The 70,190-nt window shown below is 44.2% G+C and overlaps 5 protein-coding genes across 10 annotated transcripts; all 5 read right to left on the bottom strand.

The window, feature by feature from the left end:
* Positions 1-9,422: 9,422 nt before the first annotated feature.
* LOC144470805 (uncharacterized) lies at positions 9,423-17,896 on the bottom strand. The gene is made up of 6 exons (XM_078182345.1): positions 17,780-17,896; positions 16,972-17,184; positions 16,385-16,575; positions 12,432-12,495; positions 10,712-10,954; positions 9,423-9,735 (listed from the first exon to the last, which is right to left on the bottom strand). Exons 2-6 carry the CDS (start codon positions 17,180-17,182, stop codon positions 9,539-9,541), a joined length of 906 nt encoding a protein of 301 aa, XP_078038471.1. The 5' UTR covers positions 17,183-17,184; positions 17,780-17,896; the 3' UTR covers positions 9,423-9,538.
* LOC144477033 (protein sneaky) lies at positions 12,202-15,449 on the bottom strand. 2 transcript variants are annotated; one of them, XM_078194572.1, is made up of 6 exons: positions 15,157-15,188; positions 14,809-15,038; positions 14,389-14,690; positions 14,049-14,236; positions 13,460-13,986; positions 12,202-13,386 (listed from the first exon to the last, which is right to left on the bottom strand). In XM_078194572.1, exons 1-6 carry the CDS (start codon positions 15,173-15,175, stop codon positions 12,748-12,750), a joined length of 1,905 nt encoding a protein of 634 aa, XP_078050698.1. In that variant the 5' UTR covers positions 15,176-15,188; the 3' UTR covers positions 12,202-12,747. The 2 variants fall into 2 exon arrangements, with proteins under 2 accessions (XP_078050698.1, XP_078050611.1); XM_078194485.1 differs by having other exon boundaries at positions 12,249-13,386; positions 14,809-15,024; positions 15,157-15,449.
* A 4,269-nt stretch (positions 17,897-22,165) lies between the features above and the next one.
* Positions 22,166-29,080, bottom strand: Ada2b (Transcriptional adapter 2B). 3 transcript variants are annotated; one of them, XM_078194673.1, is made up of 10 exons: positions 28,828-29,080; positions 28,639-28,736; positions 28,256-28,315; positions 28,031-28,172; positions 27,730-27,947; positions 27,328-27,557; positions 27,018-27,249; positions 26,467-26,516; positions 25,996-26,359; positions 22,166-25,771 (listed from the first exon to the last, which is right to left on the bottom strand). In XM_078194673.1, the coding sequence occupies exons 1-10, from the start codon at positions 28,832-28,834 to the stop codon at positions 25,667-25,669; spliced, it is 1,506 nt and encodes a 501-aa protein (XP_078050799.1). In that variant the 5' UTR covers positions 28,835-29,080; the 3' UTR covers positions 22,166-25,666. The 3 variants fall into 3 exon arrangements, with proteins under 3 accessions (XP_078050799.1, XP_078050888.1, XP_078050977.1); XM_078194762.1 differs by having other exon boundaries at positions 27,018-27,240; XM_078194851.1 differs by lacking the exon at positions 22,166-25,771 and having other exon boundaries at positions 26,093-26,359; positions 26,467-26,556.
* Positions 29,081-30,395: 1,315 nt separating this feature from the next.
* Positions 30,396-36,134, bottom strand: Alg12 (Alg12 alpha-1,6-mannosyltransferase). Its single transcript, XM_078179338.1, has 8 exons — positions 35,897-36,134; positions 35,323-35,455; positions 34,853-35,026; positions 34,621-34,774; positions 34,114-34,258; positions 33,769-33,995; positions 33,433-33,681; positions 30,396-33,365 (listed from the first exon to the last, which is right to left on the bottom strand). Exons 1-8 carry the CDS (start codon positions 36,020-36,022, stop codon positions 31,646-31,648), a joined length of 2,928 nt encoding a protein of 975 aa, XP_078035464.1. The 5' UTR covers positions 36,023-36,134; the 3' UTR covers positions 30,396-31,645.
* A 349-nt stretch (positions 36,135-36,483) lies between these two features.
* On the bottom strand, positions 36,484-62,008 carry LOC144471186 (uncharacterized). Of its 3 annotated transcripts, none has more exons than XM_078183019.1 (9): positions 60,747-62,007; positions 50,839-51,042; positions 49,484-49,828; positions 47,900-48,225; positions 40,995-46,107; positions 40,115-40,414; positions 39,205-39,344; positions 38,606-38,795; positions 36,484-38,294 (listed from the first exon to the last, which is right to left on the bottom strand). In XM_078183019.1, exons 1-9 carry the CDS (start codon positions 60,888-60,890, stop codon positions 38,022-38,024), a joined length of 7,035 nt encoding a protein of 2,344 aa, XP_078039145.1. In that variant the 5' UTR covers positions 60,891-62,007; the 3' UTR covers positions 36,484-38,021. The 3 variants fall into 3 exon arrangements, with proteins under 3 accessions (XP_078039145.1, XP_078039137.1, XP_078039153.1); XM_078183011.1 differs by having other exon boundaries at positions 47,900-48,231; positions 60,747-62,006; XM_078183027.1 differs by lacking the exons at positions 38,606-38,795; positions 39,205-39,344 and having other exon boundaries at positions 47,900-48,231; positions 60,747-62,008.
* Between the last annotated feature and the right edge of the window lie 8,182 nt (positions 62,009-70,190).

Here is a 70,190-nt window from a genome sequence, read left to right as displayed (position 1 = left end):
CCGTCTTGCCACCGCCCTTTCTGCATTATAATTTTAAATGTACGTCGCGGTGTACGCGGGGCCCCGAGTATGTACTCGTGCACGTCGCCCCGTACACGCTTCAGGGAGGTTGAGGCATGCCGGACAGTCGGTCCGGTCCCGTCTCTACTAAATGCTCCAATTATTAATTTACCTCGCTCACAATGTTCGCCGTGTAAGCAAAGACGAGTGCAACGTGTTATTCCGGCCGACGAGCGTAATCACGTTCCACGTCACGCAAACCCGCGTAACGTTCCTCGCCGGCATTAAGCGGACGGGCCTTCTCCGCTCTTCTCTCTGCTCTTCTTCCCTTAATATCTTTTCTGTTCTTCCGTCGCGTTCTATCCTTCTCCCCTTTCGAGGAAGAGAGCCGCTGCCCCTCGGGCCGACCGCGAGCTTCGTGCCGACTTCCTCCGCAAGAAGAGGACTCACCCGGTACCGGATGTCGCCCCGGAAAATAAACCTGAAACCCGCCTCGATCCAATTTCTTGCTTTTCAATTATACGCCCCAGGTAGATACATTTTAGTCGGATTCTTTGCTCACGCTCGACTCCGAGAACCCTTCGCTTTGTCGACTATTTTTGGGGAACGCTGCAACCCTTTCAAGCGACCAGTTTCACTGGAAATTGTTACTCCATTTTTTGAAAAAAAGGGGCTGCGCCAGATTTGATGTAGTAGTAATATTTATCTCAAAAATGCCTTTTAATTTTCTAGAAAGGTTCCACGTAGTAACAAATAATTATTATATTTTATAAAAAATTGTAGAGGCATTTATATTGCTATTAAAATAATATTTATTACTATGTAGAATTTCTATGGAAAATTAAAGAGGCATTTGGCTCGTCGTTGCTAAATAAATGAACAAATAAATAATTTTTAAATATAAACGAAAGCATAGTCGTGGACAAAAATTCGCGGGCAAAGCCAGCGCAGCGTAACGGAACAGAGAATGCGAATGAAAGGCGTAAAGCATCTTTCAACGTACCGAAGTTGACTATATTTTAAGCGATCATTATTTTAGATCGCCGTTTATATATGCAAAAGCGTGTCTCTCTCTCTCTCTTGCTAGGAGGAATCGATAGGCCGTCAAGTTTCGTTTCGTGTTCGTGTTGGCCGTGCCCGATAGATCAGGCCGCTCATTAAACTTTATTAAGTGTTTTTCCGGGACAATTTTATTCAATTATGTGGGGGGGAACACACGATACGGTAATTAACTTATCTCATTTCTAGAACCGGTGCACCTGGGGTTTTCACAAATTGTCGTAAATCACGGACTTCCTTTCAATCCTGTTCTCTCTCCCCATCGAAAAGGATCGGCCGGCGAATACAAGATTTCTCGTTGCTCGCGGATGGTTTTTTCGTTGCGGGTAGAACGTTCCGGGGATCGCCCCGAGGGATCGACCATAAACCCCGCCATAAAATCCCGATGGAATTTTATGAAAGCGTTCCTCGTTAGACCGCGGCTGTGTTCTGGGCGTTTTCCGAATAGCGGTGATGACTGCCGTTGAAATCGTTCCCGGCTTCCTGTCGCAGAAACTGACTTCTTTGTAAATCTCTCTCTCTCTCTCTCCCTCTCTCGACTCTCAGCACGGTAATATTTATAACTTTATTCGGTGGCGGCCTGTTTATAGCGCAACAGGTTCGCCAATAGCGCGCCGCGTTTTAAGACGACCACCTCGAAACTGTATTTCAACTTAAAGTCGGATAAATCTTAGAAAATAAATCGGACTACCGAAAACCATCACTTTATACTATCGCCTACCTATAATTTGAAATTTGATTAGGAATTTAAAAGTAACAGTCGCTCGCCGTTTAATAAGACGGAAGTAATTGAAAAATAAATGGGAATGCCACGGTGTTCTCTTTTACGTTCGACGATGTTTCTTGACGGCTCGCCTTTCGAGTAATTTATATACTTACGACTTTATGATGCCTCATAAATCCCGAATCGTCGAAGCTTGGCTTTATGTGGCCTCGCGAACCTACCGAAGTAACAAACTCCTCCTATAATGTAGTTCCAATTAAAAGATTGTAAAACGCGTGTCGACGGACAGCTCGGAAACTTTCGGATCGTCCTCGACCGTCGCTTGCCACCGCAATCGTTTAATCGTCCGAAAAGCTGGACTCGTTTCAAGTGCTTCGACAATAGAAAATAATTTTATCGGAGGTACGGAGATTTTTCATATTAATTCCGGCTACTTTAATTAACGGATCTCAGTGCTCATTATCAAACATTAACAATTTTTAAAACGGCCATTTCTTCGGCCCCCGAAAGGACGAGTCACCGGTGCGACTCCGTAGGGTTCATTAATTTTCCGAAGCGAAGGTCTAAAAATGATGCTGATTAATAATAGCGAAAAAGGACCGACAAAACATTCATTCGGGCGAATTAATTGCGAATAAAAGACGAAGACCCCTTCGGGGAACGAAACCGGCATGAACGAATTTATTGGGAATCCGAAAGCGATCCGCTCACCGATCGAGACTCATCACGGCGAATTAAAAAGAGAAACGGGTCAATGCTAATTCTTGGCCGGTGTTCGTGGATTAAGAAATAATTAAGAAGAATTGAACGTTAACGAGGGGTGCCGCGCATGAAACGAGCACGCGGGACGATTCTAATGAACCGAACCGATGTCTTTCAACCATCGATTATTGCGATTACTATCGCGCGGTAAAGCCGATCGAATCTTACGCGAGCGGTCTTAATCCCGAAACTTTATAATTAAAATTTCTCTTAATTGGACGCAAGAGTCTCTATAAACGCGGCCGTATGTCCTCGTTTAATGTAATCCTTTTCTCTCCGAGGTCGATCACGAATTTATTTAATAGTCGCCGTTAAAGTATTTCTATTTGTTAGAAAAATAATGGTGTAGAATATTTATAATTCAAATGATATTTAAACTCGATAATAGAATTAAATATGGAGTGAAATTTAAAATTTGTCAGCGACCTAGTATCATTATAAATTAATTCTACCGAATACCGCGCCAGCCAGGAACATCTCGGCAAATAGTTCCAGGCCGGACGCCCGCCTTAAATAAACAAATGCGCATCCGGCGTAGATGTCCCGGCAATTGATCGGTCGGTTCGGCGAGGGCGTAGCCCGTTTCATAGTAAATTTGTCAGCGGTTCGATCGTTAAACGAATCCGCCGGGTCCGTCCCATTAGCGGCAGCAGAATCGGGGCGCTGACATTGACTTCGTTCGTCCCTGGGACCCGACTGTCTACCCGCGCTAGTGGTGGCTCCACGCACCGTGCACACCGTGGCCCAACACACAACCGTTCGGTCGGTTCGTTCGGGTTGCACCCTGAAATAAGGTAGCCCCGGCGACGACGAACGGAGGAGCCGACGTGGGTGGTCCGAGAGAGATTTGCCTTCCGCTAAATATCGCCTTTGCGCCCTCGACGTGGGTGGCCCTCCTCTCCGGCTGCTCCGCCGAGGGGAATCGTCCATCCTCCTTGGTGTGGCTGGCTCGCCCTCCTTCGTCCTCCGTCCAGGAGCTCTTGTCTCCTGTCCTCCTTCTCCCGGCACCGATTCCTCTATGCGCGGGAAAACCGCTGAACGCGGGCCGCGTGGCACCGACGCGATCGAGTCCACGTTGCTCGTTGCACGCGGAATCCTCGCTGAAACGTCGAGTACAATAAAACATAATAATTCCATTTTTAAAAAAAGACTTTATTAATACCATATTATGCACCCCCTAAAACCACTCAAATTTCGCCGGAAACATTTTTCAGTAAATATCCCACCCTCTAAATAATAAGCGTTCTAAGCAGAGCATTCTAAATACAGTGCTTTAAAGAGAGCACTTCCATGGAACCTCCGGGCACGGAATTTTTCCGGGAACGCAAAATTTTGGAGAGTGATTACGATATACCTGTTTCCCCTAGGACCGAGCCAGAGAGTCCTCTCCCCCGAAGTTCTCCTCTCCCGTGTTTCCGTCCGGCGATCTCTTCTCCCTCCCTCCTCCATTTTCGGTCTCGCTTCCTACCTCCGTCCGGTGTTCCAAGGCCCTGTGCTCCAGGATGAATGGGTGTTATTATAGGTAAAGGTAATGAAAGATATGGTTACGCTGTAATAAATAGTATGCGGAATCCGAGGCCCGGCCACGGGACGCTTTGAAACGTTACCGCGTTGCCGAGCGCTAACCGTGGACCGAGAACCGGTAATGATCGGTGTTTCCGAGCCATTCCTTTCGCTTTATTGGCCCGGCCGTTGGTGAACCGCGTTCCCGGGGGAGGGGGAGGGCGGACTTGGCGTTTCACGGGAAAATTAAGGGCAAACGGCGTCGACGTGGGCTTAGAGACGTTCACGGGGATGCCGCGATTATTACGGGGTGGTTGATCGGCGCGGGGCGATGCTCGATCCGTTTCGTATGCTTTCCCGGCAACCTGCCGATCCTTCGGATTAACTCGTTGAGTGTTTTAGCAACGTGTAATTTTTAATCCCGACAGGCTTTGCCGGGCTTAATGGCTGTACTTTTCGGATCATTTGTTTATTAGCGGCGAATTTATGTCGACGGGGAGTCGTTCGAGCCACGTGGCCGCTACGCGCAGAAGAATGCTCGATGCTTCAGGCATCTTTCGATTTTTCTTTCACCAAATTCGATTGTTTATTTCTGAAAATATTTCGTGAATTTTATTATTTCCCAAGGATGCACTATAGCATTTTTAAATCATTTTATAAATTTTGATTTTAGAAAAATCATGCTACCTTGTACGAAGGCAACAGGCAAGAGTCACGCATAGAAACCGAGCCGTAGACGACAAAGTGCATCCCGAAAGATTGAATTCCATTGAATCCGTGATCGTCGATTCGGATCGTCGTTCTATTATAGCGACCGCAGGCTATCGTCAGGCCGCCACGACACCAAAGAAGGGAGCATTTTCGTGAACGTGAGACACGGTCCCCGTTTGCCTACGATAGGAGTTAGACGGCGGCAGCGACGGTCTCGGGTCCCTGCGCCGCCGCCTGCAGGGTGAAAAATACTTGTGCGCCCGAGCGTGCCACGTACTCGATTGGTCTCGACCGAGAAGGCATCGATCTCGCCATTGATCGATCGATCCGGAGGTCTCGGATAAGATGCTGTCGTCGTCCTGGTCTCGTCCTGCTCGTCGTCCAGCACGGGGTAGACCACACGCGTTGTGTCGCCTCTCTTTCCTCCTCCCTCTGCCTCTCTCCGCTCCTTTCTATCCTCTCCCTCTCCGTCTCTTACTCCCTCTTTCCCTCTGGTCCTCTTCCTCCCACCTGTCCCCCGGCCCTCTCTCGTTCGCTCACTAGCCCACTCTCACTCGGGGCCGCTCTCCTCATCCTTTTTGCTTTCTTTCCTCCCTTTCTCTCGGTCCAGCTACCACGACCTATCATGAATCCTTTTCCCTTGCTTCAACGACCCTGTCGCAGGCGAGCCGGCCGAACGCGGAAAGTAAAAGGGTGAACGAAGAAACCAGTCGCCAAGGGGAGGCTAAATAAAATCCCAGATATTATTGCCCCTCCACCTCCGCCTCCTCTTTCACTTCGTCTTCTTCGCTCGACTTCGGTCGCGTTTTCTCTCCTTCCTGTTCCTCTTTTTCCGTTCGGTTTTCGCCTCGGGAACGCCGCGTCGCCTCGTTCGCGTTCACCGATTTTCTCTGGCCACGCGTAAAATTGCTCTCCGCGTTCCTACGCGCCGCGTTATTTATACCGGCCGCGGCTCTCGCTTGTTTGTTCTTCCGCACACGCTACTACACCCCCGCCTCCACCCGAGCCGCCGTCCGCCGACACGGCTCGTTTTTACCGCGGCAACCAGAAGTGGCAAGCGTTTCCACCGACATTCCTACGCGTCGAGAGCCCCGGGCCGGGGTGCTAATTGATTCCGCAAACCGCGCGCTTCGCCGTTCTTCAACCCCCTGTAGCTCGACACCGTCGACGAAGGGGTGAGCGATGTCTAAGAGATCGCGTTACACGGTTCTCAACAATCGATTCTGGATTTCCAGTTAAAATGGCTTGAATCACGTTTAACACATTTTCTTATTTCCTCCTGATATAAGAAAATTTCGATCCACATTTTGACGCCCACGAGCTCACCGCGCGACTCTTCTCGTACGAAATCCCCGTCGAGTCATCATCCACTTTGCTCATCCTAATCCCGGTTGTACACGCTTCTAGATCCGATGATCCGGTTTGAATCGGGACCGATCGGATCCGAATAATAATCGCGATCGGCTCCGAATAATCGCGATCGTCGTTCGATCGAGGATCGAGGATCGAGCATACGGACGAGCCGCGCGCGTAGAACGGTAAGTACGCGACCGGCTCGCACACCGCTCACGCTTATAGGTATTACGCACGATCCGACCGGCGCTCCTTCCCCCCCTCCTAACGGGGAGCACAGGCTATCGTGGTTATTAAGGAAACAGACGAAGGAACGAAACGAAGGAACAAGCGCGTTGGGTGGTCCCGCCCCGCTGTTTATGGGGCACTGCATCTGCTGGCCCCGTATAACCCTCCGCCGCTCGACCTGTGTGGTCCCACCTTACGTCCGACTTTACATTCGATTCACTACTTGCTAATGGTAGTTGCATTAGCATTAGGTGGCCGACCGGCTGTCTCCCGCGGTATTATGCGCCGTCTGCCTGGCTGCCTCCGCTGTTACGCGATTTTTCGACGCCGATATTAATCCGACCGTGGCGCTACGCATTTTTACCGATCGATCGTCCATCGACTGTCAAACCGACGAGATTTGTTTCTATTCGAGCAATTATACTAATAGAGGTATTATACTAATAGGCATTTTAAGTAATTACCGTAGAGCTATTATACCGATGAGAGAACATTTTAAGTAATTAGATTAATAGACTGAAGAATGTAGATTAATAGACTGCTTTTAAGTCGATTCGATGGAACGTTGGCAAGATGAACATCTCTAAGCCATTTCCTCGTGAACGCAAGATGTTTGATGATTATCGATAATTGGCGCTGTCACCGTGTGCAATCGACGTGTTTCCGACCACGTCGAAATATTGTCGTTCGCGTTCTTCTCGAATAATTCCGCGTGCGAGCCGACCGGGCTCGTAAAGTGACGCCGCGCGCCGCTTTATGGGGTTCGCGTGTTACCACGCGGTTTCATTGAATTGGAGCACCGATACCAGCCTCTCGCTGGCGCAGTCTCGACCAGGGCTCGTCCCAGCACACTTCTAATAAGTAGACTGCGCGTCCTCGTAAGTTAAGACACCACTTCATTAACTCACAGAAATTTCAATTAGCCGGAGAGTTATCCCGTGCTCCGGCGAATGGAAAGCATCGTCGCGGACCTTGAATGTCCGACCAACGTTGGTCGACTTGAGATATTTTCTTGGTAAAAGTAGAATTTTATTATTTTGTAAGTATCTAACCTTCAGTTTTCGATGGAGTGTTCATTTATTATAATTTTAAAAAATTCAGGAAAAATAATAGATGAACTGTAATAAAATTCCTTTTCTCTTGCAATACTAAATGATTTCTGGGACTTAAGCTACCAAATTCGCGAAAATGAAGGGAAATCGGTTTAGTAAAAATATGCTCATTTCGTGGGATTCCCATTGGTCGAGCGCGTAGGCCAGAAGCAACAAAATATTTTTCATAGGCCCCGAGATAAGGCGATCGTTTAGCGTATACGCCGTTCGTGGACCGGCACGTATTAATCACGGACAGGGGCTGGGTGTGTGTGTGGGAAAATTCGAAACGGACTACCTGTGTTCAGCCGGGGCCACGTGTGCACTTTCTCACAGGCCCACCGGTTCGTCTAATGCCGCGTCAGAGATTGACTTTCGAGAAGAGATACGTAATGACAGTCGAAGCTGCCACGGACAGAGTAACGATGCCCGGCGTGTCTCGTCGTCGGCCTATCGGGTTCACCGACGACCAGAGGCTTTACGTTCCGAACTACCGGGGCCTTTTTTATCACCGTAAAATGGGACTCGGACCATCAAACGGATAACGCCGATCAAACCGACCGGATTTTTGCATATTAATACCATTAATAGATTATCCTCCTCCGGGCGAACGGTAGCCCGATCGTAGATACAAATTACCTGCCACATCGGATATCGTTGACCAAAGTATAGCTTTCCTACGCTGATGGCTCTCTTCTTTCGTATAAAAAAATCAAAATAAAATAAAAATTAGTAATATTTTTATTTTATTTTTACCGCGATTATTTCTCATTCTGTAGGAAAACTTGATAGGCAAATATTATTCCGTATTCTAGATACTATTTCTTATTCTATACAGTTTCTATTTTTATTTCTAAAAATTTATCTTATCTCTCTTCGTTTTTAACCTGATCATTCTCTTGGAAATACTTAATTGCTTTTTCTTTCAAGTCCGAATACGTTCAAGCCGGTAAAAACGTTTGACACATTTTCACCGAGCTAATTGACACTAATTTGAATGGCAGAAGCCAAAGAGAGTCGTGAAGTCGTCTGCAATTGAAGGTCTTTGTTCTTCCTCCCTTGTTTAAGTTTCCGACTTTCGCCGCATTCGTCTCGCGCGAGGAATATTGAAACCATCTCTTGACCGTGAATATTACGTTGTCCCGAATCTTCGTTAATATATTCTCGCGAGAAGCACGCTCGTTTTATTCTCGTTCCTTTGCCTGATATATGGTCCTTTTCTCGGAACGCTGACGTGAAAATTACTTTTTTTCTCTCGTGCGAGTTTCGGGGCATCTTCTCGCTCGACACTCTTTTTCGTTCTCGAGCAACGGCCAACTCTTTCCGACTGCCCCCGTCCTTTCGATTGCCTTCGCGGAATTTTTGTATTATTTTTTTTTATATATAATATAATATTTTTATATAATAATATGTAAGTTATAGTATTTATATTGATGTAATTAGAATATATAATAATCAGATGTAGTATATAATATTTATAATATATGATATAATATGCTTGTATAATATTATTGATTATATTATATATAATTATTTATATAGAAATTACTTTAATAGAAAGGAATCTAAAAATATTCAAAAGAAGAATACATTATTCCAGTTCACGTCTACCAACCAAAGCATTAATTTTTTACAGAACGATGCGCTCGTTTATTTTTCAATTATTTATCAGGTGGTATTAACAACGTATCAGTTGATAATTTTTATTACAGCGACCGCGGCAGGTTCCGCGACAGTTTCGAAACATTATTAGGAAGCGTAATCTATTGACAAGAGAAGGTAGCTGCAGTGGCGTTACCGGTAAGGAAGAATGTGCAACGAGAATTCGAAATGCAGTGGCTGCGATCGACTGCATAACACACGCGATCGGTCAGAAATAAATTTGAAGTTGCAATATTGTTAATTTAACTGTATAATTTGGTTATATCAAAATCATCTTAAATTATAATTTTAATTTGGCTAAAATTTGGAGGCGTGAAAAAATTGTAGACTTTATCTTTTTACTTTATTAAACTTTATTCATCGTAAAGAAGAGTTTCTGGTATATCCATTTAAACAATTTTAATTCAACACGAAACAGTTTCCTTCGTCTTGCAGCGGTGTTTAACTAATCTATGGCTTTCTCCTTGGCTTGAGAATCGAGATAGCGTTGCCTGTAGGCCCCGGTCGGATCATACTTCGCTTCGAGGAGACTCCAATCCTCGCCTCTGTGATCGATTAAATAATGAGACACCTTGTCCGCCACTTGCTTCTGTTTCTCGCTGCAGGACGAGCAGTCGTGTTCCAAAGCGTCCGGCAAATTCTCTGCAATGCATAATTAAACGATAGCTTGCATTATCAAACGCAAGAGGAACAAATTGTTTTAATATCGGAAGTAGAATTTTTAATTATTAAAGGAATCACAGAAGAAGCGCAAAATCGTTTCTTAGCACTCGAGCAGTTGAAGACAAAATCCGTACAGTGTAGGTTCGCGGGCGCAATAATAACTACGGTTTCCGGGCAAAATATCCTTTAGGCCCCGAGCACGCAACCGAAGAAAGACATTCACCGGTCGGGTAATTATATCACGCGGCATTTTTTCCATGGATGCGACCGGAGGACGCGTAACTGATTTAATGCGCGACCTTGTCCTCCGGGAATAGTAACGACGCTCATAAAATTGCGGTCGACCGTAAAACGACGACCGCGCCGCGTAAGAACAGCTGTGGTATATGCATACGAGTGCAGCCGACGCGGCCAGCCGCGTGTGCGTTTTATACCCCCGGGTCATTAACGAGCGACTCGAGTTTTCCGAGCACCGCCAAATGAAGCTGCTCACCGCGTCACGTTATTATTTTATCTGCCTTATAAATTGGCATAGAACTTGACAACTTTATTCGGGTAAAACGTTTCGCCTGCTTCTCGTTCTACGGAGCTGGTTTATACGGTCTTGGTAAATTAGGCAGGTCGACGAACTTATGATACATCTGGATTAGTATTTTTTATCGTAAATCAGATGTCCACGAGACTTTAATATTCATCGCCGATGTTTTAAATATATTAACCGACTGTGGAGCTCTTACTTTGATAATTTTAATTTAATATTATTACTATTATTATTATTATTATTATTATTAATTATTATATATTACTACTATTATCTCAAATTAGAAGTTTCAAATACTACTGATAAACTAATATAAATTCTAGTTGCTCTAAAGAAAAATAATTCTAAAAATCTAGAAAAATATAAATTCTGAAATTTTTCACTTGACAAATGAATTTTAACTTAAATACACACTTTTCAGTTCAGCCGCGTCGGGGGTGCAGGGTCCACGGTCGAGCAGACAGTTCACGTATCCATTGAGAAGCCTCTCGCTCTTGAGGACCGAGTCGACGTCGACGTCGTCGTATTTGGTGGTGTACTTGTTCTCGGCGGCTCCCGTAAGCAGAAGACAGCCCGAAAACGCGACGACAACGAGAACGTTCTTCATTTTTGCTTGGTAGATCTGGTAGGGTCTCCCGGAGCTGGTTTCTTCTCTCACTGATCATCAAACTCGTTAGCGGCCCCGTTTTATATACATCGAGCCCGTTGCTCGTTTGTTGCACGAGATCGCGGCAAATTGCTGATAGCGCGCCGCCGAGAGAAAATTGTGGCTCGTGCGTGATTTGGTTGAAAAAATGAGTGCAACTCATTTTCTTGTATGATAACATGTCGTTAGGCGAAACCGGGGGAATCTCTTTGCGGGCGGACGCGGTTTCCAAGAACCGCGGAGCAGCGTTCGACGCGCGGTTGCACAAGAATTATTTAGTTTAGTAACAGAGTCGAGTTCGATTTCGTGATGCAAGGAATAGTCGAGAATTAGTTCTTGGAAACAATTGCTTTATTTACGTGTTTATTTCTTTATTTATTGATAAATATATATATGCACACTTTGTTTGAAAAAGTAGAAGATTTAGGAAAAAATATATAGGATAAAAATAAATTAAAAAAGAAATATTGCAGCCTGTTTTCAAGACTTAGTTTCAAGACTAAATAAAACAAATAAAATAATTAAAAATATGATTAGTCGCTAGATAACGATGCAATCGTCGATAGATCGGCTAGAAGATTTCGCTCGCGTAAAGCAAGCATACGATCGTCGCGGCCTCCCATCGGCAGAAAAGTATTTGCAACAAAATTGGCCGGCAATTGCGAGGATCCTTGCCGCTGTCAACCATTCCCGGTAATGGCCGGTGACATAAACGGCGATCCGAGCGAGTCCAATTGTCCGATGCTTCCTCGACGCGCAGTGTCCGACAGCGTGATCCTCGCCGGAGACGTTGCACGGCCGCGAATGTGGACGCGTCGACCCGCGGGGATCCGTAGAATCGATAAGACATTGTAATGCTATAAATGATCCTACCTCCGCGTTATTTCGTATTCCGTTCAGGCGTCGTCCCCGGGCTTCGTAAATTCAACGCGCGGCAAGTACGCGTTTTAAGTTCTCGTTCGTTCCTCGTGAAATCTGAGACTTCTTGTCGACTTTACTACGTGAGATTTATACGTAGAGGTGGCCCCTCTCTCTCTCTCTTTCTCTCTCACTCTCTCGACGTCTCCGATTATATCGTTCCATCCCGAAAAATCCACCTAGACTCCAGTTTCCTCCGCGACCGGTGTCATCAAACCGTCAAAACCCAACACCGATGCCGCGATAATTATTTTCTGTACCTATAAAGCAGCGAACGACAATGGGGGAACCGTAGGGACATCAGGACATCTGAGTAAGGACTCGGCCATTAAAGCTACTTATTTTTATTTTTCTATCTATATTTTTTCATCTCTTTTTATATAAAATTAAAACATATTGTCGCGTCGCATTGAATACTCTTCAAAAATATATTCTCTTTATTATAACTGCTGCAATTATATAATAATATCCTACAGACGCATGAATCGACCGGTTACACAACCTCGATACTAGTGCACATTGTTAGCCTCATCCTGGCGCAACTATGATAATAGTATGCGCTACAACTACATTTCAAAGAATGAAACATCGACAACGCTACTCCATCCACTAGAAGTCCCTTCAATTCTAACATCTTCACTCAATACCCACCATTGTCACCCTTTCATCACACAAATATATTAAAATTTATAACATTAGTTTTATTATATCTACAGTAGTTCGGCCAGCCAAAGTCCAAAAAATGGACGTCTTTTAAAAATTTGAAAATAAATAAAATAGAAATTCAGTTCGAGTAAGCTTAAGATAAAAGTCTTAATTCTATCGAATTGCGTCGGGTAACGGGTTAACTGTCGCTGCGCTTTGCCGACAGCTCTCGCGACTAGGTCTAAAAATATGTATCGTACTCGTCGGTGTCGGAATCCGGCAACTGGGCGCAGGCGTAGCAAATCTTGCCGACGTCCCTCCAGCATTCGTGGCAGTGTACAAAGGGACAGCCGGGCGTCGTGCACTTTCTATGTTCCGGCCCTTTCCTGGGCTCCACCTCGTCGCAAATTAAGCACCTCTCCCTAGCGCAGGCAAAAAACCTGAGCCAACCGAACCGAGCCGGCCATCTCTTTCTCATGGTCATCCAGAAGTCGACCTCGTATTCCAAATGACGCGTCCTGACCAGCCTCTTCACCCTAGCCTTCGTGAACCTCGCGAAACCGATCCGCCTTCGCAGGCTCTCGTTGTACAGATACAGCGTCCTCCGTTTTTCCCGTTTCCGGTAAAAGAACGAGCAGATGCCGCGACGCGTCCGTTGCGTGTAAATCGAGCCGAAGTTCAACAGAAAGATAGCGGCGAACGTCCCGTAGATCTTGAAGAGCACGTAGCCGTCCAGTTTCGTCGGCCTCGGCAGACAGGCGCTGTTCGTCGTCACGGTTTTGATGTGCTTCTTCACGTTGAAGCCGCGCACCGCGCTTCTGATCAGAGTTGCTATCACTCCGGTGCCTCTGATCTCCAAAGACAGGTCGTGATGACCTGCCTGATAAGAATATATTTAAATATAATCTACATTGTATAATATAAATAATCTCGAGATATCCTTGACATTTTACCTGAGTATACTCGATAAGAGCGTGCCGCCTAATCATGTCCAGCACTTCGTAGAACAAGCTATCGAGGATAACGAAAATGCTAGCAGTGATTATTTCGAGCATCAGCTTCACCATCTGCCCCATCAAATTAAATCCCTCCTCCTTGCCGGGCTTCCAACTGTAAGGATCGATGAACTTCTTCCTCTCGATCTTCTTCAGCGGCAGAAGCGTAGCACTACCGCGAACTTTCCGTCTCGCGTCGATCCGCCGGAAATACGGCGTCACGTAGACGTTGTCGTGCTCGATGTCGTCCATGTATTTGTCATGGTAGCGCTGCGAGCTGAGAATTATCTTGAGGAACACGAAGGCCAAGCATCTCTTCACCATCACCATTACGGACTCGAACAGCTTGGCTCTGGTTGCGAATTGGTGGGCAACTGCTTTGGCCGCGTAGACGGAGTCCTGCAGGTCTAGGATCACGGGGGGTTTCTTTATCTTGTACTGCAGCTTGGCGTCCTTCAGGCTCCTGGCGAACTCGTTCCTTGCGTCTGCCAATAGAGATCGAGGAGAATTTTGGCAGATGGGGATGCGTGTAATCAGTGATAGATACTTTTCAAGGCAGCATAGCCTTCGCCGATGCCACTGTCCACCTTTCCCTCAGGATCGCAGATGCTGGAGCCACCCAGAGCCTGGACCAGGTTGCAAACGAAAGTCAGCTTCATGGGCCAGCAGAGTAGCCAAGCGACGAATATTGTTACTTTTTCGTAACACTTGTCGTAAGCGTCGCTGAACATATCCCTAAAATGAAACAGACAAACAATAAAATTTATAAAAGTTAAGAGGGGGAATATCTAAACTCAAAGTGTCATCTTGATCACTATAGAGGACTATAGATTGCTTCGCAGCAAAGCAAATGCACAAACAAATATCTTCAACCCTTCAGAGCGTACCTACACCTGTCCGAGCCCCGACTAAGCTGTTCCTCGCACCTAGCTTCGATCTTCTGCTTGTACTTCGCTTCGTACATGTCGGCAGCCGATTTCGCTTCTTCGATTTTCTTCTCGTAGTTCTCTTCCATCTCCTTGCTCCTCTTCGTATCACCTTGCAATTCGTCCAGGTAATCGTTCTCCTCGTTCAATCGTCGCATTTCCTCCTCGCCCTCGATCTCCTCGACGATGGGGCTCATTAGATCCCTTACGGACGATAGAGTTTCCTTTATCTCCTCTCCGTCGGATTTCATCGCGAGAACGGCCTGATCGCATACTAATCTTAATCAGTTTATAACAATCTCTTACGCGTAGTAGAGTACCTTAACAAATATGTTGAAATATATATGTAATTAATTAATTTACGAAGATTGGAGGCGTCACCTGTTGAAACGGCTTGAACATCAAGTCGAACCTGGTTTTGGTGAGATTGTACGTCAATTGTGACGTGCAGGCGAACGATCTCATCACTTCCTTCGCATTGTATGCCATGTTAAAGAGCGGCCCAGCTATTATGTAACCGAAAACCAGCGCCCTTAGCACGCTGCGACCGGAGCGCCCGAAGAAAGCGGGTATCGTCAGGACGCAAATGCATCTCACCTGTCGCATTGAAACTAACGAGATCTAGTTGCCATTTACTGTCTCGCAGAAATAATTTGTTCGACTTAAAACAGATTTGAGCTTTTTAATGTCTAACTTATTAATGTTTCTAATTCCAGGAGAAACGGGTACCTGAATAGACGCGGCGCATCCGATGGACATCATCGTGACAAGGCCGACGGCAAGGCCGAAACTGGTGTATTTATCGAAACGCAAATCGACGATAATGAATCTGTATAGAACGACAGCCATCGTGAAGCCGAGAAGGAAGCCAGCGAAGGCGCGCGCCTTTCTGTGCGTGCCAATAGGGTCGTAGCAAACGTGGAACAAGGTTGGGAAGTGGCGGAGATAATATTTGAAGTAAGTCTTCTTAAATGTCTCCACTCGACGGCCGATGTTGGTTTGGCTCTCCATCGTTTTCGAACAACGCTCGCCGTAATCACCGAGTCACGCTGCTATCGGTGCACTCGGTTTCGTGGTTAGAAAGACGCGATCGACGATTATACGCTCAATTCGTTGTACCCAAAATCCGGCTAAATTATTTCTAAAATATTCATTGGCCACAATGTTCCATGTTCTCAGTGACAGCTATTTTATAATATGTATAATTCTCTATCACGACATTTGACATGGCAATTATCTGGATATTTGACACTTTCTTTAACAAATGAAATCTCAAATCAACGAGACATTAACATCACATTTAAATAAAATTTTCTCTCAAGCTAAGCAGTGTCTTTTAAAATATTAATACGTGATCGCGATATAAACGATGATTGATTCAGAATTGTCTTAAAAGCTTTGCGATTATATTTTTACGAACGATTCCAAATAAAATAGTGGAGATAGTTAATTAATTAGCAAACCGGGCCAGCGGCGTGCTAAAACACGTGGATCGCTTTCCTCAGTTGCGTCACCGTTCGCCCGAAAATGACACGGTGACCCTCTCAAAGCACGTCGAACGAATACGGAACGGCGGCGTTTCCGTCGATTCGTGTGCCAGGCCACGCGTCCATTTGCAATGCAAAAACGAAAGTAAAAGGATAAGTACGAATGCGGAATATTACGAAGACGGTGTGTGTTTAGCGATACTTTATTTGACAGACACGCAATGTCGAGCTGTGATTCCTCGAAGGACATTGTCCACTGTACGCCGACGTAATACTTTTCTGTTCGCCTTATGCGTGCACGTCCGCGACCGATCATTAATTGTCAGGCGGCATCGACTCTAACTACGCGTTGATTACAGCCGATAATTTACTCCGAGAAATGATTTGTATTCGAGGCCGCGCCAAGGATCGAGGATCCCCAACCATTCTTCTTCTTCTTCTTCTTCCCCTCTTCGTTCTCGTCTTCAAACTTTGATGCCTTTCTTGCTCGCCTCCTTCTCGTACTTGTTCCTGTACACACCCTCCGGATCGTACTTCTTCGACAGTTTCTTCCACATCTCCGGCTTGTTGTCCACCAGGAATTTGATGACCTTCTCGGTCACTTCCCGTTGCTTCTCCGTGCACTTGGAGCACTCGGTGGCCAATGCGTCGGGCAACACTCCTGCGACACGGAAATAAAATGGTATTTTGTGGGTCACGTATTTTAAATTAATTATGACGTTATATTGAGGCATCGATGCTCGCTAATCTAATCGATCGTCTTTAAAACGAGCAAAAGAATAATATTTAAATAGAAAAATAAAAAAGTTGATGCACCATGTCGAACACAATGTAATTGAACAGCGAGATCATGTGAAATCATCTGCGCTCCGGTGACTTCAATGCTGGGTCGGACAAGCGCGAACGCGTCGCGTGCACTCTACTTACACTTGTAATAACAATAACCATACAATTATTCTACGATTATTGAAAATTATAAAAATATTTTTATTGGTTATTCTCGCACGAATTTATTTAATCAAATGTTCTAAATAAATTGACTTATTGTTTTACTCACGTTTGAGTTCAGTACCCTCGGGAGTGCACCTTCCCTCGTCCATCAAGCATTTGTAATAGTTGTTCAGCAGACGGTCGCTCTTCAGAATTTGGTCGACGTCGATGTTGTCGAATTTGTTCGTGTATTTAGTGTCCTTCTTCTCATCTTCAGGTCGTGCAGCCACGCAGGTGACCGCCACCAGGGCAAGCAAACAGAGGGCTCCGTATTTCATGGCTGTGGTAATAATAAAAATTAATATCAATTAGTACTAGTTAATAAATGAGTAAGTTTTGCTATTAGCATTAATATTAGTTATTAATGCAGTTAATTAGAATTATTCGATACCAAGGTAAATTCTATGCGTCTCAGGTAATTATTTATCTCCTCCGCAAGAAACGTGTATACTATTTGTAATTACTAGTTAGTCAATGCCAAAGTTTTCACTTCACGCTGTAATCTAGTGAATCGCAATATGGGAAGCGTTTGTGAGAACCGATTTTATCGAACGATTAAAAAATACTAAAACACTGTGACATCTCAACAAAATTGTACTACGTTAAAAAGCTATATTTAAAGAATTATCGCGCTCCGTAAAGTGACCGAATATTCCAGCGATGAAATATTAAATATGAAAACAATACCGAAGGAAACTGTATCCCGTTGATTACGAAATGCAACGAAATTATGACGAATTCAGGTCGGAAATATTAAATGTCACTGTTCGACCGAGATTACTGCGTCTTTCCCAACAACGCGATGTATCACCGACACCTATATCAGTTCACAGAGGCGCGAGCCAGATACTTCAGGACGCGTGACACTCGCTCACCTGAACGTTATTAGCTGCGATCAGATGCAATTCTAAGTCGCCCTAGCCGGCGACACTTTTATATATGTCCAATCGGTGGAGGTCCAAGGTGGACAAAGGTGGGAAGGTGTGGGACTCCTATGGCTGGTGTACCCCACCTGGGACGCCGTCCTCGTCTCTCTCTCTCTCTCTTTCTCTATGTGTTTAGCTCCGTGCTTCTTGAAAATATTCCTGTTCGTGTGATCTAGCTATTGACGTGCATTTTAATGAATTTTTTTTATCGTTTAATCTGTTACAGAGACACACACGGTATCAGCTTCCGCGGCGATCGGCTCCAGACAATTCCTACGGAGTATCGGAATTGGTGCCAGTGACCGTGTTTTGATGCCGTAATGGAAATTCTATCTGATTACGCGGCAACTTATACGTCATATATCGAAGAAATTTCGTATTAATTTGGTTTAATTAATTTCTTAATTAATTTATATAACTTTATCGATCGACGGAATAATACAACATACTGGTCTTGAATAATCTTCGCCTTCGAAGAACGATGATGACTAACACCATCTTGAGTAATAAATATTTTATTATCTACAATTATTTATTAATTTCATAACTAAATATTTATAGATACAGCTCTGGTCAGCGACAACTGGAGTTGGAATTCTGGTCAATCCAACAAATTCCTTATCAATAATCGTGCTATAGAATCTTTTTCCACTCGTCAATCTGAACCAAAATTATTATGCAATAATAAGATTTGTTACGAAATTTCTAACTGTAAATTACCGACCAGGAAAGATAGAGTTTTATAGGGAGTTATAAAATCATCGCCTAGGAGGAAGAGGCAGGCCAGTCCATCTCGAGTTTCATCTGTTACACAATTCGAGAGATTAAGGGACTCCTTATTGACGTAGTTGATACTTTTTGAGCAATGTTTGACTCCGATGGAAGATTTCGATTTCCCACTGTCGCCGTTCCGTCTTCTTTTTGTCTGTCGGAAGATGTATGCAGCGGGAACAGGTTATTGCCTAAAAACATTGCCTAATTCCGATGGAAAGTTCCCTGCTCTCAGCGTACCCCATTCGATTCGAACAAAATCTGCCCCGCGACTCGAGAGAAGCGTTGTTGGACGATAAATATTTGTTGCAGAGATAATCAGGCTCGATGAAAAGTCTAGCGCCTTGGTCTATAATTTTAGATTAGGATCGGGTAATTAGACGCTGAGCAAACTAGTGCTCTGAAAAACACTCTAAAAGCGACAAATGCTCAACACCCTCCTCTCTTATTCTCTCTCTCTCTCTCGCTCGCTCTCTTTACGCATCCGTCATTCATACTTATTTTGTAGCACTCGGGTTTTACTGTGATCATCGTAAATCACAGTCACGTTAACGTTTGCAGAGCTGCCATTTCCATGAATTACACGGTTTAAACATCTTTTTGCAGCGCTGCAACAATAATCTGTATTAATCGCGTCATTAACATACGCGTATTAATCATCCACCTCGCGATCGGTTTCACGTTGCTCCTTCAACGGCACTTTTTGCCGGTTTCAACGCCGTTCGATCGACGACATTTATTGAGATACAATTTTTCTCTGCTTTTTCGACATTTATTTCATACTTTCGTCTCGCGCGACCGATTACCAGCATATTTATAGCGAAAGCGCCCTGTTTACGCTTCTTCTTCCTCCCGCGAGAGGATTATGTCACGTTTCTCGGTTACGTCACACACGGCCAATTTTGGAAAGGAGAGACAACATTTGCCAGAATAAACAGACGTCGAAGCGCGAGTGAATTTTTAGCCGACCGGTGTAAAAAAAAAGATAATTTGCGGAACAACCCGCGGGGGCCGTGCGCGCGGAATCGAATGACTTCTGTCAACACGGCGGTTCTGTCGCCCCGGGAGATATTGAAATGCACTGATCTCTGACATTAATAGGTTACTCAAGTCTTTAAATTGGCAGATCCTGCATGCGCGGCTTATGTAAGCGGGGACTGTTTGCGCTTCCACGGAAAATAATTTACGCGCGTATTAGCCGTCCTCGTTTATTCATCCGGCCGCCACGAATTCGTCGATCGAACGATATGTGTCCCATTCGAACAGGAATCAGCAAGATCGACATAAACGACTGTGAAATTATACGAACAAGCATTTCCACCTATTTGACTGCAATCTTTGTGCAATTATCGCGCGCGGAGACGCGATCGCTAATTGTATAATCGGCAACAAAATGGGGATACCTGGAAGAACAGTAATGACGCTGTATAATTCCTATTTTTCATAATTTCATCGCATAATCTTAAATTTCTCGACGATATTAAAAGATGTATTTTTTTAATATTCCATGTATTTCTAGGAAGCATAAGAGGCGGATTTTGCACCCTGGGTTATCGAAAAATGGTTTGAAGGAAAACACAACTTCTTAACAGTGCTTCTGTCTCCCGATTGCGAGTGACTTTCGAGACACCCTGTACGAATGCGTAAATTAAAATTATAGGCTCTTTCGAAGAAAAGATCGAATAGATCTAATGAGATAGCAGGATACCTAGAATGATTCAGTCTTGTTTTTATAAGGCGACACACGTCAGACGTCGTCAGCGTAGAATAAGTTTAGCGTTAACACCGTTCTAGACCGATTAATTTCTTTGCGACGTAAATATTCTTGCAGCGCAAAAGACCGACGAAAAAATTGCTCATCGCCGAGTCCGGATATCTCCTCAAGGGTCGTCAACGACGCGCGAACAGCGTTGAATAAAAATTTGCAAAACGATCGTCGAGGAACCGGGGGACTTCCCGAGTCACCGAAGGACCACCGCCAATGGCGTGGAGAAGAACGTCGCAAATATTTCTGCAACGAGACAGGGACGGCGTGAGCGGCAATCAAAGCGTCGCATTTGCGGAATAGTGTTTCTAATAAGAAGATTGGAAAAAAGTACGCGTCGCGCGCTCTCGAGTACACGGCGAAGGACGTCGTGTCTGGTTGAGGAAAAAAAGTCAAATCGCGGAGACGTCGCGGGAGGCCTCAGAGATCCGAGAAATGTCGCGCGGTCCGCGATAATGACGCATCGGTCTCGATCAGGCGCGGTATCGTCGCGATCGCGCGAGCATACCCGTGTACGCGGGTAATTTCGCAGGTAAACTGTATCGATCATCCCGTCGAGGTCGCGGCCGTCGTCGCGCCTTGAAAATTGATTACGACGACGAAGATTTGTCTTCGCGGCACCAAGATGGCGGCCGGCCGCTGAATCACTAGGCTGGCGATCGAGTTCTCGATAAGATCGCGCAGCGGGCAAACGGAACGATTGTTATCGACGCGAACAAGCCGGTTACGTTTAAAGCCTTTTAATGTAACGTTTTGACTCGTAATGGGATACACGCGACGAGGTCGAGGCGTCGCAGATTAGAGAATACGATGACCGTGCGCCGCGAGAGATTGCGAGGAGATTTTATTCGAACAGGTAATAATCGACGGGAAGACGCGCCGCGATGAATTTGTCGATAAAGAACGAGGGAACGGTTCGCTTTCGCGGCCAGCCTCTGCGCATACATTGATTTAATGGAAACGGTGTGTGCGGCGCTGCTAATTGCGGCGCGAGGGCTCGCTTTAAATACCCTATTACATTAATCATTACCCGCCGCGTTAATTATTAATCGCGGAGAGATGGTAATTAGGGGGCAATCGTGGAAACGAATAATGAATTAATTTCACGGTGGCGCGAGCATCGGGGCAGGAAAAGTAGTTTTCGAATCGGACCTAGGAAAAGATTATCACCGGAAGAAAGCAATTGTGCTGCGGTTAATTATTCAATTTCAATCGTGATGCCGTGAGTCACATTTTTCAACCTTTTATCGTTGCATTTATGACAGCCGCGGATAGATCAAATTCAAGAAAATATTGACTGTAATTTTAGTCTATTTTCCAGAGAAGCTGTTTTAGTCGGCGAAGTAAATTTCTCTGTCTTTTACTCTTCCAAATGACACGACCTGTACACGTGTAACAGAAGCGAGTATAAAGATCCGCAGATGTCGGATACGGAAATATTAAACATTGTATAAGAACTGGTAACGCAATATTTTGCGAGTTTTAAAGGGATTAGAGATCACGTCTTGTTCGCGTGGCATTATGGGTCGCCGGAAGTATTGAAATCAGTAGAACGTAATACTTCCGTCTTCTTTTATTAATAATATCGTATTTCATTGACTTTGTTCCCTTCATTTTGATTTGCTTCTAATCCCACTAACTTATCCAGAGATATTTTGCAATTTTAATTAATCGACAGAAAATAGCATCGAAATAAATGTAAATACTGGTTTCAAGGAGAGATATCCCATCGCGCAATTTGGCCTAAAATTCTCAAAGATACTTTATCACTTTTAGCAATCCGTGGAAGTTTGGAGGTACGAATAAGGCCAAAGTAAATAGAGACACTGTTTTTTTAAGGGAAAATACCTATTGTACAGTTTATTTTATACATCAACGACCGTTTAAATCGTGTATAACGTTGAAAGCCTTTTCTTGTCGTCGAAACAGTTTCGTATCGTTCCGAGAGCGACGAGGGAGTAATCAACGCGTCGCGCGTTTACACAGGCTCTTCGGTTTTAACATTAAATCAATCTCAAAGTGTACCAGGATTCAGACGACTGCACATTTTTTATTTTCTCTTTCTCTCTTCGCTAAATGAAACTCGCAATTTGCGACCAGAACAAGAAAAAAGTATTACCGCGAACGATTATCACGAGAATCTATAAAATATTAAACGCAGCGCTGATTCGCGTCCATTCGCTGCTACGAGTTTGAACGAATTGTTACGACAATTCAATAAATTATTTAAATAACTCGAAAATAGCGCGACGACCCATTTCTCACGTTCAGAATGACGTCGCCTCGCGCGCGGGTGTCCTGCAAATCGCCACGTAAATCACAATGCTCCGAACCCGCGTTCAAATTTTTTATCTTAACGTTAACCGCGACACGATCAAATCATTTTTTGGCATCGATCCGACTGGTAAATCTTTAATCAACTAGCTGCGCGCATTACAAGACACCCGGCGCACGCCCGATGAAACAGTCTATTCGTACTGGACCACCTCGTATAAATATTACAGTCAAACGACGGGCTAGTCGATCGGTCCGAGCCTCTCCGAAATAAAGCGACAACCAAAAAGGAAAAGGAAAACAAAAAGATAAAAATCGTGCATCTTACATGATCACAATACCCGGACGTTAAAAGTGCGCGGCCGACATCGTAAAACGCAGTTGAATCTGTAAAGTTAAAATAGAGCTCGTATCGATCGACCACCGGTTTAATATAGGCAGCGAGAACGCAACGAAATAACGTATATTAAAAAGTCGCGCGGGCGAGCGCGCACACGCCCGCCGAAAGATCATTCACTGTCGTTCACAAAACGGTTCGCGCTGTTCGCAGAGGCAGATAGCATTACACCGAATAAAAGGGAATAGTCTTCTACTCTCCGTAAAAAATATGAGCAGCTATTTCCCCTATATCTCATCTCACTTAGCCGTGTGTATCTGAAGCAAGTACGCTATAATAAGTATTTTTTTTTTGTCCCCAACGGAAGATATTTCTGACTCTTTTTTGTCTGTTTTATACAGCAAGGTTCCACAGCTGCGAAACCGTGGTCTCCCTGTTTTCTTTCTTCTTTCGTTTAAGTTATTTACATAGATATTCATTCATTTATATATATATAATAGCTTTTTAAATCTTTTTTACATTCACACGACGACGACGCAAAGCTATGCGATGACGTTCGCGTGCTCGACGCCGCGTCACGAAGCGTCCGCAATAACGAAGAGAATTCTGAGAGACACGAAATTACGATTAAAAGCAAACGGTTGATCTTTTTTTTTTCTTGGTTTCTGTTTTCGTCTTCTTTTGGTTAGGTTCGTTAAGCATACGAGAGAAATGGAGAATAGAGAAAAGTCGGCGACCAATTTACGCTAAATGAACGCTAGATGTGTGCTTTCTTACAATAGAAGCGTACAACAATGTATTCGCGAACGGCGGCGCAATTACATCTTTACTTTCGTTCTGTCTGCGAGGAAATATCATTGTAATCGATTTTTGCGAATAAATGAGAGGCGACGGATGAGCGATGAAAGCCTTGCGAATTCGTCAGGGTTCGCGGCGTGTAATCGTTTGTTCTATATATGAGCTTGTGCGCGCGATTAGAGAGTATTCGACGATCGGCATGCGAATGCAATTACAATGCGAGAGGCGTGCTGAAATCTGGAATGTTTTCGATGCGTGCGAGTTTTTATTCCTTAAAAGACAGAATTGCGAAAATTAAAAGAGTGACAGATATAGCTCGGCGAATACTGACAAGAAAATCTTACGATTTATAAGTAGATCCTACATTTCTTTCGTTTTTTTTTTCTCTATTCATTTTTCTTTTAATCAGAAGCTGTAGTAGTAGTTAATCGCTAACGTATCGCAAACAACGGGCAAATAATCGCTTATCTCGAGACAACGGCTCTCGAGACGCTCGTATGTCTTTTTCTGCAGTAATCTGGTTTGGCTCAGAACACCATCAATATATCACACTATATGCTTCTCGCTTTCAACACTTTTTTTCTTTCTTTACATTACCACCATAATTTGTGCTTTTTAGAAATAGTATCACTAGGAAGGTACTAGTTTCTCTCCGTTCTGTATGTACAAATATTACACAGGCAACAAATAAATTATCTAATAGTACATATGTGTGCATATATAAATATGTATATACGTAATATGTATACATAAATATATATATACATCATGGTGATAACAAGTGTCCCCGCGATCTGTTCTTTGTACCATTCCTTATCAATAAGGAACCCTTGCGGTGTTTAAAGAAACAGAGCAAAACGTTTTAATATGTAGAAGTATGTCCGATTTAAAATCGGGAGTGTTGGATTCGTGGACTCCCTTTCGGTTTCATCACGTTTCATTGGTACCGCTGTTAGGCCAATTTTCGTAGGTCGGACACCCTTCTCCGACCCGGTTTAAACTTAATATCGTAGTTCGAATTTCAATCACTAAAACCTCGTCTATACCGACCGAGATTTTTTTCGAAGCTTTTGTTGGAACTCTTCCCCGCGTAAATCGTCGATTACATTAGTCAGGTTCGATGAGGAGAGTTCCGCTGGCCTTTGAATGTTTGGAAATACGCCTAGAGGAATTTTTTTTAGTTAGAATTCAATCGTCACCCTAACCGGGAGTCAATGTCGGCCGAAGCGATCTCACTGCGCTTCCTTATTGTCAAGCATGGTAACAAATCACAATGAAAACAGCTAGAAAGAATTATGTGCAGCTAGAGTAGCCTGTACAAGAAAATGTTACAGTGGAAGAATTAATTGAGCAATACGTTCAATGGCTCTATGAAGGCAGTGTAAGAGATTTTCTTATACAGTGTTAAAACAAGTCTAGTGTGTCCGGCTAAATGGTTGAACGAAACCTAACGCAACGTTGCACATTTGAGTCAAACGCGACAAGTTCCTGGAATCGTTTCTACGGTGAATAATATTCGGATAAATTGTTGCAAACTAAATTGACTGTAATTCTACAATTTTCAATGCGTCATATTATTATTTCAAGCACTGAAATAATATATACGATTAAAAACTAAAGATACAATTGTTCTGTTGCTAGCAACTTATCCGATCGATTAATTCTTTTTCTCCGTCAACAGTTTCATTAATAAATTATGATGATGAATCAAATGGTTTTTGCACATTAAATTATACATATGTATACGTGTACATATACACACATTCTTTCTCTACCTGCCCTATATACGATAATTAAATCAGACTCGGTTTTTCAGTTATATCTAGGACTTAGTTTGCAAAATAGAGGGTGACTTAGAGTTGAAATGGTCATTAATCTTTTTTACACGTGGTTAATTGGCCGCAATCCAGCCATTCGCAACCAGATAATGTAAAATCTTACTTTCTGGTTCCGACTGAGGAACAACGCCAGATCTCCTATTACCATTTAGATACTCCTGCAATCATATAGTTACTACATAAAGGTGACCTATGTAAAAATTATAAAAATACAGGGTGGTTGAAAACCAGCTGGACAGCTTTAAGAAATCGAAGAGAACGTCTTAAGTAAAATGTGATCTTAACCGGAAAAGTTAAGGTATTGCTCGGTATATTACAGGTTTAGTTTCTATGTAGCCAATGCTTTCGAACCACCCTGGTCAAACGAAACAAAGGAACTTACTTGCAACAACAACGTTTTTTGTGTTAAATACTGCGTCGGCTTCAGATCAAGCTGTAGACACAAAGATTTTTCCTGTTTCGTTAACAAATGCGCGGCAGCTTCCATTTCAATATCTCGCTCTTCTAAATCACCTATTGCTGAACACGATTTTCCGGAAGTTGTCGCAGCGTAGATTTTCTCAGTAGCGGAACTGGAACTGGTAGAATGCTGGCTGGAAGAATTCAGATAGTTATCCGGCTCCGCCCACTGATTGGCTGGAGTCGTCGTCCGATTGGGATTGGTTTGACTGAGAGAGGAGCTGCTGCTGGGCAAGTCTTTTGCAGTGTACTTTCGGTCGATGGAAGAGTAACTTTTTTCTTCTTCTCTGGAAAACAGAACAGAAAACCATAACACTTTTATGAGTACCGATGGGAAGGCGCCGTTTCTCGATGAACTGAAATTTACAGACACAATTACAGAATACTTTTGTACCTTTTTTTTGAGGTGTGGCGGTGTATTGGTGTGGACGGCCCACTGCTGCCCTAAGTGAAATGCAAACTGATACAATCTGTTCACAAATGCCTGGCAACACGCACCACAAACAATGGAATTAGTTTAAAAGGAAGCAAAAGCTAGGGCATGAAATGTAACTAAAGCTGTCTCTCGCGTTTAAGGAATCAATTCGTCCTTAGTTTTGCTAACGCTACCGCTATCAATAATGTATTCCACGCCTTTTATACTCAAAACAAAAAGGTATCAAAACGTACACCGTTCATTGTATAATGAAATAAAATGACTATTTGCGTCTGAAGATTCGGAAAACTTCATTCAGTGTCATTTTTAATTTTAACGCGCAACATTTCGATTTCATTAAAAATGTTGCAAGATTCGGGAGCTCTACTAGCTTTTATGGCTGCCTAATGATCTTTTTCCATTCAAGCAGATATACTCGTCAACGAGGTACAATGAAAAACAAGGTATATCTTTCGAAAGTAATTCCAACTGCCGTCACAATAGGAGAACAAGGGGAAATGAATACTTACAGATTTTTTGTCGTTCCAGTGATCCGTGGTATCGTTTTGGCCTTGAGACTGTGCAATCACTTGCTCAAAATGAGCACACTCTTCGTGTCTCGTGATTCCGCTGTCCCGATAACGATACAACTCGGACAGACGCAGACGCAGCTCTCTTTCTCTCTCAAGATTGTTCAAGAATTGCTCGTACTCCTGCGCCGTGTAGAACTGAGCGAACGCTCGCATTCTGTCTCTGAATTCTCTGTAAATGGAGCAGGATCAGAATAGAATTATATGAAGGTAGCAAATTATTACTCTTCGACTAGTATCGGTGCCGTACTTTTCTTCCTTGGATTGCTTCTTTTTCAGCGTTTTATCCTTCCTAGACGAAGCGAAGAAAGCGGACACGAGTTGATAATCGCGTACCACTCTTTTTCGTCTAGCCCTTTCTCTTAAATTGTTGGTGTACATGTCAACTTGAGCTAGCTTCAAAGCAATATCCAAGTCGTCATCTTCAGCTGGATTTAAGAACAACGAAGAAACAAGAGATTCTGCTTCGTGATTGTAATCCTAAAAAAATTTGATATTGCAGTGTGCATACATTTATAATACATGTAGATTGTCTCAGTCAAATAAACCACACTTTGTTGTCTGTTGTCCTAAGGCGTACAATAATAAATGAGACAAGTATTTGACTGAGACACTCTGTGCTATGTTCTGTACGGGTTGTGCATTGTCTCACCCTTTCAAAATCATCTCTCTGTGGCATGTAACCCAATTGTGCAGCCTCCTCTGGAGTAATGTCCAATGGTGGTAACCGAGATGTGAGATCAGGAGACAGAGGTCCATGATCGGACTTTGTCTGATCCGTGAGATTTGGTTTATAGCTTTCTGTTGGTGGCCACGTGTGTTTGCCAATATTACCATCCAGGTACCTCGCAATGTATTCTTCTTTTGCTTCTACAAGGGCAAAAAGGAATACCGTGTATTATTCCAAATATAATTTTGAACGTAGTAAACTTTGTAAAAGGCATCAACTATACCTTCTGGTGTACGTGTTTCAATGTGTTTGCTGATATCTTCCCAGTTACCGAAACCAAATTGTTCAATGGCATCCAAGAGCCTAAGTTGCTCCCTGCCAGTCCAGTTCCCTCTACCATTAAATATACTAATGGTACCAGAATCCTAGAAACGAAAATCTCGATTAGTGAGTCTTAAAATTTAAAAAAAATATTAAATTCTATCTCTTCCCATCATCTCCTACTCACCATAAATTGGTAGGAGTGATCATTTTTGTGAGGACCGATCTCAGCTCCGGCGGAAAAACACTGTCAATGCATACAAAACATTATTTTTCTACTATCAAAACAATTTGATCGCGCCGAGCGGAGTACACGTGTACTTTGATCGGCAACAGTTTCATTCACCTCTCGCGAAGATAAGTAGAACACATAATTACGGACTAACTTGTGAACAAATAAGAAAAAAAGGCGCAAGAGTGGGGATCAAAAAAGGAATCGCAATACGCAAAATCGGACAAAGTCGGAAGGATAGACGAAGACACGAAGAAAATGGAAGAAGATCGAGGGGGGGGGGGGGGGGTTGGGAAGCACGAACACGTGATCGAGAAACAGGCGTTCACTCGGCTCACCTGCAAGCAGAGGTCGAAATCTGGGCATTCTACGCAACGAACGCGCAAACCTGTGATGTCCTCTTGACAATAGGTGCAGTTGTATTTTGCATACAAATCTGGAAAGAAACGGTCTCAGCTGCATTACTTGTCAGACGAATATAGGCCGCGACCGAGATCCACGGTATTGCCGTCGACATAAATACATACCCGCCATTATTGTCCTGCAGGGTTCTTCCAGAATGATCCGGATGACGTCACCGCATGCTAGAAACCCATAAGTCTACGTATCACGTACACCGAGCCTGCGAATACGACCCCATTTTTCCGCGGAATCATATGAGAACGCGGAAAAACTGTAGCGCGTCGGCCAGGACGCTCTATTTACCGTGCAAGCGTAAACTCGCGAGGAATCTAATTGGAAAAAATGTTGTTTACGACTGTTGCGTCGAGGAACGTGTACGCATGCGCGCAGAATATTCTTACAGATGCGAAACTCCGGCGTTTTTCCTGAACCCATTTCCGGCACGCATGCGTCCATAAGTGGACGGAAAAAAGTCGGGCCCGGCGCGCATGCGTGCGTAAGTTCAAATTTAAAAGACACCAGCATTATACAAAAATGCCTCACCATATTGCACTATGGCAGGGGCAAAGGGCTCGGAAATTTGAGGTACAGTGCAGAAACTGCCTTTCTATAATTGGTTGAAGATCCACGGTTAAGCAGTGCTGCCCTCACAGCTTTAGACAGAGTGAGAGAAAATGGCGAGAGCGAACAAGAAAGAGAGCACGACATTGGCACAACCATAAGCGAAAACAGTCACACAGACGACCAGTGCAACCTCTCCCTTCACCATGCTCGCAGTCTCATTCTTTTCGCGCATGCGTACGCCTGATGCTCCATCTGAAACACGTGGCGGGATATTCGATTTGTACTTTTTATTCGGAACCTTCTGCTCTGATTCATTTCCACGAAAGGAGCCATAGCGAATATCGACTTCGTTCTGACTCTTTTACGGGTCTCTAAAGCAGCAACCTCCTCGTGGTGAGACCCGGGCAATCGGTATCATCCTGGGTTCAAAAATGTTGCTAATTGTAATATGTTTTGAGTCGAGGGTGATACCGAGCTAATAGCTGCAAATTAAAAAATCCTTTTTGGTATTATAGAATATGAGGCTGCAGCAAATGTATCTTATGGTTTTTAAACGAACGTGTGGATTTACGTATTTGTTTTGTCTTACTCTTTTCCGATCATAAATGATGCTAATTGAATGGAGAAACACATGAAGATATAAATTAAAAGAAAGCGGCAATGTCGTATGCGTGTATGTAGGCTATTGCAGACCAACCAATTAGCAGATTTGAAGATCAAAGATTTTAATTCGAGTTTCGCTTCTAGTTTCATATTTTGCGCATGCGTCTCATCGAATTAAAGTTGAGCGCATGACAAAATGCGCGCGTTCAAAAGGAGTTGTGTTTCAGCGGCGTTCAATTTCTCTGTGCGAAAGTTGTTAATTTCTGAGTAAATCGAAGACTTTTGGTAAAATTACGCAGCTGTTGCATCATGTTGGCTGTAAGTAAATATTTATAATGTTACTTGTTAAACATTATACATGTTCAAGTATAAATGGAAGGAAATCGTATATGTTTATGCATGTAGATTATGCCTATGTGTTTTCGTTGTCTTTAAGTGAAGCTTATAATTTTAATTGGGATTTAATCGATGTAAATATATCACGTAACTTTTCGAAATTAATAGGTTCACCAGACAAGGCTTTTTTATCAGAACACTGTTTTATTACGACAAACATTTTACACAGGATATGCGAAATTCATTTCGAATAAAGCATTTCAAAAGATAAAACTACAGCAAGCACAGATACAGGTATACAAGGCTCTGATGTTTAATTCCATTGAAATGAATACCATTTTGTGTAGCTTGTACTTATTTAATTTTTATTCGTGTAACCAGTGTGAAGATGGACGCTCGTTATTTTTAAAACGAGGTTTTCGCGACAAAATCATGTTTTGGTCAAGTGTGGGATTGACAATATTTGGTACGGTCAAAGGATTTCTAGTAAATCGAAAGTTGCAGGAGACGTAGCGTGTTTCCTTCGTGTTACAGCAAAAGATGCATCACAATTAGAAAGAGTTTGAACTGTACGTATGTCAATAAAAATTTCTGTTGCAATTTGGCACTTTTGATTATCTATTGCTTCTGCAATAACGTAATAATTACTATATTAGGTTTAAATATTTGAACATCTTGTTGCAAAATATTATTAGACAGTACATTACACTTATACATATATTCTTTGAACATGATTTAGAATATGTATATGTACATAGAACATTGGAAGAAATTTCAAGGCACTTGAATGCTCTGCGAATACCAATATGGAATTTAATGCACTTCCTCTTTGTGATGAAGCATATCCTTCTTTTCCTAATGAAAATAGAAATGATGGAATAATCTTGAGCAACATGAGAAATGTGAAAAAAAAAAACACGAAAAGCAAAGTTTAAATGCAAAGTATCGAACAGGAAAAGATAAAACTATTTGCTAAATGTCTTGTACATTTTTTTTAGCAGTCGAGGGGAAGTATTAAAATTGCATAGATATCTTCTTCAAACATGCATTAATAAACATTACTTTTATATCAAACAATATATTGTTAAATATTTCAACATTTAAGTATATAAAAAAAAACAATTAAGATCATTTCGAAGTACGAAAAATAATTGTTTACAAATTAATATTACATAACAGCATACATACAGAGTCGTTTCTGGCACTTTTTTTCAGTACTATATGTTGAACAAATGCTTTACTACTTTGCTTTAACATTCATTGGTATTTCAAGCAAGAAAACAAGGGGAGTAATCTTGTTTTTTTTCCGCGTTGGTAATGCATGAGCATCAATTACGAAATAGAACAGTTTCGTTATCACAGAATAACGTATTTACATTTCGCTATATCTACACAATTGCCCCATCAAAAAGCATAAAAACAGTCACTTAGTTTTAACATTTAATTATTAGTATTATTTTCAACATTCTGTTGCTTCAACTTTTCGTCCTCCTCTTTGGAAGCATAATTCTTTCCTATATCGTTCGACACATTATCGACAAATCTTTGAGCATTTAAAGGGACGTTTCCGTTATTCGTATACATGGTAAAAGATTTTTCTTGAAAAAGTTTATCCGTTTCTGTACTCGAGCTGTCTTTTGCATCAGCATTTCGAACGACAGTCTCTAATTTCTCCACATTTTGCATTTTTAAATTCTTCGTAGATTCCGTTAGAACTTGAGTATCTTTTACTGATACTTTTGGCAGAGTCTCCGATCTCGTCGCATCCTTTTTAACATCTAAATTCTCAACAACAAATTGTTTCTCTCGTTTTCGTCGATGTATTAAATTCTTTAAGGACTCGCTGAATTTCATCAATGTCTCAGAAATTGATCTGTCCATAAAAGTTGCTTCAATTTCTTCAAACTCGCTGTCATCATCAGAAACTAATTCACTCTTTATTTCTTTGAACTGATTTATGATATCCCTCAAACTTTCTTTGGCATCTTTGATTGTTTTATTATCTTCCTCTTTTGTCAAGTCTGAAACATTTGTAGACTCTTGAGACAGATTTGTATCTGTCCCTTTCAATTGTACGTCAACTACCGTTTCCTTCTTCAGATCTAAATCTTCGTGTCCAAAGTCTTTTTCGAACTCTCTAAATTGATTTATTATATTCCTAATGCTTTCCTTAACATTAACTGCTCGATGCTGCTTAGTCTTCTCTTGTACAGTTGCAGCCGGCATCTCTTTTGATTCCTGTTTCACGGCAATTTTCGATTTTTGTTGTAACTCTATCCTTGTTGGCATTACTTTTTTCACAGCGATTTTTTCTGAACTTTCCGAAGGCTTCTTTTGATCTTCCACTTCTTTCTTGAGCTTAACTGCTTCTAACTTTCCCTGAATTAGCTTTCTAACAGTTTCTTTCAAAGTACTACCCTCTTGCTGAATTTTAGGTTTCTCTGTGATTACTTCTTTTTTAATCTCCTCACTTTTGGCATCTGATGGTTTTTCATCACTGCTGGAGATATTTACAATAGCATGTTGTACACTTACGTTATTTTCAATATCGAGACTACCCTCTGTTGTTGAAACATTTGGTTCTTTTTCTTTTTGAATCGGTACTGGTGCAGGTAGTAAATTGTCTTCAGGTAAGTTTGCAGGTTCTTGTGGCACATGTAATGGTTCGATAGGTTCCTCGGAATTATTTTCAGTTCTATCCAATACAGGTTTAATTTCCTGTAAATTTATATCTAAATCACTTTCATCGCTAATTTTTAATGGTTTCTCAAATTCTTCTAACGACTCCATGATCTCGCCCAATATTGGTTCCATATTCTTAGCAGTCTTATTTATTACATCTTCAACTTGTGCACGTTTCTCGATATCACTCTCGGCCGATCGCTTTGCAACAGTATGTGCTTTCGCTTTCTTCGGATCGTATTTTATATTGGCTTTTCTTTTCATAATAAATATAATAGGCCTAGTTTTAATCCTTATAGGCGGTAGCATGTTGTAATTAAGTGCTATATGAGAGAAACCATCTACTGAATCCAGAATATCGTGAGTTTTAAGATAGGGTTTTATGTTTGGCGAGTATTTACTCTTAGCTTCCATTAAAAGGTGTGTAAACTGAAGGATTTCAGGATTATCAATGGTTAAATTTTCCTGTTTCGAATAACTGAAAAATAATTTATGTTGAACTGGATCACTCGGATTCGTATAATAAAATTGAGCATGTCACTTACATCCAAGAATCGTTTGTCTGTGTAAATCTCGAAACTCCTGTCTGAGCAGTGAGAACATCGATGTGCACATGCACCGGACCAATAGAGTCTTTTTCGAGTCTGTGTAATTTAGCAATAGCTAAGCCACCAGGATAGTTAGAGCCAGCAACGCATAAAAGAAACATGGAGAATAGAGCATTTAAAACTAGATGGCCTGAAATAATCATTGCCACGAATCCATGCCATGGACCTTTCGCTCTGTTCTCCCATCTATTTATGAAGAGATCATTGGGAATTTAGTAAGACAAGAAATTCAAAAGAATTCACAGAGCTGAATTGAAAAAATAAAATACTTACATTCTATGGCAAACGGCTGCAGCACTAACATTCAGCAATGGAAATACGTATATGATAAACCTCAATTCTTTATGTGGTAGAAATGAGAATAAAATAATAAATATAATACCGGGAACAGTTAATGTTCGAACTCGAGCATCCCAAAGCATGCCCAGAGGTATTAGAAAATATGACAAAGCCAGCCCTCTTGGGAGTGCTGAATAAAAATACCATAAAAATGGCGATGTCTGTGTTTGTGTTAAGATTAGAAAGAAGTAGATAAGAATTTTAAAGAATATACGAAAAAATTCAGATATTTTCTACTTATAATGAAGAACATATTAATTATATTTTCAGAAAGGATACACCCCAATCACTGCTTTTATTAAGAATAGTGTTGAAGTAAAAGACTTCTCCCTCAGGCCATAAAATACGTCTCCAAAATATGGAATCTATTGTAACCGTTAGTGTTAGAAAAAATATACCAGCTGGAACCGCAATTTTAAGTAGTCTAAAAATTATTACCTTTATGAAATGATTATTTGCACAAAAGACGAATATGAATTTTAATGGATGAAACATTTCCCGTAATAAAATTCTTTCTTAAATGATCTTTTCATTTTAGTTTGAACAGTAAAGTCAACATTTATTGCAGTGTATTAAATGAGGGATTTATGTTTGATCTGGTTATTATACTTTTCTTTTTTTTTGAGAGAGAGAAGGGTTTCATTTGTGTTAATAAGTTTTATAAGCAAACGAAGCTTACAAATCAGTGCAGTTTTGCAGAATGTCCCTTGATGATTCTAATCACTTCTGTTTGCAATGTTACAGCCATACTAGGAATCAATGGTCCGCAATATAATGTGTAAATACCTTGGTATGGTCAGTTTCTTGTTGGCTATATCGTATAAAAGGAATAACCCCAGTAGCATAGCTAGTTCTGCTCTGAATATTATTATTGCTGCTGCAGATGACCAAATAAATATGATGTGACTTTGCTTTAACCACCCAAATAAAGCCAGTAGTACTAAAATAAATTGATAATGCAAATCATATTTGTTTCGTGAATGTAGAAATCTCAAATCAAAGAGACCGGATGAATTACCTAGTGGCATTGCCATTATATTTGGCAAAGGACGGCTTAAATAATATAAAAAGTGATACTGTGTCACGGTTATCGCGACAAACCATTTTGAAAATTGTAAGCCAAAGATACTCTGCAAAGCATCTCTATACAGTTTCAACATACTTATTACCAGCAAACCCAATACTGCTCTTACTGGAAAATAATACAAATTAATTCTTCGTCTTTGTTTGCTACTCAGAAAACTTTACTGCATTCATCCATTCATATTAATGACAGACCAAGCAAGGATAAAAAAAAAACACTCCTTCTGTTTCACATTATTTTCTTTTTAAATTTATCATAAATTTCATAGCCAATTCTTTGATAGCTGCAGAAATTTTACAAAAAGAATCACAGCCTCCTTAGGAAAAGCAGTCTCTCAGTAACATATACCATAATATGGGACAGAGGGAGTTCTATAAATGCAGTTCATTCGGTAGACAACTTACCAACATATTGAGCAAAGAATTTATTAAGTTGCAAATAATTAAAGGTTGCTATTAGCGGCGATGCCAAACCTGATATTATAATTGGTCCTACGAATGATCGTGGCACAACTCCAGGAAAATCATGATGATCATACTATCACAGAATAAGAATATGTAGCAAACAATTGACATAGAACTTCGATATATTTTACAAATTGCACAAATATAGGCAAGCGGATAGCTGGAACGTGTGATTCGAGTATCGCGTTGAATGATTAATTGAAACAAAAATATGAAAAAATATCCCCAGTGCGTGCTGTGCAAAATTCTGTTCCACAGACTGCATCCAAAATACGGATTAACGTGTTATTAGGGAGTTAAGCGAACCGAAGCTGTATCAGCTGATCGTGAGTTTATAAATACATGCGACTGCTTCTAAATATAATATTTCAGTTTTTGCGTAATATCTGTCCGATTGCGTGTCAGCTATTTATTAAAAAAGTCATGGTTTTTCATCGTCGTCTATCTACGTTAGTTTAATTCACGAAAGCTGAAATTTAAGCGGCAATTCACCGAGATATTCTATAATAATTACCTCGGTCAGGTTAAAGCCATGGTATAAGATGTCGTGCATAGCCTGCAGATTGAAACTTTCCTCCACTTTTGTGAATGGACAGTAGAGCAAGTGTATCATGGAAACCAAGATTATCAAATGATCCATGTTTCCCCTCTATGCATAGATTTCGCTCAAAATCATCGTACTATTTCATCGTTCAAATAATGACAAGCAGACGAACCAAGACGACTTTTTAAATACTCCTCACACCGGGAATACCACGTCGTCTGCTGTGCTGGATCACGACCAGATCAGTGATGTCGATGATGCTCGTAGCACAAAAGTCCCTAGCACCGTTAAACTTTCGCGTTGCGATATTTTATCACTAAATTAATCAGCTTATCAATTTAAATCCATCAATTATTGAAAAATTCCAGCTACTGCTCTTTTTTAGCAATAAGTATTTAAAAGTATCTATTCTTTCGTAAATAATTATAGATATATAAAAGGAAAAAGCTTTAAAATAATAGACGAAAGATTTAAGAAATAATTTTGGAATTTTATCATGATAAATTAGGATTATAAAAAAGATGGAGATTGCAAAAGGTTTACACAGGAGTCAATCGTTGTTTTTAAACAAAAAGTTAGTTTATTAGCTCCCAATATTTAATCGTAACAATAACTTTACCACACTGTCTCTCGTTAAGGGCTTGCTAAGCGCTATAAAAATGTATACATGTGTATGTGACGGACTATCTCGACGAGAACTTAGAAAATAAATCACAATACTCGTGGTTCCCGATCAAGCACCATGTTACCCAACGTTGGTCCTTCGGTTCTAAGCAATTTCCGCTACTCGAATACGATTCTAATGTGAAGGCAATACGTGTTTCTTTTTTTTTTCGGACGAATGAGATTGCAAAGGTTAAATCTCTCGTGTAATAGTTCTCTAAACGCTACGGTATAAAAAGATATAAATACGTATACAAAGTAAGCGATACGAACTGTCTCCCTCATTATAAAATACGATATCACAAAAATTTCGAGGCTCGTATACCCTTTTGATTCGTTCGTGCTGCTCGATTTGTGAACATTAGTTTCGATATTAAAAGAAGCTCGACATTTCATATGCGCCCGTACAACAGATTAATTTATAACATTCGAAAGACGAAGCGTAACGTTCTCTTTCGTCGCAATTCTTCTGAAAATGCATCGTATCGATTTATTAAATTTTTTTCACGGTACATATGTACAATACACAGACAGGGCTCTGTTCGAACTGCACCTTGCAGTTCTGTTTAAACTGCAGCATGCGTTTTCGTTCGAACAAGAACCACGATTCCAGTTATCGCTCTTGGTTCGCACATTTCTCGCTGCGTTCAATGGGGGTGTGTCGGCGATGTTTCGTTACAGTAAATCGCGTACAAAATTGTATAAGTATTTCGCAACTGGCAAATTACCTTCGTATAAAAATGGCGTCGATCGCGAACAAAAGAGGCACCTAGCACACGGAAAATGCTCTCACGATTGATCCGCCGTTACCGTCCGGGGGCTGCGAAAGATCCAACATTTTGTAATGTTTTCTCTTTATCAATTTTTTTGTCCACACGTTCGTTGATTAACGCAGTCTTTCGCCTACACTAAAATTGTGTTTCATCGTATAAATTAAAATAGACTACTACGAAACTCCAAAGAAGCTTGAAGATATTACTAATTTTTTTATTTTCGCCAATATCAGAAAATATTAGAAAATTTACCGCAAGCCTGTAAAATCTTCCTTTATGTACATTACTTTATAAAAATCGAAGAGTATAACAAAATTCTTTCGCGATGTTAAGAACGCGTTTAACCCTGGAACGACCCTCTTCCATTTCTCGCGAGATTGCGATAACAATGTCTTGATTCTGAAAATTATTTATTACTTGCAGAATAGAAAATATGCAGCAGGCCACGAGTTAGGGAGGACAAGGTGTTTCGCGCGTTCGCAGACGATTTAGAGACGTCGTGGGATCGCCGTCCACCCCGTGGGGTCGTTCCAGGGCCAAGCAAATAATTCCCGTTCCTTGGACATTTTTCTTCCGGAATGAAACACGGATCGCGCCAGTTTTGTTCCCGATCGGCGAGCATAGAAAAGCGTAGGATCGTTTCCGGGCGTCGCGACGATCTAGCGTCTCGGTTTCGGCGCCCGGTTGTGTACCGGTTTGTTGTGCAGCATGTGCTCGCATTTGGGAATGTGGCGATCGGCGGCGGGCTTGTTGAACTTCCTTCCGCAATGGGGACACTGTATGTAATCGCTGGTGTCGCTGGGCGGCGGCGGCGGCAGGTCGCTCAGCTTGCCGCCGGCGGCCAGGTGGGCCTGGACCTGTTTCGCCGAGCGTATGGCGTTGATGAAGTCCTCGTGTTTGCGCCGCCAGTTGGTCTTCGTTTCCGCTGGTTTCTGAAACAGTCGGCGTATCTTTTCATTTATTCCGGCAGGATCAGTGATTCGCGGTCGGAAAACATTCCGCGATTAAGGTGCGCGGGGAAACCGCTGAGAAAAGTCTCACGGCGGCGGGAAATCTCTCGCGTGGGATTCTCTTCGCGACCGTGACGCGAGAAGCGGGAAAATTCTGGGCGGGTATTTGTTTGGTGCGAGGCGCGTAGAACGTCGTTCCACGAGTAATGCGGCGGGTGTCGGGACTGAAGCAGGTGAGACAGCCGGCGAAACGGAGTGTGCGAACTTCAAGAAGCGGAATAAGGGATACTGACCTCGGGTTGCTGCTTTTTGGCGCATCCTTTTTTCACGAATTTCTCTAGCTCGGTACCTTTTACTCGGAACATTACCGAATCGAATAGCTTTCTCTTCTTTTGACCCGTTTTTGTGCAGATTTGTTCGTGCAGGCCAACGCGATCTTGGGCGAATGAACGTCCGCATATTTTACAGGGAACCAGGAGGTCGCTGCGGGAATGTTCAGTTCGAATTATATGACGCTTGAGATCACAACTCGGCTCGGTCTAAGCAAGCCGAGTCTACGTTAACAGTGCACATTTTAGCGTATATCAAGCTCCGTCGCAGGCAGATTTCTCGAAAGGATTTAATACAGCTTCGAATTATTTTTAGATCAATTTTTGGACATTCTAAAAAAATCGCTGTAGGGAAATGACGAGCTCGCGATGTCATTTCAAGCAACTTTTTTCATAGCGAAAACTATTCTACGAGGTTAGAAAGTTACTTCGAATGACTTCGGGAACCCATCGTTTCCAATTTCGAGCGACTTTTGGGACAGCGTTTGCAAGGTGCAGCTAGCCGTAATTTTTCTAATTAGAATAGAAGCGTTTGGTAAAAGTCAGTGGCTCCAGATTCTTACGGGGTACAATTCGATCCGCTTTTGGAGGAAGCCGATGACCTGGACGAGGATGAGGCGACATTGGGCGTCTTCGACTTCAAAGTCATTTTAGACTTTGGAGCGGAACTGCTGGCCTGCATAGGGGCGGAGGGTGTCTGTTTCTGGACAAAATATATTCATCAGCATTAGTCGTTCGTTGAGAATTTTGAAATTCGTTCCGATTCACGGGTTAACGAAATCGGCGTAACATCCGAGACACGTCAACTCGTTGGCATCGAGACCTGGAAAACGTATCGTGCGGTTGCGAATACCTTTTTCTTTTTCAAAATTGAACCGCGGGGAAACTCGGAATTTTTGCTCGCACGAAGATCGATTGTTTAAATAGTGAACGGGGGATAATCCATGTGCGGTCACACTTGGAATATCTTGGTTAATCAGTGCATGGAAACGGGTGACATTTTATCGCGGAAGCAACCGTCGACTCGAGACGATTCTCTACTCACTTCTCGCACTTTTAACTTCAAGTTGCTGCGAAACAGAGTCATAGAAAAATTGATACAGTTACCCTAATACATTAACCCTTTGCACTCGAAATCCAAAATAGTTTTTTCCCAATTTATAGAGTATTTTTATTTCATACTACTCGTGGCTCGTAAAACAGTTACACTTTTAACATGTTCAACAATCTTAACATTATATTGTTACGTCATATTTTTAGTGGTGCTCCAGGGCAAAGGGTTAATTTTATCTCCCCCGAGATAGTAAATCTGAATCTATAGATAAGAATGTTATTATTGCAATTAAAATTATAAGTGCAACCTGCTGCAATTAAATACTCTGAAAGAAATATGCTATCATTAAGTAGATTAATTTATACTCGATCGATTCGTCGAATCGTATGTATCTCCTTTAAAAACGCATCGTTACTCACATCGATGGACGGTCTTTTTAATAGCGGCTTCCTCGTGAGTGGCCCATTATTTTCCTTCGGCGGTTGCTCGTCGTCATCGACGACCAACGTCTTCTTCGCTGTGTGCAGCTCGTTATCGTGTTTCGTTTCGACAGTCTGGTCTTGCGAGTGCAGACCATTCTCGAGAACAGTAGCACCGTCGACGGTGTCCGTCGATTTTCTCGCGGTCGTCTTCCGTATTCCAGTCGGCTCGGCGTCTTTGGTAGGCGTTGTCCGTTTGCTCGATCTCGCGTCCGAGCCTTTCAATTCCATGGATGGACGCTGGAACAAAACCATGCTCCCTTCAAAGTCCTCCTCCCATTATACGACACACAGGCACGCGCTAACACGTCTGCACACGATGTCTGAAATATCGCGCACCCGAAAACGTGTTCGAAAGCTTTTCGCAACCTTCGAAAATGCAGTTTTCCCGGATCGGAATTTTTTTTCTTCTCCTTTTCGTTATCCCCCCCTCCCACCGAAGTTGTTTCGCCAAAGTTTAAAGAGTCCGCGAGATTACAGGCCCGGTCGAATGCTCGGCGAAATTCCCAATTCGTTAATTGGGATCGGTCTCTTAATTAATCGTTTGAGTGCCGCTGCTCGTTGCAGAAAAAGCTGGTCGGGAACGCGCGCGGACAGACGCGACGACGATTTCGACCGGCTTGCGTTCGGAATTTGCTGGCAACGCTTCGTGATTGTGCCGGACAATTATTCGAGCTTTTTCAAGTTTCGATCGCGTTTAATTGCAGGTGGTTTTAATAGAGAAGATTAGCTTGATTTCATCGATCGGGGGAACGTATATTGTCGAAATGAATAAATCGATGAATTATTAAGACGAAAATTAGTTAGAAATTATGCTCACCCTGTTCGCCATGTCGGGGCTCTTGGACTGCGGCGAAAGCACGCTCCTCCTCGGTCGGCCGCTGGCCTCGGCCGGCTTCGTCGACTCTAGACTCGGACTCTTGGCCACCCTGGAGAAACGCGTCGCGGACTTAGCAAATCGTTCGGTAGTCCGCCGAGCAGCAAGACTCTCGGCTCGTCTCGCCTGGACCACCTGTCTCCCGACTCTATCGCATGCAACGGTACGCGACGACGCACGCGGTTTCCCCTCGCCTCTCGAAGCATTACTCGCGACCGCCGATCTCGACGCCTGCCCGCGACAGGAGGAGCTCGTGTCCTCGATGGATCTCCGAATGTCCTCGATCGATCTCAGGTGTCTCATCGACGGAGAACCGTCCTCCTCCGACATACCTGTTGCCGATCCCGCTCTGTTCGCCCGCCTCGAGCCAGCCGATCCGCTCTGCTCGCCGCCTTTATCTCTGCGCGACCTCGCCCTCTCGGCCGAATCAGTGTCTCGAAAGAGTTTGCGCCTGCATGCCAGAGCTCTATCATCTCTGCCGGCTGTTTCACTCGAGTCTCCGCCCTTCGCGATTCTCTTCCGACTTCGATCCTCCTCCTTAGCGGCTCGGCAGGCAGGCTCGCTCGACTTCCTCTTCGATCTCGCCGCCGAGAGCTCGATCCCGGAGCTCCGAGCGCCGAGCGCCTTCAGCGAAATCGTCGTCGAATCGTCCTCGAAGCTCTCGGCCCTCGACTCCTCCGTTTGCCTTCTCTCCGCCGGCGATCCCTCGCTCCGCCGCGAAGCGTCCGGAACCGGCTCGGCGCCGTTCTCTGCGTCAATAGAGTCGAACCGCCTGAGTGCCGACTCGACCGAGTCCGTCCGCTCATAATTCTTGCTCGATGATCCTCCGTCGTTTACCTCGGTCGCCCCAGATTCCCCGGAATTACTTCGCCGCCTTTGTATTCCGCCGGCCGACCCGCTCCCCGGCTCCTGTGTTTTTAAGGTCTTAACGGCCGCCCTCGCCCCGCCCCCCATGACCTTCCGCACCAGTTCTATGGAGCCCAAAGTTGGAGCCCGCCTCGACAGGCTCGCTGTTTGCTTCCCGGATCCCAAAGTTTCGGCGGGATCCTCTCCGGGTATATCTTCCGCTCCGCGGAAAACCGATTCCCTCGGAGAGGGAATTCTTCCGTCGAGGACGACTCCTCTATCCGTCCGCGACGGACAGAACGCGTCCGAGTCCAGCGGAGCTCTTCTGTTCTTCTTGCGATCCGTCGGAGACGTTCTCGACGATTTCGAGTAAGTGCCGCCTCGTTTCGCGTATCTCTCGGCGACAGCGATCTCGGAGGTCGTCTTCGCGAAGCTTCTTGTCTCGGACTGCGTGGTAACGAGCTCGCGTCCTCGCAAGCAAACGTCTCCAATAAACTCGTCCTTCGATCTCGATTCTCTCTCCACCGTTTTGGACAGGGTAGAATCGCTCTCGCGATTTCTTTGATGCTTTATGATGTCGCGAATCAATCCCGTCGATCGCAAGACGTTCCCTGATCCCCGGCGACCGGCTCCTCTGCCCTCTTTGGCCGACTGCTCGGGGCTCTTGGGCGGTCTGCCTTTGGCCCTCAGCTCAGCGTGCTTGGCGTTTTTTGAGTTCGTCGAGCCGCGTCGCGAGCTGACCGTCGCGACGGATTTTTCGGTCTCGCGGCTGAAGAAGTCCGGGCTCCTGCTTGCGACAGATTTTGCGTCTCTAGGTAAATTGAGGACGTTGGAGGTTCTCGGCGATTTACCTTTGGAGTAGGTACCTGTGTACGGTGGAGTTTTGTTACGCTGGCGTAGTTGGTCTTTTGGGGATTTTATGGGCGACTGTCTCAGAGTAGCTCTGTCGTCTGTTGCGTATCGCAATAACAGAGGGCTACTGCTTATATCAGGGCTGACTGGCGGCCTCTGAGGACTCTTAGAATAGTCGCCCGAGTCATTAGAGGGTCTGGGTTTCCAGCTGACGGTCGTAGCCATCTTTTCTGTCTCGTAGCAAAAGAAGTCTGGACTTCTGCTTGCAGTTGGTTTTGCATTTTTAGGCAAATTGAGGACGCTGGATTTACCTTTGGAATAAGTACCTGTAAATGTAGGAGTCTTGTTACGCTGCCGTGGTTGATCTTTTGGCGATTTCGTTTGAGTGGCTCTATCGTCGTCTTTTATGTATCGCGATAACACAGGGCTGCTGCTTCTACTATCATCGATGACTCTAATGTCAGGACTGATTGACAGTCTGCTCTTGGACCCAACAGGACTTTTAGAATAGTCGCCTGAGTCATTGGAGGGTCTCGGTTTCAAGCTGACGGTCGTAGCCATCTTATCCGTCTCGTAGCAGAAGAACTCTGGCTTTCCTGATGATTTAGAAAAAGTGTCTGATGATAGAGGGCTCTTGGAATGTCTGCGGGCGAGATCCTTCGGCGACTTAGGCTTGTCACTTTTGGAGGAGAAGAGTTCCGTGGACGATCTTCCACTGTCTATCACATACTGTCCTAATACAGGACTGCTGCTCCTGCTAGTGCCATCGACGCTTCTGCCGGAAGTAAAGATGTCTGTCCTCTTTGACAGTCTGCTCTCAGACCTCGCAGGCTCGGGGCTCGCAGAATAATTCCTCGAAGGACTCACAGAATAATCCCTGGAGGGACTCGTAGAATAATCCCTCGAAGGACTCACGGAATAATCCCTCGAAGGACTCACAGAATAGTCCCTCAAGGGTCTCGGCTTCAGGCTCACAGTCGTAGCCATCTTGTCCGTTTCGTAGCAAAAGAATTCCGGACTCGTCGACGGAGTATTTCTTCTGCTACTCGATTTTACATCTCTGTTCACGTTGTAATTCTTCGGCGATTTAGTCTTAGAAAAGGTTGTCGGCGAAGGACTCTTGGAATGTTTCCGTAAAAAGCCTTTCGAGGGCTTGGAATGGTCATCCTTGGAATGAAAAAGTCTCAGAATTCTTTTGTCTCCGTCCGTCATGTATACAGAACTTTTGCTCCCGGCGTCGCTAACCTTTTTAATCGAAGTCAAGACATCGGGGCTCTTCGATGCTCTGCCCTCAGGCCGCGCAGGACTCGTCGACTCTTTCGAGGGCCTCAGGCTCACCGTCGTGGCCATCTTGTCCGTTTCGTAACAAAAAAACTCAGGCGTTCCACTTCGATCTGCATTTAAAGCAGCGATCTTCCCACGTCCATCCCGAGGCGGACTCTTGCTCACCGGACTGACAGTATCCATGTGCTTCAACGAGACCGGCGACGAGACTCTGTACGAATCAACATTTCTAGAAACTTTCGGCTTCCTTGCAGCGCTCCTCGCACCGATCTCCGCGCTCCTAGAAGCTCTCTCGCACTGCTCGAGGAAGTATCGCGACACCGAGCTCCGTATCCTGCGTTTCGAACTCTCGGCTACGTCCTCCGGAGAGTCTCTCCTCTCCGAGTCGACGAATCTGCTCGCGACGCCGCCGTTCCTCTTGCCGATCGAGAAAGTCGGGCTCAGCGATTTTTGTCCAGTCCTCGAGTACCCTGTCCCCGTTTTCGTTATCGTCTCCGGCGTCACGAACATGATCGTGGCGGATCTGTCCGAGACGAACTGAGGACTCGCGCTCGATTTTCTCGAACTCGGCTTCCGAAATTCTGGCGATCTCGTCGGAGTGGTTCCAGCGCTGGAAAATTCGTACCTGTCCGACGAAACTTTTCTATGGTGCTTTGCGAGGCTTCGAGCCGGGTCCGGCGATTTTGATGCGATGCTCGGACCTTTGACAGGCGTTCTCAACGTCGGAGAGAATCTCTTGGACTCGCGAAATCGAGGACTCGCGCTTCGCTCTTTCGCGAGTCTCTCGAAGATATCTGGCGAACCGGATCGAGACGATGATTTCAGATCGATTTCAGCGCCAAATTTGGCACGACTCTTTGCGCTTCCCGTCGGCGAGGGAGTTCTGATTTGCTCGAGTTCGTGGTCCTTGATGAATCTGTCCACGGTGTCGTCCACCGTCGCGGGCGATTTCGTAGATATTCTCGTTACGAACTCGCTGTCGGGTTCTATTTTCACGATGGAACGATTCTTTGGAATGTCCAGTTTCTTTTTGCTTCTCGCATCGATCGCGTATGTCGTCGCTGACTTCTCCGATTCCTTGCAGAAGAACTTGGGGCTGCCGCTTCTGGGTCTAGTGAGTTTTAGATAGTCAGCCGATGATTTTGCAGCTTTGGAATCGATGGCATAAGTCGTCGCCGATTTTTCCGATTCCTTGCAGAAGAATTTGGGACTTGTGCTTCGAGATCTATCTTTTGAAAAATCGGGCGAAGATCTTCCGATGACTTTTGCGCTTATATTTCCTTTCGTATCGATGGCATAAGTCGTCGCTGACTTCTCCGATTCCTTGCAAAAGAATTTGGGACTTGTGCTTCGAGATCTATCTTTTGAAAAATCGGGCGAAGATCTTCCAATGATTTTTGCGCGTATATTTCCTTTTGCATCGATGGCGTAAGTCGTCGCCGATTTTTCCGATTCCTTGCAGAAGAATTTCGGGCTTCCACTTCGAGATCTGTCGCTCGAAAATTCCGGAGACAATCTGGTTTTCACATCGCTCGCATAATTCGTCGCAGACTGTCTCAGTTCTTTATTGAATAAATTAGGGCTCTCGCTGCGGGATCTGCTGCCTTTCAAAAACTGAGGAGACAATCTTCCAATAGGTACTATATCCATTTTAGAATCGACTGTGGTTGCCGACCTTCCAGATTCTTTGCCAAAGAACTTAGGGCTCCCAGATCTGTCCATCAAATACTCGGACGACGATCTCGCAACAGAATCCACCATATAACCCGTCGCCGATTTCCCAGATTCTCTTCGAGAGAATTTTACCCCTTTGGATCCATGCTCCAGGTAATTCGGCGACGATCTAGCCCGATTAAACTTCTCAGACTCGCCGCAAAATAATTTCGGGCTCGTGGATCTCCCGTCTCTCAAAGATTCCGGCGACAATCTGGACTTTCTAGCTTTGTCATCGATCGCGGATCTCTGCGACTGGTCGCGAGAAAATCGCGAGCCGCGCATCCCCCGTTTCACGTATCTCTCCGAGTCCGAGGACGACAGCATCTCCTCGAGCCGTTCCGGCGCTTTCCTATCCCTGCTACGGAATCACAACGAAGACAGGCAAATTCAGAGAACAACGATAAATACCCGCTAGAACATCATCTCCTCTATATCTCTACGCCGTTACTGTGGTCCGCGTTTTGTTAATGGCCGGTCTTGGCAGCGTAGTTAGAGCAAACACGAGTGTGTGCGCGTGTGAATCAGCATGAAACGACTCGCAGCAGCGATTGTTGCAGCAGCAGAAGAAAGCCGATGAGAGCCCCGCGTTGGTCTTGCCTCTTCGAGCGCAGCTTGTTTTTTTAGTCGACTCGTGTGGATGGTTAAAGAAATTACGGAAGCTCCGCGATTAAAGAAAGCCACTCGTCCCCCGGACTCGTGAAGCCAACGAATGGCTGTAGTAACGCCGATTAATAATGATTAATAAACCTTGAACTGCCAGGCCGCGATCGACGGATGCACACCGCTCCGACGATTGTTAAACGTCGATGGACTGCGTTTAATGTTCTTCGGCCGATTATCCTTCCTCCGATAGCAATTAGCAGGAATTAGAAGTGGCCGGTGCGGATCTCTTCGTTGCTCGTGACGGACCGGAAACGGGCTGCGCCCTCGAGATAGTTCGCCGGAAACGCGCGTCCGTCTCGGTCGCTTTCTCGACGCCGGATCGGTTCCAGGGAGCGTGGATTGTTGTTAGGCTTGCTACCTAGGTTGCGTGGGTTTTCAAAACGAGCCGGAGTCTAGCCAGCGATTGCGATTATGCGACGAGGAATTAATCGAGAGGGGCGGAGGGGGTGAAAGCAGCGACGGATTGTTAGCACTCGTTTCGCTAATTAGAGAATTCGCGTTCGCCGCGGTGCTCGAGCCGATGGAATCGGGACGGATAATCGACTCGCGGGGGCTGAGTAACCAGCTTTGCGACCATTTCTCTGTTGCATTATTTTTCTGTTAATAATCGTCGCGCGAGAGACACGAAATAGTCGGCAAAAATATTCTTGTCGGTATATAATTTTCTAAGAAACATTTCGATTTTCTGTGGTAAAAGAAATGAAATTAATCGAGCGATTATGATTCACAACGAAAGTTAGTGTTTTAAATGAAGCTAGAAATGCGCTGGCAGAATTACGCGACCATGTACCGAGCCCGCTGATTACTCAGCCCCCCGATTCGTCTACGCAACTTTCCGACGACTTTGATCGAACACAAATCGTTTCCACGAAGCGTCTCCGAAAACGAGAATGAAGAAAGTCGAGAAAGCCGTAGGATCGTATCTACATAATCGTGTCGGATAGCGATCAAGCTGCTGTTAAACAAGGTAAATAATTTACCGGTGTTGGTAACGGTGTCACGAGTGGATTAACAATTACGCGGAACTCGACGGAGGGCAAAAAAAGATCCGACTCGGAGAAAACTCGTGGTTCAGTTAACGATTTCCACGATCGATCCAAAAAGTTAACGATTTCCACGATCGATCCAAAAAGTTATCGACTTTCCACGATCGATCCAAAAAGTTATCGACTTTCCACGATCGATCCAAAAATTTATCGACTTTCCACGATCGATCCAAAAATTTATCGACTTTCCACGGTCGATCCAAAAATTTATCGACTTTCCACGATCGATCCAAAAATTTATCGACTTTCCACGGTCGATCAAAAAATTTATCGATTTCCACGATCGATCCAAAAATTTATCGACTTTCCACGGTCGATCCAAAAATTTCTCGACTTTCCCCGGTTTTAGAGACGCGCCTCGGCGGCGCCAAAAATTGCTTCCCCGGTTTTGTATCATTAATCGATCGGAGATTTATCGTTCTCCTGCGACACGGCACGTACCTGGACGCAGCTTTCCCAGGCAGCATCGCGTCGGCTCTTTTCTTAGGTACGTGGGACGGGGGGCCCGTGCTCCTCGCCGCGTTGTTAACGCGCTTCGCGTTAGCGTTTCTGAAACGCTCCAATCTCGCCTCCGCCTGGGACAGCTTCTTCGATATACTTTGTTTCGGTAGCTTGTCGGGAACATCCACCATGAAGTCCTCCGGGAATTCCTCGCTCTCGAGGTCGTTTTTAATGCGGTGCTTCAGCGTCTCGTCGTACTCCATCAAGTGGAGCTTCGCCATCATGCGGTTCCTCTCTATCGTGTCGTCGTCCAGCACCTCCTCGATCTGTAGCTGTCGCGGGCAAATGTTTAAACAAATGTACCGTCTCGCGCTTTAGTAATCTCATAAATTCGTTGATCGATAATTCATATTTTTATTTTAATTTTATTTCAATCCTTGCGCTGGGAAAACGGCTGTCGCGATTGAAAAATTGATATTTAAGTATTTTTAATTATCGTGCTACGCTAAGGGAAATTTTAAAATCATATTAGTACGTGATAATCTTAAACGGCGCTATTAGTTAGCCTTCCTACTCGTTCAAGAAAGATTCTTAACTAAAATTTATAAACTCTCAAACGTTGTGGTATCATTGCCGATAATTAATCAGTGAATCACGTTCCTCGTTCTATGAAATGCTAATGCTTCAATTCTGCCGTACAATGTCTTCCCGGGAACAATCAGTGGATGATTAAAAATACCGCTGATATCAAAAGCAGGTAATTGGTGCTTAAGGGCTAGTTAAAAGGAGCACGCGAGCATAACCGGGCGAACCGAGCCCACAGTCAGCGGAGATTAAGGCTTGGAACACGCTTCCTCGCCAGGCTCCGATCGGCTAACAGCATGAGATTGTAACAGCTCCAAGATTGTCCACGGTTGAAATTTTTATATTAACTCTTTGACACTCGGGTAGCAACTCTGAGGCATTACTAAAATTGTTCTATCACGTCCTAAGACAGTTAAAATAGCTTCGAGTGCGAAGGGTTAATATTAACTAAATTATTTCAGGAGACCAGTGAGTTTATGCGAGATTTTATTTCGCGTCGAAATACTCGTCCCATTTTAAGATAGTTTCATCGCGTTCCAAAATAATTTTTAACCCAGTAAAATTGTCTACATTTAAGACGCTATTAAGTGCGTTGTTATATTTGACACAAGACTCGATTTCACCTGCATAAAAATCATTAATCACAAATCATAGAAAATGAGAATAAAATAATCGAGAAAATTGCAAGAAATTTCGTGGCAGAATAAAAAATGGTTCAATTTAATTCTCATTAAAATTTGCGACTCATGGCCTCGAAGTATGCTCGCTGTTAACTGATCGGAGAGCACAGAGGCAAGCGTGTTCCGAGCCTAACAACGCGGCACTCGATTCCTTGAGCAGAAACAAATCTCGGGCCGGTAACGATGCTGTTGCTCGAGAGGCCGCCTCTCAATTAAGAAGTTCGAGATCTCGCGGGCGGCGCATCGCATCGCATCGCGGCTCGGTTCTCTCTCCCCGTTGTCTCGAGGGGAGAGGATCGCCAGGCGGTTAATTAATTACCTCGTCTCGATGATTTCCATTTGCATACCGCGCAACGTGGTTCTCGTTCCCGAACTCGTCGTCGTCGTCTAGCTGCTGGCGGCCCGGCGAGCCGAACGACGACTCGCGGCCGATCTCCTCGTGATAGGAGACGATCGGCTTCCCGGCGTTCACGTTGCTGTTCACGTCCGCCCGGACCACCCGTTTCAGGGTCACCGATTGCCTGCTCACCGCCGCGTTCCCGTTCCTGGGACCGGCGTTTCCGTTCGCCTGCTTCCGCGGCTTGTTCTCCAACGGCTCCAACGGGTAGCTCCTGTCGATGCCTTTCACGGTCGTTTGACGCCTCTCGTCGAACATCTGCCTCACCTGATCGCCATTTTTTAGTTTGCTCGATGATGGTTATATTAAAGTTATGACGAAGTTATGACAGTTCTACCGTTCGTTGATAGAAAGATGGTATGATTGCTGTCGTGCTGATTAATTGAGCGGCTCTATGACCTTTTGAAATTCACTTCTATTGATGAAGAAGGGGACTAGTAACTTAACTAACGAGTAACTTGGCAAGATTCAATTTTATATGCATAAAATGCACTTTGTTACATAAAATAAAAATAGTATAAGCTGCGAAGGTTATTTCAGATTTCCGACGAAAGTGGCTTCGAGCGCAAAGGGTTAAGTATTTTCAAGGCATCGCATTACTGCCAAATCATTTCAGAGGATCCAATAAAATTTTACACTTGCGATTCTACATTCATTCCGCTCAACTATCCATATAACACACCGGGCGATGATATAGTGTTGCAAAGCAAGCGAAGTTTTATTACCGCAGTCTTTTATAACCCGCTAAAAGGACACGGTCGCACGGGAAACGGTTCCTTCGTTAGTCGGCGCTCGAACAATCGTCTCCGCGATCATTCGCGCGCGCATTAATAAAAGCGAATTTTACCGTCCCGTCCTCGTTTCGCTTCGCGGTTCGTGGATCGTCGCGACGACGACGAATCCTCTCGAAACGTTTCCGAAGCGCGTACGTTCGACGAAACCGCTCGATACAGCGGCAGTTCTAAACGCTTTCAATTACCATAAAGTGGTCAGCAGAGCTCGAGCCGACGAGCGAAGCGGAACGTATTCGCGTGGATGGCAAAAGCGAGCAGGTAGACACGGAGGTAAACGCGCGCACGACGGCGTCCGTGTAAGCAAGAGGAACGAGGAGTGCGAACGCGATCCGCCGTGATTCCCAACATCGAAACGCGCCGCCCATTACACCATTCAAGAAAGCGTGGCGTGAAACCGCATTACGACAACGCGTTTCTCGCTTCTCCTCGCTTCTCCTCGCGTCGCGTCGCGTCGCGTTTCCACCCGAAGAGAGAACCACTCACCTTTCCACCCTGCGAGGTCGAGGTTGTGTGGCTGCTGCTCGACGTCTTTGTGACGGTGTGCTGGCTGACGGAGGAGCCATAACTCGAGCCGTTCGAGCCGGCGCTGCCGCGTTGCACCACTTGATAAGCCCGCTGCTGTTGCTGGTCGTAAAGCTGCAGCAACTTCTGCTCCTTCTCCTGGAGCTGCTTCTGCTGGAACCGGGCCTGCGACAGCCGTACATTCCCCTTAGCTTTTATCATTCTTATATTCCACGAGATCCCTCTTCGGAACTCTTTAATCCCTCCGCAGCCTCGAGAGCCGCGGCCGAGCGACCAAGCTTTACCCACGATCGAATTTACTTTCGTTAATCCCGAGAGACCGGAAGTACTCGGGAATTACCGACTCGCTAAAATTTTGCGCCTCAAATATAATTCTTCTCCTCTAATATGCAAGTTCTTTGATTTTTTAACGGGGCTCGGTGCAGACGCATTCTATTTTCTCTAGGCGTGTAATTTATTTTTTTATAGGATCTATAGTAATTAAAGAATTGTGCTTGATTTAGAGTCTTCTCCAAAATTCTTTATTGTACTCTTTAATGCGCGAAAAGAACAGTGCTTTCCCTCAAGACTTAATTTATTCTGTTAAGGAATTGTCGAGTTTAGGCTCGCCTTCGTCTTCCCTACAGTCTCTTATAAATTGCTCGAGCAGATCAATGAGTGCACTGCACTCTCCCCCGAGTCGTCGATTTCATTTATTTGCTAATCGAATGCCTTTAGACGCCGGAGTTTAGAGCGCGGATCTGGCAATGATCCAATCACGGGAATCCGGCGAGCATCGGTCGATCGGTGTTCCTCCTATTCACGCGAGTATCAACCCTTTAAAATTTCCTACAAGTTTCTGAAACCCGATTTCATTCGCTCGTCACAGCACATTTTTATAATTTCATATTCGGTCGCGAAAAAGCTGATTTACAAAAGCCTCGAACGTTCGCGGCGATTAATGTTTTCGTAATATATTCAAATTCAAAGCGATCCAGCATCGACTATCGAACCCTCGATATCATTTCACCGAACTTCAAAAATTCCTGGTTTCGCTCGCTGGAACACCGCCGGCTATCGAGCTCTTTAAAAATCGCCGCCAGTTTCGAGTCGGTCGGTCGGCCGATATTTTGACAAGATCGTCCGATGAAGAACTCTCGCGGCGTCGTCGATCCCCCTCGACGGCTCAACGATCCGCCATTGATTTTCCAGCGAGTCGTCGAGTCTGGATTCTTGCAAAACAGAGTGGCTGGAGCACCCTCGACGGAGAGCCCGGGTACGATCGGCAGCTTCAAAGTAATCTTCGCAACAATGTGTCGGGCGAGAGGCAGAGGGGACCCGCGCTGGTCCTCGACTCCGGGAGACGCGAGCGAGCGTCCTCGAGCGGTGGAACGACGATCATGGGAACCGAGGAGCCTCGCGTTTCTCCGTGTCGTTCTTTTTTTCTCTTTTATTTCGAGAACTCCGCTCGATTAAACCGCCGAGATCGCGCGAGGAACGGAGCCGTCGATAATCGAGGCGATCGACCGATTGCCACCGCCTTCGAATTCGATCGATTCCCGGGCACACGCGCGCGCGGCGCTCGCGCTCTCGTCGAAATAATTAAACGAAGTCGTGATTCACAACCAGAGTTAACGCCGGCCGGCCTGCGACTCCTGGTTAACCGCGGCTGGATGCGACCATAGCTGCACCCCCGGCAGCGCTGTACCGCTACCAACCCCCCCGCCACACGGTTGCGCTGCAACCGATACATACACGCGCCGCCGGTTCTAGCCCCCGTAGTACGCCGCTCTGCAATCTCATCGATTCCTTTTAACCTACATGCGAAGGGGTTAGTAAACTCGTTACACCCCCGGCTAAAGTGGATCGTTCCTCCCTTAATTTGACACGCCGAGCCGCGCGGCCCCGCGCCGATACGATTACTAGCGATGCTTTCCGCAGACTGTCCTGCCGACGTGCTGCACGACTATACAGGGTGCCCCGAAATGTCCAACATTTACAGAGTATTGAGAGCTCTTTGGTATTTAATTTCATCTTTAATAATAGAAAAATTCAATTTCATTTCGATTTAGAAGAAATTAATAATATTAATTACACCTAGCATGGTATCTTTATCGCGAGCCTGACTCGTTATTATATATTATAGTCGAAAGAGTTAAATGATTTTATTTTTCTGCTTACTATTGCATGTACTGTATAAAATTTTAGTCTGCTATCTAAACCTACTATGATTTAACAATAAATGAATAATGATAATAATAATAAATATATAGAAATAAATAAGTAAATAAATAAATAAGTGGATATGGAACAGTGGCTCTCTGGAATTTCGTCCACGGAAGACCGGGGGTTGAAACATCGGAATCACCCTTGTTCCCTGGCCCGTCACAGGGGCGACTTATCGATCCGTGGCGCGTTCTATTGGCGGAGGGACCGTCTGTTTACAAAACACTGCGATCGATGCGTGCTTAATGTCCGCGGTGCTCGCGATAATTTGATTAGTGGCGAAGCGCACTCGTCACACTCGCAGATTCGGCGCACGCGACAAATTACGTTTGCCGACTTTCTAACGGCACAACTATCTGATTTCGCTGCGACTTTCGGTCAATGGAACTGCTTTTACGAAATCAATTCTTCGTCATTCTTTGTTACAAATAAAACAATTATATAGTAATGTAAAAAGTGCTTTAAGTATTCAAGGGTTTCGTAATGGAGGGGTTTTAAGTTTATTTTTCGAATCTAAGGCGAAATCGTTAGATCCAGTGAAATATACAGCTAAATATTGAGATTTTGTTATCGTATTATGCCAACTAGTAAAATACACCGTGTATTCTAACGACAGAAGGTCGTTTGCAGCAAAATCCAAAGCTGCATCTGCAGAATCAGCGCTATCGCCAGCTAAATTGTCGTTTCCAGCTATACTTAAAGCCGTATCGTCATATTCAATGAAATATACAGCCGAATCTTCAGATTCCTCTGCTGCGTCGTACTTAACCAATAAAACTCCTTGTTTTTTCTAATCCGGAACAGTTGTTTTCAGGGAAATCCTCCTCGGAACGGTAACTTGGCTACGGAAACGATAAAGATAAATTCCAGACGGCTCTTAAAGCGTCCGTTCGGACCAAATACCGAAGGAGGACTGCGTTCTCGTGGAACGGAAAAGCCCGAATAATTTCGGCGCGGGGGATACGATCACGGAGATTACGTTCGGCAAAACCGTCGGCTAAATCGTGGGGAGGGGGATCGAAGACGATCGCATCGTCGGTGCAGACGACGACGACGGTTTGCGTAACGGTAAGCGAAGAGCAGCAGCGCCGTCTTTAACCGCAAGATCAGTCGCATTGTTTGATAATTAAGAGGAGACTGCTAATTGGGCGCCGGTCGAATCGTTGAATCGACAATCAGCCGGGGCTCGCGCTAATTGATTTATTCCTAATGAGCACGTACCCGCCCGGTCGCTTTGCTTTGTACACGTGTGTCCCGTGCGCGTACGGATCCGAGACAAGACCCGGTCGCGGGCCCGCGTAATTCGTAATGATAACGAGACGTTGATTGGACGCGTTGCCGTTCCGAGGTCGTAACCGGCTCGTAAAACATTTTCCCGTCACAATTATCCGCGCGTTACTCGCCTCGATTGTCTCTCGGATCCCCTCCCCCCCTCTCTCTCTCTCTATCTCTCTCTGATTGATCGAGCCCGGGCTCGCCGTAATCTCCGGGGATAAACAATCATACCGGAGAACGATCCGCGAGGGGCGACTCCGTTCTTTCGCGTTCGAAGCCACCGGCTCTGCAGATTGTTGCGCGTGAACGAGCTGTCTCGGTGTAATTTATTAATCCCTTAGCACCGGGACCCGCGGGGAGGCTTCGTTTCACCCGCGAACGCTTTTGCCAGAGTCTATGATTTTTCTGCGCCGCTGTTGCCGACCGGCGTTGGACCGAATATTATCCGATCGACGGAGAAGAGAAGAAATTTGCTTATATAAAAATAGATTGTTCGCTCTGGCTCGATTTTATTCGGATAGAAATTCGTACAAAAATAACGCGGCGAATAAAAATGATACAGGATATAAAGTGTTCTTTTTCGTGGTTTCTTAATTTATTCTTTTTATATTCTCATTTATTAATTATTCCTTACTGTATCTCCTTCTTATTAACATTTCTTTCTCCTTTCTTCAAATCGGAGAATTTATTATTTTTGAGTATATAAATTCATCGAATCAATTCCTTCGTCCTAGCATATACTGTAATAAAAATGGCCGCCAGACTAGGTTCAGCGTTATCGTTCCGATAAAGCGAGAGGCGTCAGTCATTTTTAATGGATCGTCGTTGAAACCGTAATCTGCGTGATACTTAATTTTAGCGAATGTTTTTGGAGGGGCTGGTTTTACGTCTGGAGGTCTTCGAGGATTCGTATAGATCGTGTGACCGACGATTTCGTGACCAAGCCAAGTCCTCGCGATATCTGGCTTCGCGTCCCGTAATTGTGAACCGTTTACAAATCGTTGGCTGTCTGCCTACGTAACGCTAACAATCGATCGAAATTAGAAGCACGCAACCTCTTCCCAGCTAGTTCACGGAAAGAAACACGAATTATTCTTGGCCCGTAGCCTGGCTCGAACTATGCTCAACTATGCCGCGAAATTACGGTAAAACGATCCACCCTTATTTTTAATCAAATAATAATTATTTACACTTTGCTTGGATTTTAATGAGTTAAGAAAACTTGTCCATTTCGCAGAGGAATCGTGGCAGATTCGATGAAGTTATTTATTTCGATTATAATTTTTATTTAGATTTAGGTTATGTCAGGTTATAATTTTTATTTAGATTTAGGTTATTTCGATTATAATTTTTATTTAGATTTAGGTTATTTTGATTCGACGAAATGGTACATTTCAATCAGGAATGACGACGGATTCGACGTTTCAAGTCGGTGATCGTAGTTCACGGTTGACAATAGCCAAGTTCAGGTCGACTTTCTAGATCGTATGCATCATGCAATCGCAAACAGGAAATTATGGGCCGGGATCGATCCTCGTTATTCAAAAAGTAAAGGCGATTCCTCGAGTGGACGGTGTACCGTGATGGTTCAGTTATTCAAGCCGGCATGCAAATGTACCTCCGATGGGCAGCGCGCCTTATCAGTTATTAAACAATCCTTACTGTGCACTTTGCAATGGCCACTTTAACCGTAAAATAAGCCAAGGTCGAACAAGTGGACATAGCACAGTAGAAAGAATGATTTAGGAGACACGATTCCACGAACTTCGTTAAAGTAAGTCTTTTTAGTCGCGGTCAAATAAGGTCTGGACCTCTTTGCGAAACTAGAGCAGATAAACAAGTAGAGTAGATAGATAAACTAGAGTAGATAAACAACGCTAACTAGAATAGACAAAAGTCAACTAGAATAAACAAAAGTCAACTAGAGTAGACAAGCAGATAACGTTCCACTTTTTTTTCCAGAAACTCTGATCGCGGGGAGAAAGTTTCAGAGGCATTGTTCCCGCCTGTTGATATCAATAAGCTCTAGACCTCTAAAGTTCGATCAACGTGTTTTTCTAGAGAAGTTACTTTCGCGAGTATGTATATATATAGAGAGAGATTTAGTTGGATCCTGGTAACACAGTGCTCGCTCGTTGTAAACTGAACTCCAAACAGCAGACAATTTATTTCACGCCTTTCCTTCTATACTTATCGCATCAACCACGAGGGGACTTTTATTAAAACTTTTTTTATTGACGGATTTAATAATGCAGAATAACATGGACGTCTTTAAGACATCTTAAAGCGTAATGAACTCAATATAAGTCTGCGAAGTTGAAAATAATTCAATAAAAATCGATATTTCGATTTCAAAATTCCTGCCACTGTTTTAATTAATAAAGCTAAAAATCTCCACTGTTTCTCGTTGCAAAAATTTTCGAATATTGTCGAAAGATTAACAAACGTATATAAAAATCGCCGACGCGAGAAATTGCACAGTTTGTTTATAAAAAATTACCAAAGGATCGAACGACGCGCGAAGTCTCTATAAGAGACAGTGCACTGTTATTGTATGCAGCGCCATATTGGGCATACTCGGCAAGGTTGCGACGCGCCGCGACAAAATCTTGGCGGAACAAAGGCGCGGCAGGTTTCGTGGGGAACGAAAACAGATGTCAGAAAATTTTTATGCCCGAAAATAGCGGGTCGGCTCGCTCGCGTGGGTGTGACTGGGACTCGGACGCATAAGACGAGTACGTTCAACTTGCTCTTAAATAAGACCCCGGTATACGACGTGGACAGTCGGTCGGACGAGCGGAGTGTACCTTGCTGGACGAGGGGAGGAGCAGGGAAAAATTGATACGTTGAAGAAACAAGAAGCTGTGGAGGAAAGGAGGTCAACGCCGAATGTTGCGCAAGAAAACCGCACGGCGCTCGACGTTCGAACGCTTATCGGGAATGATGTTCAATGAAGTTCGAGCTGAACGGTTTGCTGATCAGCGCAGAAAACTGCCGGGACGAGTGGACGCTTGACATTTTTGCGGCAGGAAGAGATACTTTGACAAATGGTGTATCCTAGTTGGAAGGATTTTTTAAATGAAACATCTATGGTACCTTCTACAGTGAACATTTAAAAATTAAAAATTGGATATTTCGAGACTTTTTAATAAGCTGGGAATTTGGAATTCAATCGATTTTTGTTTCTTTGGAATATTAAGGGATCTGATTTAATAAATAAACGCCGAAAGAATTTAAAAAAAAATAGCAGAACATAGAAGAAATCATATTTTTTTAAATGTATCATTTTAATTTCAATTTTAATTCAGTTTTATTTCATTGTAGTCGGTTAACGGTGTCGCGAGGCAATAAGCAATAAATGATGGTGCAAATAGCAGGTCTTCCCGATATCTTCGTGACCGACTTCACTTCAGTAGGTCTCTTAATCTTTTTTATCGGGGAGACATAAAAATTGATGACACTCCATATGCCCACGTATGCAGTTGCTTGTAAAAGAAGGTCGTCGCCTCGTGGCGACCGTGATTCGAGGCATTCCTCTTATCCCAAATAACAGGACCAAGAATATTCTCAATCTGCCTGAGTGACTTATAATGGCAACTATAATTATAATTTATGAATAGTTAGAATAACAGTTATAATATTTTAATCATGTAACCGCATAATCACATAATTATTCTTTTCAATCATTTGCTCTATTTTTGCTCTCTCAAGTGACAGAATTAATTTACGAAAACTAATTTTCTCTTGCGAATGAAGGAAAGTTTTCCGCGAACTTAAATCTTATCGGAACATTGTTGCTGCAACCGGTAGATTGACAGACGTGCGTGCGCTGTGTAAAGGCAGCAATTTTTCGTAGCAGCGATCGATAGCAACCTTTTTGACCGGACACTTTGACTTATCGCTTGCGTGGAAACTTCACTCTTTGTAATCTCCGCTCTTTAACATTTTATTCCACAGATTTCTCAGGAGTGTAAAGAAACTTTGATACGAACCTCCGTAACAAAGAGAGCAGAGGTTGCGCTGTCTACACAGTCTACCACCAACGATTCGCAATTTGTTCAATTTAACTTTGCTGCACCGAGAAGTTTCGTTGTCTAATCGTCCGGCTTCGAACTCGATGCACATTGATATTGCAAAAAGTTGATTAAAAACGCCAACAAAGTAACGTTGATCGAATTACATTTTTAGTTAATTGCATATTGAGTGCAATATAATAACCAAAATTATAAAAATAAATAAAAAAGATTGAAACAAACGTCTTCCTTTTGATATAGTCTCATCTGCAAAGGCTTAGATTTCTTCTAAAAATAAAACACGACTTAGCGATTGATTGTTGCTCCGCCTGCGAGTCCCATCCTCGAAATAACGAGTGAGGAAATTCTATGTGCCTTCTCCTCGAGGATCGTTGTAAATTGTAGACTCGGTGCCTCGCGAAGAACGCGCGCACCGGCTAATTTGCCTGGCCTTCGAGGGCTTCATTAGCTCGAGGTACGTAGAACGTGAACAAACAAAACGGGGTGGCCCGGTCGACCTTAAATAAACAATCCGTGACATTTCTTTATTCCCGAAAGGTGTGCGCGCGCAATTAAAAGTAATGGACCGAGCGAAGTGGAAGGGCAATATTTATTGTCTCAGCGGGAAGTCGGTGGAAACGGAGACGTGTGAAGTACACAGCGGACGAAACGCTTGCCTGGGTACCGGTCTGCCCTGCCGCGAAGAGTCACTTTTATTAGAATTTGCGACACGGCTGTGTACATTGCTCGATGCGATGAGGGAAATACTTCTTTCGACACGGGGAGCACCCTACGAAAATAAACCACCGTTTCCGCGCGCGCGACGGATGCCGCATTCGGTGGACCTGTTTCTTCAGACATCTTGCAATATTTTCCGCAAGAAGAAAATATTCTGATTCGCCATAGATCGACGACGATCGATTCGATCCTAAATTAATTCATTTATTATTTTTAGATTTTCAACCGGAGGATTCTGCGGCGGAAGATCTCACCGCGAAGAAACTCCACCCTCGAGAAAACTTCCAGACATTTTGCGCCAATAATAACAAGACTACAACCGTAACCGCAGAGGAACGGCCAGCCGTGTCGTCGTGAAACATGACCAGATCATGGACGAGACTATCGGTTACAAATGTTAACAGAAGAAACAGCCGCAGCGTTACCGGTATCACCAAATAAAAATCATTCAGGGCACACCGTGCACTGGCGAATAAAAATTGCACGCGTAGGGTAGAAATCTCCGCTGCGAGAATTATTAAGGGTTAAAATCGTTCGCCCAGAAAAGTAACAAATTTTTTGGATAACAATACACGCTCGAACGAAGAAGACTACCGCGTGATTTCCGCGAGAGCCCGGCTTCGATTTCAATAATCGCGAAACAAAATGTTCGATGATTTGACCGGCGTTGGTTAAGGCGTAACAGCGACGGAATCCGAGCGGTGTCGTCACGGCGACGCGGAGAAAAAAGGCGAGACAAGAATTCCCGGGTCGTTCTTTCGAAAACACCGCGCGGCCGGTGCCACGAATATCGTGGAACGGAAAAGGAGAGGTTTACCGCGACGAGTGACATGCGAACGACACGCGGACGGAGCAAAAAGGAACAGAAGGAGAATGCGACTTCCTCTATACATGGTCATGTGTGTCAGTACCGCAATGCTGTGGCGTCTTCTATCCTCGGATCAAGTGCGAACCACGAGCGATCAGCTGGTATCGCTTCTTCCCACATCAAACAGAGAGAGAGAGAGAGAGAGAGAGTCTCTCTGCGCGTGGACGGAATTTTAATGCCGTTTTGCCCCGGGGCCCGCGCTGCTTTACCGACCGAGGCTAGCCTAATAAGAAGTTTAGGGGTTGGAGATTCGGGGAAACGTTTGCCTCGTTATTCGTCGTAACAGATTGTATAGAAGCTTTCTCTATTAATATACTTTTATTAATATACTGCGGCGAGGATGTTATGTTAGAAATTATGTTTGAAACAGAAACGATGCTTTAAGTCTTTTAATTATCGGTGTTACATCTTTTAATTGGCGGTGTTACAATTTTTAATTCGCGGTGTTAAATCGTTTAATTCATCGGTAACGTGGAATTTTACAGTGCGAAGACTCTGCTCTACATTTTAGTCCAATTATCTAATTGTACATTTTTATTTCATCTATATTAATGTTGTTTTTATAAACGACGAGTTTACTTGCTATTAGACTGCGATGTTATTTGTAACTTATTAATATTATTTAGAGCAGAAAGGAACGTTTACGCAGATGTGGAACGCGAAATTATATTATATAAATCGTATTATATGCGACCAACCACGTCCTAAGTAAAGGACAAAAAAGATCCACAGTAATTTTCAAAAGACAGTGAACAATAAAAAAGTGGTACCATTTCGTCCAGATTGGTGTACTTGGCCGTCAACTCCTGTGCCGCCCACGACGTCTTCATGTCCATGTGGACACCCCGAGCCTCCAACTCTTCTGTCCGGATCCGCGTCTTTTTGCCGTGTTTTTTGACGTCCTTGGGTTTCATCCCGAAATCCAGAGCGCTATTGCATCGATAAATAATACGAGTCCCGAGTCGGCGTGGTCCCTTTCTCCCTCCGCGCGAGAAGAGAGAACCTTATCTTTCCCATGCCGTGGCTGGCCGTGCTCTTATTCTTCGGCGACGTGATAAAAGATTCACTGCCCTATCCTTTCGTATCACAGTCCATTGTTCAGCGGCGCAATAATACAGTACACCGTTGCACTATCCACGCGGGGCCGGCATCAAAACTTCGCCTCGACTCGCGAGTTTGCATCCGCGCGCGCGCGGTCTGACGAATGGCGGTTGAAACGCGGCCGGGACTGCGATCGCGAAGTCCAACTCGCGCGGAGTTACAACCCCCGGTCGATCTCGGCCTTGTCGGGTGTCAAGTTCATAAGGTTTGTCCCGGGGCAACGATTTCGGGGCTGGGGAAGCTCTCGTTCCGTTGTCATCAACCCTTCCCCGCCCTTGAAGATCGCTGTTACCGAGCTTAAGGTTTGTTAAAATTAAACGGAACGAGCGGGGGTGAAATATATTTTTGTTCGTCGAGTAAAAATTGAAATTGTACTTCCTGATCGTAATAGTAAAATCATAGCAAAGAGGGTCAACGAAAATTTTTGAAAATTATTTCTAGCATCGTCTATAACATAATTTAATATCGACACGACGAATGAATAAAGTCGGCAATTTTAGGCGAGTCCGCGTCGAACATTTGTACAAAACGACCGGCCAATTTCGCGATATCGCGGCCCGACGCTAGCTCGAAACCGTGCACGGGAACATTTACAAACGCGGGGGGTAGTTTATAATGGCGCGCGGGACGCGTTCTACCACCCCGGGGACGTAGCTTAACGCATGGAAGGGTAATTCACGACGGGAAATTGTAACCGACGTAGAAATACAGCGGGCGAGCGTGTAGAACGTGAACGAGCGAAATTGTGAGTAACTTCCGCGCGTGTTAGTTATGAATAAGTATGGAAGAAGAATCGCAGCTATCGCGCGGAATTTATTGTAATCTCTCTCTCTCTATGTGTGTGCAGGAATTGTTCGACGGTGAACGTGGCGAACTCACTCGAAGATAGGTAGAACGGAACGACGGTGCGAGGGTTACCATCATAACTGCGTTGTTACCGACCCCCGTTTTGCCGATGCAGTGTGTACAGTGTTGTATCGACGCGCATGTGCGACTTTCCTACCCTTCGCGCGTTGTTGATAGTCGCCGGCTGGCTGCGAATGGTAGACTATCGAGGGTAGAAAGCTATGCGAAAGGCTCGTGTCACTCGCGGCCACTGTTTCATTGCGCCAGTAAATTTTTCAACGTTCGCCGGGATGGCGGTCGTAACGTCTTTGCGACGCTATTTATTTTTTTAACACGACGTCGAGTCGGATCTGGGCTCGAATGTTTCAGCTGAGACGTGTAAAAATATTTCCAGCTAGGAAATACAAGTATTTCGAGACCGATATTATTTAAGACCGATAAGTATTTTAATTAAGATGTTTCGTCGAAAAGTAGAAATATATAAGTAGAAATATTTTCTACTTAGATATACAATTATTTGCAAATGCTATTTCTATCGACAGATTATTCCAATTAAATTCTTCGCACCAGAGGATATTCATTATTCGACGCGCTCCAGCACCGACGAACTCAACAGAATGTAATAATTGATTAGTGTTCGGCGTTGATCGCGGCCAGGAAATGTTTTAATAAAATAAATGAGTCCCGATGGGTTTCGATGGGAGAGACCGGAGTTCAAGGCGAGTGTGTCAAGGTTCTACGGAAATGACGGCAATATCCGTGGAAACGTGACCCGTCGAAAATGTATTGGAATCGAGAGAAGTCGCAAAACTGAACAATAAAGTAATTGATTGCTCGGGCCTGTTGCAAAATTGAAGCCCACGAATAGATCTAATATTTAATGGAACTTCTGCGCTGTTATTCAATATTGAAATATTAGAAACAGTTATTTAAATTTAATTTAGTAATTTATTTTAGCATTACTAAAAATTAAGCAAATTTATGCGCTCGACGATTTCATCGAGACTCGCGACATTAATTCGACCATGTTTCTTCGCCTGTTCCGCGAATTCCAAACCCGACGAGCTCTTATCGCCGTTGAATTTTTCATTAATTCCTCGAAACTGGTGCAACCCGGGATCGTTCCCACCGCTGAATGTTGACGCGTATCTCGTTCGGGGAACACGTGGTCGGATCCGCGAGGAAATTCGCGTGCCCCGCCGACGCAAGCCGGATTATTTAGAATTTCCCTTGCCGGTCGCATTGAAATACAAAGTTCAAGGTTCCCGGGATGGGATTTGCATAAAACGTCCGCATAGCTTCCCCCACCCCTCTCGGTTTCGTTGAAACACCGCGCGAATTTCATTCGGACTGCATTAATTGCGGCGGCGGAACGACGCTCGCGTAAAAATCTCTCCCGCGATAATGTTTCGCGCCTTGCCGGATACGAACTAAAGGAAGCGAGCTAAAGGACAAGTTAGGAGAATTTCCTGTACTTTATTAACAATTTCCAAGACTGTCCAAATATGTTCATCCAGGTATAATCGTAACTAACTTTTCCGTCTTTAGGTGATAAACGCCTAAACTTTGCAACGCGATAATTGTTAATCAAATAATTATTTTCTCAAATCGCTTCGATTATTTCTTTTTTTTTTTTATATCATCGAGGTTCCCATTGTTCCTGGCGGAGGGAAGAAAAATGCAGAGATCCGTGTGCACGTGGGCGGCCGCGCTCGGAGGCAAGGCACCGCCGCGTAGTCGTTACGATGGCCGACAGACCGAAAACCAATCATCTCGCACGACCGGCGATGCTCTCGAGGAACCTTGAACCTTGCACTCGGCTAACAAAGTTGGAATTTCTACGTGCCAGGGACACACGAATGCCTCGAATATCCCGTTCGACCGCGAATCGAAGTCGCGAGCAAAAAGGCGCTGCCGATACCCGAACGGAACGTGATACCGTGAAACCAGAAGACCGGGGCTATCCTTGCACCGGTGTCCCGACGAAAATCAGCCTAAACGGACGACTTCCTTTCTCGGTTACTAGATTCTCTTCTACCGCAATGCGATTTCTATATCCCTTAAAGAATAAATCGCTGGTAAATCATAAAAATTACTATGATTCGCTTTTCGTAGAATTGTTTTAATTAATTTAACATTTCGAGATTCGTACATTTGATTTACATTGTGCACGGCAGATGCGCGAAAAACGTCGTAATATTTCCTTCGCTGACCGCGTGTATCGAGGCAGGCCCGCCGTTGCATTATGGGAACGGTTTAACGAACTTTTATCGAGGTTCGCTCGGTTTCTGTGTCGCGTGCGTGCATCGCGATCACGAACCGCCCGGCGCGCGCGCGCGCGTCGCCCCGTTAACAGAACATTAATTAATCTCGATTCGAAATCACTCGAACGATTTGAGGAAGTGCCGGCTTCGAAATTTATTGTCCGATGAAAGCCAGTCATTCGGGGGAGTGGGGGTAAATCGGGGGAGTGGGGGTAAGTCACGAGAGAATTGAACAGCGATTCGCGCGTTGGCTGAAAACGTTAATTAATACCGATTCGGACCGGCTCGATTTTAACGCGGAAATTTTAATCCGTCAATCACTGCGACCGTTTCGCTGCCGCGATGCGAATTTCCCTCGCGAAAACGGAGACCCGGTTTATGAAGCGCGTAGTCCTCGCTCTTCTCCGCGCGGCGCACGAACGTACATAAATTCGTAACATCGGCCCGCTCCGTACAGGGTGTCTCGCTTAAACTAATCTAGTTAAGCGTTATGCAGCCACTTCGTCTTCGAGGCTTGCGAAAGTATATCATTAAGCGGCGTCAAAGTGGCGCGTACTTTCCGAACGATATATTGTTAACCTGAGAACACCGGCTTCTGTATATTTAATGGAATAAATCGGCTTTTAAATCGGTGGCTTGCGAATCGATTGCCATGGCAGCCAATAATTTTCCTTCCATTACCGAGATATTATTATATAATTTTTCGAATATTAGATATAATATATGACAATATAGAAACGTTTACAGCCGAAGTATTAATACAACCACGAATTTTATAATAAGTTTATAATCAGTTTATAATCAGTTAAAATTCTCGGTTTCCTCCGTTCGAAGCTCGACGTCGCGCGAACCCGTCATCGAGACCACGATTTCGCCCAGTCGGCAAGGCTCTCGAGCACGGCGCGCACAAAGCGGGTCGACCGGTGGACATCGGGTACACACACGCGGGGAAAACATAGAATCCAGGTGTTGCAACGTGGTCAGATGCAGTTTCACAATTGCGAGCTCGTAAATAAGGGGATCGATGATCGGAGGAACGTCCTTAACGGAGGTTCGGTACGCTTTCAGCCTCGGCGTTCACCGGCACGTAAACGGCGCACGTCGGAGCCGGTAATGGCGCGGTGCGAGAGGCAATTCTGCCGACAATGCTCGGCGCGCACGCGAGCGAAGTGGCTCGGGGCTCCTAGAAAGTTTCGCGACTCTTCATTGAAACCGAAACCCCGCGCGGCGAGCTCTGTACACCGTGTCCGAGGTCGCGGGGCTTGACACGTCACCGGGCAAATGGAACGCGAGATTGATATTTTCATTCTTAACCCTTTTGCGCTCGGTTGTCCCCTCTCAGGGGACATCGTAATTCTAGTATATTAATGAAATAAACATTCAAGTTTATTAGCGATTTGCAACTATTTCTCGACGTCTACGAAATTCATATAAATCGAATATTATTATAACAATATTATATATACATATATACATATATATATATCGTTTACTATAATATACCGTACAATTTTCAAGGAATATTTATAAAATAGAATAAAATAGAATATTTGTAAAATAAAGTAAAATAGAATAGAATATTACAAAATAGAAGAACGCATTATATAAAATACTAATCCAAGTAACATTATTTCGAACACGATCACAGACGCGGAGATAACGAAAGAAAATCTCGGAATAATGTTTCCAACAACGCGATCGTGAAATGGTGGCGCGCGCGCCTTCTAATCACGGAAATTAGGTGTCTCGATAAGTTCGACGCGAACGCGCGTCGAGCACACACGGTTCCGCAAGAAACGCGCGATTGTGCAACGCGTCCGCGGCGCAGAGGCTGATAGCCGTTCGATGGAAATTAAGCTGTCAACGGACTGGCCCCGTTGTTGCTGGCACCAACTGGAATCGGGTTTTTTTTCTTTTTCTCTTACTCGTTTCACACCTTCCCAGCGCGGCAAGGTCAGGCGTGGGCATCGGAGAAGTAAGCGTGCACCGGTGGTTATGGTCAGGCAATTTTCCGCGTTAACGTCGCCGTTCCACGCGAGAATGAGATTCCGGCTTCCTAGAAACGGAACACCTGCCCGCGCGCGATCATGACGAACGCGAAAAAACCAGCGCGCTCGGATCGCTTTGTAATGGATCACGTAACACGGGGCTTCCCCCTACGGTACCCATCCCGTGTGTCGAATTTCAATTGCTTCGCAGGACTCGGGGAACACGCTTATCGCTCCGGGATCCGAGGCCACGACCAAGTATCATTTTCGTTAAAAAGAGACTCTATGAGACGACGAATGCGAGGTGCTTTGAATTTTTATCCTATCGGTTTATCAGCAAAGTTAATTCGAAAAACGACATGGATCTTCGAGTGGAATAATAGGAAATATCATATATTTTGGTCAGCACCGAAAGGGTTAATGAAAGTATACGCCATCTACGAGTAGGTCTACATCGCGTAAATGTAAGATTGATATGGAAATGGATAGAAAATAAACTCATCAGTCACGTCGCGACGAGCGAATGCGAAAACACCAGAGAGTTATGGCCAGTCTTTAGGGGAGCATCTTGCGATACGGTTTACACTCCGCGGAATCAATTTGAATTGTAAAAACGCTACACGCGTTCGCCGCTTTCAACAGGTGAACGGGGGAGGGAATAAAATATTTGCATACAATTCTGCGCACCGAAAACGCGATAGGGCATCTCCTAGGAAGATTAACCCTTTGTACTCGAGGCAGCGTTAAAATTGTTCTATCACGTCTCGAGATAAATTTTACAATAACAAAGATTAGCTTGAGAAAATTGTTAAATAGTGAATGAATTAGCGCGAGCCACAAAATTGAATTTTATACGAATAAAATGCACTTTTTTATATAAAATGGAAATAGTATAAGTCGGAAAAATCATTTTGGATTTCTGGTTAAATTGGTTTCGAGAGGAAAGGGTTAAACAGCAGGTGTCACCGATGTGATTACTGGCGATTATTCTCTTAAAGCGTGAACCAGTTCGCTATCCGACCTGAACTTTGCACTTACGGGAAACAATGACTCTGCGAAGTGTGTCAAGTCGGCCGTGAGAGTGCATCCACAAAATCGATGAAACGGATCCAACAAATTTACTTTCCGAGTTGGAACATCGTGTGCACGCACGTGTTCGTTTTTCAACGAAAAGAAAGAGTGCATTTTGGCGTTGCACTTCGCGCGCAGCAAATGCATAAACAATAGCAAGATACGACCAGTTTCCATCCGAGGACTGTTCAATGTCGCTTGGTCGACTGCAAGATGGCGGCCGGATTAGTTACACCCATAGAACCGATCTCCCAATTACCCGTGACTTATTAACCGCTCATTCAGAGCCGCAACGATCCATATACGGAACGCCGATGGCGTCGATCTAGTTCGGAATCGCCTCGAACGCGTTCCCCGCCGTCGATCATGGACGCATCTTGCTTAATTTGAAACCGCTGTCGACTTCGATATACACAGACAATTATTTAAATAATTCCTATGAACAAATAATAATTAAATATACGATCCTTGGGAATTTAATAGAAATAGAAAATCGTGGAGACGAAGACTTTCCAGACTCTGATTTTAATCCTTAGCACTCGAGGGTTCCAAAAATAATATTTATAACAACAAAATTTAAATTTAAAAAATTGCTAAATAATAAAACTATTGGTACAAGTCGGAAAAATTAATTTCCTACACACAAAAGCGCACTTTGTTGCATAGAATAAAGATACCATGGACCATAATTTTTATTTCAGATTCTCGGTTGAAATGCCACCGTGCAAAGGGTTAAAACACAGTGCGTCGACAGGACGATGATTCATAACGATCCACGGTCCCCCGCAGCGGTTGCTATCTGCGGTCTCCCGGGACGACGTGCAGCAGCGAAAATGGCGTCGATGCGCGAAATCTGTTTTATCCGCGTTTCGACGCGGATAAATCTGAAATGTGGGTTTGGAGCAAGGAGGTCCTACGGCCGGCGGTAACGGTGATCCCGTATAAATAATTGATGAGGAGCCGGCGCGTACGTACGGCCGGAGGAGGCTGGTGCACCGATTTGTAATTGTAATTCCGCGGGATACTTGCCCGGTTAAGCAACGTAATTACGTCGCGGACTCGTTATCGAGCGGATTCTTCTTCGTCGCCGGCAAAAGGGGAGAGAGATCCCGAGTACTCGCCTCTCCCCGCGCACGCAAAATCTGATTTCCTTTTTATGGGGGTGGACGGCGAGGGTGGGGGGACCGTGACACCGAATGGAAACCGTGACAACGATCCATCGCACCTGTCCGCTTCGGAAATTAGCTTTCCGCGCCGGTCTTTCGAAGCGCGTGGAAAAGACTCCATTGGAAGGCTGAACCGGAGAATTCTACATTATGCTACACTCCGTGTCCGACGAGAATATAGCTCGCTCCAAGAACCGTTCGATCCTTTTTTTACCGGATCACGTAAATTAGATCTTCGATCGACCTTAGAAAAACCTAATGCGCTTTCTATCGACTCCGTTATATTTTTATATATATATTGTATGGATAAATATTGATTGTCTCTTTTCATCTTAGAAATTTATAACAATCGGAAAAGCTTTAACTATCGTAACTTCAAAGAAAAGTTTCCAACCTAATACATCTAAAATATCTATTTAATTAGGTTGGAAACTGAGTCTATAAAACACTTTCAACAGTTTTTTTAGAAAATAAACAGATTAAACAGTGTAACAATTTTATTAAAATATTGTATAATAATCTGATGCCACAGAGTAAAAGCTCCACTGTCGGCTAATCGCGCGACAATGAATATTCATTTCAGTCGGAGTGTTTCTACGCTTTCGTCGGCCGCGCAGCTAATAAGATTGATTTCGTGCCTATGAAAATCCGACAGAAGGTTGGTGACAAGGATCAAAGGATACGTGGAATGCGTCATGAAATTTAGGCCAACGTGGGTAGCTGAAAAACGGTAAGAAACGTCCCACGCCGCGCCGCCGGCCGGCCTGTTCTCGATACGCGGACGTTTCGCTCGTTATTTACGTATCGAAAGAACGGAGAAAATCCTTTCCTCGTTACACACCTACGAATCCTCATTCAACCAACATTTCTATGAATCCGCTCGGGCTCGCCGCCGCGCCGTATCGATAATTCAGGGCTAAGCCGGAGAATATTACGCGCGAACGACGGACACTGCTTGCGCAGTGTTCACAGTGGTTTACAAACTTTATATTTCAGTTTATATTTCACTTTATATTTCAATTCCTGACTATTAGTCACCGGCTCTTAAAAATACACATACTATACACCAGCTCGAATGAAAACCCGCTTAAGGCAGCTTATCATTATTAGTTATCTAATCGAGCACAACCGCGACATCCTGCTCTTTAGAACTGACTGTAAAATAAATTCGACTTCGCTTAAATATTCGCCACACTGCAATTTTCACTAGGAAGATTGGAAAATCGTCGACTGTCAAATTAATCGTCTCTTTGAACGATTTGAAAATGAATCGAAAATTAATCGAAAATTAGTCGAAATAAAAATGATTTTGGAACGTATAATGGAATAATTTTAGAGTCACCGTTCGAGTGCAAAAAGGGTCAAACGTCCAGCGATCGTTGGACGTGGCTTGGCTCGATTAATTATCGAGTTAGACGCGGACGCGTCGCTGCTTAGTGACCTGATACTTCCGTTTTAATGCGCCGCTACTTATACTTGTCGTTTAACCGCGCGTTTCCTTTCGTGCGACGACCTAAAGGGTTCGGAACAAAGCGATGATGACTATCTGCTGCGGGCAGAAAGAAGGCGCGGGGGGGACCGGGCCCCGTCCGTCGAATCACGGGCCCGAAGACGAAGGAAGTGACGTCAGATTATTATACCTAGTTACAGGCCGTACATAGTAACCGGTGTCGCGGTTGACAAGCCAAGCGTCCACCGTCCTCTTTCGATCCCTTTTCGTCCTCTTTTCTCGGGCTGTACCGCAATGTCCGGCTCCGACGTTCTTCCCTGAACCGGAG

Source organism: Augochlora pura, chromosome 1 (assembly GCF_028453695.1).
Source record: "Augochlora pura isolate Apur16 chromosome 1, APUR_v2.2.1, whole genome shotgun sequence".
Lineage (NCBI taxonomy): Eukaryota > Metazoa > Arthropoda > Insecta > Hymenoptera > Halictidae > Augochlora > Augochlora pura.
This window is presented reverse-complemented; position numbering and strand designations above follow the sequence as displayed.

Excerpts from the sequence above, each read along its gene's own strand:
- Ada2b (XM_078194673.1), bottom strand. Across the intron at positions 28,316-28,638 it reads ATTTCGACCTCTGCTTGCAG|TGTTTTTCCGCCGGAGCTGA; the intron begins GTGAGCCGAGTG and ends ATGCATTGACAG. Across the intron at positions 25,772-25,995 it reads AAAAAACGTTGTTGTTGCAA|GAGTATCTAAATGGTAATAG; the intron begins GTAAGTTCCTTT and ends ATATGATTGCAG.
- Alg12 (XM_078179338.1), bottom strand. The coding sequence starts at position 36,022 with ATGGATCATTTGATAATCTTGGTTTCCATGATACACTTGCTCTACTGT. Across the intron at positions 35,027-35,322 it reads ATTCTTTGCTCAATATGTTG|TAAGAGCAGTATTGGGTTTG; the intron begins GTAAGTTGTCTA and ends ATTATTTTCCAG. Across the intron at positions 33,366-33,432 it reads CAGACAAACGATTCTTGGAT|TTATTCGAAACAGGAAAATT; the intron begins GTAAGTGACATG and ends ATTATTTTTCAG.
- LOC144477033 (XM_078194485.1), bottom strand. The coding sequence starts at position 15,438 with ATGGAGAGCCAAACCAACATCGGCCGTCGAGTGGAGACATTTAAGAAG. Across the intron at positions 14,691-14,808 it reads TGTTCAAGCCGTTTCAACAG|GCCGTTCTCGCGATGAAATC; the intron begins GTGACGCCTCCA and ends GTATGCGATCAG. Across the intron at positions 13,387-13,459 it reads CTCTTATCGAGTATACTCAG|GCAGGTCATCACGACCTGTC; the intron begins GTAAAATGTCAA and ends TATTCTTATCAG.
- LOC144471186 (XM_078183011.1), bottom strand. The coding sequence starts at position 60,890 with ATGAAACCCAAGGACGTCAAAAAACACGGCAAAAAGACGCGGATCCGG. Across the intron at positions 46,108-47,899 it reads CCTGGGAAAGCTGCGTCCAG|CAGGGATAGGAAAGCGCCGG; the intron begins GTACGTGCCGTG and ends GTGATTCCGTAG. Across the intron at positions 39,345-40,114 it reads TAAAAAGACCGTCCATCGAT|AAACAGACACCCTCCGCCCC; the intron begins GTGAGTAACGAT and ends TATTTTGTCCAG.
- LOC144470805 (XM_078182345.1), bottom strand. The coding sequence starts at position 17,182 with ATGAAATACGGAGCCCTCTGTTTGCTTGCCCTGGTGGCGGTCACCTGC. Across the intron at positions 10,955-12,431 it reads GATGTTTCATTCTTTGAAAT|TGAGAGAAGAAACCAGCTCC; the intron begins GTAGTTGTAGCG and ends TTTGATGATCAG. Across the intron at positions 9,736-10,711 it reads CGACGCGGCTGAACTGAAAA|AGAATTTGCCGGACGCTTTG; the intron begins GTGTGTATTTAA and ends TATGCATTGCAG.